Source organism: Bubalus bubalis, chromosome 11, assembly GCF_019923935.1.
Source record: "Bubalus bubalis isolate 160015118507 breed Murrah chromosome 11, NDDB_SH_1, whole genome shotgun sequence".
In the NCBI taxonomy this organism is placed as follows: domain Eukaryota; kingdom Metazoa; phylum Chordata; class Mammalia; order Artiodactyla; family Bovidae; genus Bubalus; species Bubalus bubalis.
Window position 1 is genome coordinate 55,347,566 of NC_059167.1, and position 72,089 is coordinate 55,419,654.

Sequence of the window (72,089 nt, forward strand, 5' to 3'; positions counted from 1 at the left end):
TTATAATTCCCACAAGCAGCCTCATTTCCATTAAACAATTTAGTTATCAGGTTAACTTTGACCCTGACACCTGCCAGGCCAAACCAATATGCAAGGATTTTAGAGAGCCCATGTTCTGAGGTTTTGTTACCCATGTTGTTTTTTGAAATTACATAATTTTAAACACTTGACTTTAGATATCATGAAAGCTTTTTGTCTGGAGGGATTTCTGCATCGTGCGTGTATGTGTGTGTTAGGTTTAAGGTAACTCCATAATTCTCACATTTAAACATGGTGAATTCAGAGTTTAAACTCCATCAGTTCAAGATTTCCCACCTTTCTCTACCTTTCATTCCTCCTTTCACCAGGGAGGTGTATGTACAGAGAACCGATGTCAGAGGTGCCTGGCTGTGCTGAGTGGTGGTTTCGTGGTGCTCAGCTGGTCTTCATTCCTTTGAACCGGTCACAGTATAGATGCTCACGCCTCATCATGGCCTCTGCTCACTGGGCCCACACACTCTACTTCTTGGTTCTGACACCAGGCCTTTCTGGGTGGACCAACTGGCTCTCAGTTACTGCTGAGCTCCTCTTGGGGTGCCCTGGGGAATTCTATATGCTTTCTGGGGCCTTATCACACCACGTGAGCTTACCCCAACTCCACAGGTTGGCATTACTCCCTCAGCCACTGCCATCCTCCCAGGAAGGCCCCACGACAAGGCATTCATCTAGTAGCATTTAAAAAGTGATGCCCAGGGCTTCCCTGCTGGCTCAGTGGTGGAGAGTCTGCCTGCCAATGCAGGAGACATGAGTTCAGTTCCTGGTCTGGGAGGATCCCACATGCGGAGGAGCAACTAAGCCCATGTATCACAACTATGGAGCCTGTGCTCTAGAGCCCGGGAGCCGCAGCTACTGAGCCCAAGTGCCACAACTCCTGAAGCCCGTGCTTCTGCAACAAGAGAAGGCACCGCAACAAGAAGCCTCCCTGCCAAAACTAGAGAATAGCCCTGCTTGCCGAAATGAGAGAAAAGCCTCTGCAGCAACGAAGACCCAGCACACCCAAAAATAAATAAATAAATAAAACTATAAAAGAATAAAGTGATGACCAATGTTGTCAGAGATCTAAAAAGAAAAAATATAAATACACACACACACACACACAAGACATAAACATGTCTTCTTGTTTTCCTAAACAGTTTACTGGAAATAATCTGACATGTATTTTTTTTAATTTTATTTTATTTTTTAAACTTTACATAATTGTATTAGTTTTGCCAAATATCAAAATGAATCTGCCACAGGTATACATGTGTTCCCCATCCTGAACCCTCCTCCCTCGTCCCTCCCCATTCCATCCCTCTGGGTCGTCCCAGTGCACCAGCCCCAAGCATCCAGTATCGTGCATTGAACCTGGACTGGCAACTCGTTTCATACATGATATTTTACATGTTTCAATGCCATTCTCCCAAATCTTCCCACCCTTTCCCTCTCTCACAGAGTCCATAAGACTGTTCTATACATCAGTGTCTCTTTTGCTGTCTTGTACACAGGGTTATTGTTACCATCTTTCTAAATTCCATATATATGCGTTAGTATACTGTATTGGTGTTTTTCTTTCTGGCTTACTTCACTCTGTATAATAGGCTCCAGTTTCATCCACCTCATTAGAACTGATTCAAATGTATTCTTTTTAATGGCTGAGTAATACTCCATTGTGTATATGTACCACAGCTTTCTTATCCATTCATCTGCTGATGGACATCTAGGTTGCTTCCATGTCCTGGCTATTATAAACAGTGCTGCGATGAACATTGGGGTACACGTGTCTCTTTCCCTTCTGGTTTCCTCAGCGTGTATGCCCAGCAGTGGGATTGCTGGATCATAAGGCAGTTCTATTTCCAGTTTTTTAAGGAATCTCCACACTGTTCTCCATAGTGGCTGTACTAGTTTGCATTCCCACCAACAGTGTAAGAGGGTTCCCTTTTCTCCACACCCTCTCCAGCATTTATTACTTGTAGACTTTTGGATAGCAGCCAACATGTATTTATCAGATAATATTGATAGAGTGCCTACTATGTGGCAAGTACTATTCTAGGTACTGGGGATACAGTATAATCAAGACAAGATGAAAATCCTGATCTCATGGAAGTTAGAGTCTAACGTGTCAAGGTAGACAATAAGCAGACTTCCCCTGTGGCGCTAGTGGTAAAGAACCTACCTGCCAATGCAGAAGACATAGAGATGAGGGTTCGATCCCTAGGTCGGGAGGATCCCCTGGCAGAGGGCATGGCAACCCACTCCAGGATTCTTGCCTGGGAAATCCCATGGACAGAGGAGCCTGGAGGACTATAGTCTAAAGGGTCGAAAAGAATGGGACACAACTGAAGCAACTTAGCAACCATGTATACACATTTCACTGTGAAAACAGCTTATTTTAATCCTTACCTCCAAACAACCCATGAAATAGTAAACTTTCCCTGAAACAGGACACACCTAAAAGCTTCTGAGCAATTCTCACGGTGTCAGAGTTATAGATTCCCAGGATTGTGCCTGCTGTGGATTATTTATCAAAGTATTAAAAGTACTGAAATGATCTCTTTTACAACAATATAAATATCCATTACCAAGTGCTTGTTATGTGCCAGGTCTTTGCATGTATTATCTCTAATTCTTTGTACAATCCGAAATTAGATGGATGTTGTTATTCTCAGTAATAAACTTGAGGCTGATACAAGTTTAGTAAATTACCTGAGGTCACTTAGGTATTAGGTGGCTGAGCCTTAATGGAACTCAAATGGTCTGACATCGCTCTGCCTCTGCACAAATAGTAGGGGGATGCATAGAAAGAAAAGCAAAATTCTAAGTAGGAATTCTTGGAGTGCTCCTTTAAACAAAACCATTTCTTCACATTTAAGAGTGTGCACATGTGAGCTGGAAGAGTTAGGGAGAAGTTTGGCTTGAAGAGGAGAGGATGAAACAGAACATTTGTTAAATCTGAAGTTTGTAGAAACTGACAATTGAGGACCAAACAGAAACAGTAAAACATCTTAGGAAGTATAATACAGGAAGGCGTAAAAATAGAATCCATTTTGCAAATGTTCAGGTCCCATATAAGCTTCTGGGAACAGAGCTTGAGGAGGTGGGAGAGGAGGTAAGGAAGCTGACCCAGGGCAATTGTTGTGTGGGCATGAGCTGCGCTGTGCTTAGTCGCTCAGTTGTGTCTGACTCACTGAAACTGAATGGACTGTAGCCCTCCAGATTCCTCTGTCTGTGAGAGTTCTCCAGGCAAGAATACTGGAATGAGTTGCCATGCCCTCCTCCAGGGGAGCTTCCCAACCCGGGGATTGAACCCAGGTCTCCCGCATTGCAGACGATTCTTTACCGACTGAGACACCAGGGAAGCCTGGTGTGTGTAGGCATAGTGTGTGGGCATAGATACTGCCATAGTCCTTACCCCCAACCCAAATCCTCATTGTGCCCTCCTTTGTTCCTCACACCCCAAAACTGAGCAAGCCCTCTCCAGCCCCAAGGAAGCCAGCCTTCCAACAAGATGGCTCCCTCTGTCCCTGCATCCTCTGTCTTGGCCCTGGACCCAGCCTCCCAGGCACAGGCAAGTTATCCCAGGCTGTTCCACCAGTCCATGCCTCCCCACGCTCTGGGTGAGGCTCCGTGAAAATCAAACTCTCCACCTGTGTCCCCCACTTCATGGTGCCTTCCAGTGTGTGCTAGGAAAGTACCCTGGGAACTGAGTTAATCTCCATCAGAATCAGTCCTGGGTGCTGTGTTCCCACTCAGGAAGCCACAAGGGAGAAAGCAGAAGTAAGAGCACAGATCAGCCCTGCCCGGGAGGGGGCCTTGTAGCTAATAAGCCCTTCAGCATCTCGGCTTCTGCCCCTATTGGACTCTTTCACTTTGTCTTGTCTTGTAGACATGCCTTCTCTTCCACAAGATTATAAGTTCCTTGAAGGCAGCCCAGAGGAAATGCTCCCTAAACCTTCTCTGAAATGAAGTGGAAAGTCGCTCAGTTGTGTCTGACTCTTTGTGACCCCATGGACTGTAGCCTACCAGGCTCCTCCGTCCATGGAATTCTCCAGGCAAGAATACCGGAGTGGGTTGCCATTCCCTTCTCCAGGGATCTTCCCGACCCAGGGCTCGAAGCTGGGTCTCCTGCATTGCAGGTTATCCTTTACCATCTGAGTTACCAGTGAAGCAAGCCCAAGCCTTCTCTAAGTTTCCATAATCACGCTCTCCTCTTTAGAAGAGGATGAACCAATGGGGACTCGTCAGTCCAGACTAACGCACTTTGGGGTGAGCTCAGGACGTCAGGAAATCTCTCTGCTCTCACCCTCTCCTCTTTTCCTCACCTGGTCCTTTCCCTTTCTGGATTTCTATTCCTGGGAACAAAAACAACATTGTAACCATGACCACATTACAGTGAATGGAAACACAAAGAACAGAACTGATTAAACTGTTTGGGGTTTCTTGTCACGTGATGTACCTGGAACCAAATCCACATCAAATGTTCTATTCACATCTCTTTAAGATTTTTAGCCTTTTCTGTGCATTAGTTCTTTTACTAATTATTTTTATTTGTCCCCTTTCAAAGAATGTATCTACTTTTTATTTTTTAAAGTGTCCTTAAGATATCCATTTTTAGAAAAACTTTCTGGAAGGTAAACATATGTTTGCTTTCCAGAATAGTTATAGCATTAATATCTCAGGGTAAAGTACATTAGGACATTCTTTCTAAGCCTTATTTCCACAGGATTTACTTTTTAAGGTTGTGTCTGTGCTTAGTCACTCAGTCATGTCTGACTCTCTGCAACACCATGGCCTGTAGCCACCAGGCTCCTCTGTCCATGGGATTTCCCAGACAAAAATACTGGAGTGGGTTGCCATTCCCTTCTCCAGGGATCTTTCCGACCCAGGGATCAAACCCAGGTCTTCTGTATTACAGGTAGATTCTTTACCATCTGAGCTACCAGTGAAGCCCAAGCCTTCTCTACAGTTCCATAATCATGCTCTCCTCTTTAGAAGAGGGCAAACCATTGTGGCCCATCGTCAAGGAAAACTCAGTCCAGACTAACGCACTTTGGAGTGAGCTCAGGGTATCAGGAAACCTCTCTGCTCTCATACTTTCCTCTTTTTCTCACCTGATCCTTTCCCTTTCAGGAATTCTGTTCCTGGGAACAAAAATGACATTGTAACCATGACCACATTACAGTGAATGGAAACACAAAGAACAGAACTGATTAACCAGTTTGGGGTTTAATTTGCCCAGGTCTCCTGGGATTAGCAGGTGGATTTTTTTTTTTACCACCAAGCCACCAGGGAAGCCCTTTTTAAGGTTAGTGCCTGTAAAAAGGTTGGGAGATGGATGAAGTTTGTTTTCAAATTCTCCCTGCTTTGCCAGCCCAATGTCTCCACGTGCAACAGGCTCCTTAGCCCACGTCTCTACTGCTGCTAAGTCACTTCAGTCGTGTCTGACTCTGTGTGACCCCAGAGACAGCAGCCCACCAGGCTCCCCCGTCCCTGGGATTCTCCAGGGAAGAACACTGGAGTGGGCTGCCATTTCCTTCTCCAAGGCATCAAAGTGAAAAGTGAAAGTGAAGTCGCTCAGTCGTGTCCAACCCTCAGCGACCTCATGGACTGCAGCCTTCCAGGCTCCTCCATCCATGGGATTTTCCAGGCAAGAGTACTGGAGTGGGGTGCCATTGCCTTCTCCGTAGCCCACATCTAGAGTCTTCCAAAGAGAGGAACTAGGGTTAAGAACTGGACCTCTCCTGCCAGCCTGCCTGGGTTCAAATCCAAGCTCTACCCGTTCCTAGTCGTGTGACCTTGGGCAAGATACTAGATTCCACTGTCGCTCATTCTGCTCGTTTGCAAAGTAGGAACAATAATGCCACGAGCAGTGGTCCCCAACCTTTTTGGCACAGGGACCAGTCTTATGGAAGACAGTTTTTCTCCATGGGCACTGGGGATGGGGGAAGAGGCAGTGGTTTGGGGATGATTCAAGAGCATTACATTTATTTTGCACTTTATTTCTATCATTGTTACATCAGCTCCACCTCAGATCATCAGGCATTAGATCCCAGAGGTTGGGGACCCCTGGCCTTGAGCATGAAATATCTGAATAAATTTCAAGCACTTAGAACAGTGCCTTGCACTCAGAATGAGATGGTAAATAATAATACTTTAAAAAATTGTGACCTTCTGCCCAAAAAAAACCTCCAAAAGAAGGATCAAGAATTGTCCCTCTCAATAGGGTCCTGATCACCCCACCCCATCACAGTTTCCTTTCCTTCCTGTTCTCACCCTTCCTCCAATCGCACATTGTTTGGCAGTTGCAGGAAGACACAGCTCCAGGACGGCTGTATCCTCCCATCAGTCCTCCCCTTATCACATCCCTGAGCGCTGGCAGCACCCACTCCCGTCCTAACACCCTTGTCTTCCTCGCTCCCTTGTCTTTCTTTGCCCCCAGGCAGCTCTGGGTAGGGGCTACATTCACCAACCACTGCTTGGCCTTCCTGCCAGGCTCACCAGTAAGCTAGCAGCCCCATCCCAAAAGGTACCCACCACAGAAGGCTTTCAGCCCCAAGCAGCTTGAAAAGATCTTGAAACAGGCTTCCTACTTAGAAGCCTGATCCTCTGTGACCAAGGTTGGTTCTTCTCTGGGAGTCAAGAGATTGCCCAGCACTGCCCTTCTCCTCCTACTCAAAACAACCTCACTTCCAGAGGCAAAAGCGTTGCCTTTTGCCATGTGGGACAGAGTCCAAGCCCTCCTTGCTGAGATTCTGGTGAGAGACCAGCTCATTTTCACGCACAAATCCCTCATTGTTGATTTTTTTTCCACTTTGCTTTGAGGAGGGGCCCAGCCCAGGACATCCAAAGAGGTAAATGTACTTTTTCATCACACCCCTCCATAGATGAACTTCTGCCCCACACCTAACTCAGGGGTTTTCTCCAGCAACAATGTCCCTTCTCCCAGCATTGCTTCCCAGCCCCACCCAGTCTCTGAGGTCCTGATGCAGACAGCGTGGGGAGCACACAAAGGTTCCCTTCTCACACTCCGTTCTCCCAAAGGTAGGCACACACACACACATGTGATCAACACCTATAGTCCCTGGTGATCACTCCAGAGCCAGGGACTTGGCAGGATATGCAGAATCAGCCTCGGCATCTCCACCGCAGGCTGGGAGTAGGCTGAGTGGGCCCAGAGGTACCAGAGACAGAGGATGGAGGGATACAGTGGGACGAGGCTGGGGGCTGAAACACAAGTCCACCCTGTGCAAAGTCAGCTGGGAGAGCTGAGCTTCTAGACTTCCAGCTAAGAAGGTGGACATGAGTTCCCTGGTGGTCCAGTGGCTAAGATTCCTCACTCCCAATGAAGGGGACCTGAGTTTGATCCATGGTCAGGGAACTAGATCCCACAGGCTGCAACGAAAAGTTCACATGCTGTGACTGAAAGATTCTGCAAGAGGCGACGAAGGCCGAAGCTCCTGTGTGCCATAACCAAGACCTGGTGCAGCCAAATACATAAACAAATAATTTTTTAAAGAAGGAGGTCCCACTGTGACTCTGCGTCTGCAAACATCCTTTCATTTCAGCCCTGGTCTAAAGGGAACAACCTGACAGGTGCCTGAAATAGGCTAGTAATTAACATATTTATTGATTTAATCCTCCCAAGAACTCTCCAGGGTGGGTGGTGGTACACCTTGATTTCACACTAAGGAAACACAGGGAAAAAAGTAAATCTCTGAAGGTCACATGGCTCATAAGTGGAAGAGAGATGGTTAAAATCCAAAATCTATGCTCTTAATCACTACCTTGTTTATCCTGGCTCAGAGGCCCCACTGCTCTGCAGTCACCGGGCTTGAAAATCTAGGCTTTTATTTCTGAGCCTTAGTTGTCTCTTCACACACATATTTCACAGTTTGTTGTGAGAATTAAATCTATGCATGTAGATCTATGCATGGTGCCTCACTAGTAAACACGAGCAATGTGAGTTATCAACAACATCGCCATCATGACTATTACTAAGGGCCAAATGCCCACAGATCCATGTTTCCAGGTTTGCCTGCCCCTCACACTCTCCCTCACCTGTTGCCCTGCGCTAAGGTAGGTCTCTGACACTCACAGTTACTCCCAGGCTGTCTCCACCTTAGTTTTCAGGCTACTATGTAGCTCAGTGGGCTTCCCTTGTGGCTCAGCTGGTAAAGAATCTGCCTGCAATGTGGGAGACCTGCGTTTGATCCCTGGGTTGGGAAGATCTCCTGGAGAAGGGAAAGGCTACCCACTCCAGTATTCTGGCCTGGAGAATTCCATGAACCGTATAGTCCATGGGGTCACAAAGAGTCAGACACGACTGAGCAACTTTCACTAACTCACTGACTCATGTAGCTCAGTTGGTAAAGAATCTGCCTGCAATGCAGGAGACCAGGGTTCAATTCCTGGGTCAGGAAGATCTCTTAGAGAAGGAAATGGCAGCCCACCCCAGTATTCTTGCCTGAAGAATCCCATGGACAGAGGAGCCTGCCTGGCTACAATCCATGGGGTCACATGGACTGACTTAGTGGCTAAACCATCACCATGAATGTACACAGAGCTGAGGCTTAGCAAGATTAAGCACTGCGCTCAAGGATCATTCTTTCAGGTTCTAAGACAGATCTCTGTAAAATCAAGTAGGGTGTTTTAATGGTTTTTTAAATTATAAACTCAGCTTTGAAAAAAAAGATTATGAATAAAGAAAAGCATGACCACAAACGCACACTCCTAATAGCAGTAATATTCATGATATGTATTACTTGCTGAGTTTTGTCTATCTCTGCAAAGACTGACTTTTCTCCCGATTTACTGCCTCTGTGGAGCAGTGGGGAGCGTTCCTCACTGCAGCATTGAGGGAGCCCAGAAATACTCACTGTGGGATTCTACAGTGACCATGGAATAAACCCAGAATGACTCCAATTTGACCCTGGGGGAAAAATAGCATAATCAAGCATGGATATAAAATTAAGTCAAGCAAGTGTCCCTTTAGAGACAAATCTGTCTCTTTCAGCCATTAGTTTTTAAAATATTTTAATTAATGCATTTTTGACAGTTAAAAACTGTATATATCTAAGGTGTTTAAGGTAATGTTTTGATACATGTATGCACTGTGCAGTGATTATCACAATCTAGTTAACACACCCATCATCTCCCACAGTTACTTTGTGTATATTTGTGTTGAAAAACTTGAGATCTACTCTCTTAGCAAAGTTCTAGTGTGTAATACATTACTATTAACTACAGTCACCATGCTGTACAGATGGTGTACAGGATTCCAGAATTTATTCACCTTATAACTGAAAGTTTCTATCCCATGACTAATATCTCTGAGCCATTATTTTATAGTCTAAACTACACTGTAGCCAAGCTTCTAGGTGAACTGCTTAAATTATGTAGGCATATAATCCAGTGATATTAATGTATTCTGTAAATCAAAACCAAAGTTAAAATAGGAACTTCTGTTTCTTTTTTCCTCTTTATCATTAACTAACCACATCAAGTCCAGGTTTTGGGGTGGGGGGCACAATTTTGATTTTTGTTTTTACTTTAATTTTTTTTAAGCTGAGATGATCAGAAACAAGGACCTCCTATAATAAATTTTACAGAGTTTTCAAAATTTGTGACTGACACCCAGAACATCCTAGAATATGGGTTGTGGAAGTGAGAGGAAGAATAGGGAAGGAAGGCTAGTGGTGATAAAACTCTGGTTTGGTCTGAGGGACCTCTCACAACTGCTCAACTGCCTGAAGCTCCAAGGGACATTTCTCTATCCTGTCCTTTTTTTATTTGGTCCCCAAATGCCCAGCACAGAACCATTTCATCTGCATTCATTGCAGGCTTACCTCATGGAATACAGCTGGGCTGGGATGGGCAGGGGAGGGGCAGTGGGCGGTGGGCATTGGCAGGGACATGTAAAGATGTGTGAGAAATGGACCTTGATTCAAAGAGCTGACAATTCCACTGGGACATGCTGATAATAATCAGAAGACCTGAGACTGATTCCTGGTTCCCTCACTTACTGGGCTTGCAGGAGTAATTTATTACAATTCTTAATCTGTAAAACAGGGCAACTGGCTATAACAGTAAAAGTATCTACATCTGACTTAAAGGGTTGCTTGTTTGGATCAAGAGCAATAAATTAAGTGAAAACATTTTACAGACTAGAAAGTGATAGGCAGGAAATTCTTGTTATTATTCATATAAAATGTTTTCACAACACAAACAGCACCTCTCAAATTTTTGTCCCTTTGCAAGCTTCAAATTTCCAAGATTATCTTTTCAGAGACCTGTTTCCTACAAGATGTGATGCATGCAATTCAGGCGAGCTGCTGCCAGGTACAGTCTTACCTGGAAAGTATTTGATATTTTGACACGGTCATCTTGACATGGGCATGTTTTGACCTGGCCCACAAACAAATTTTTAAACTTCTAGATGTTTTTTTTTTTTCTTTTTGAGTGACCAATCAACACATTAAATATACATACTTACCCCATTGTCGAGTCTTGCTCTATTCTTCACCTCACTCCATCACTGACTTCCTGAGTTAGAAATCAAGGATACAAGTAGGGTCCATAATGGGGAGGAGATGAGAAATAAGGTGAGCTAAAGTTCTGGCATATCCAGTCAAAATTCTTTTTTGATGTCGTGACAGAAAGTCCAATTCAAACCCAGTTTAACTGAAGAGAGATGAAGGGTAACCCAGCTACAGCCACAGCTAGATTCAGAAGGCAAGTGATGTCGCTGGGATGCTAACTTTCCACTTACCATTCTGCTCCCCTTCACGTTGTCTTTATCCTTGCATTCAATGCACCGGCAAGAAAGCAAGCAGGAGCTCCAGGCCTGCGTCTCGTCAGGTTCAAATTCAGTAGCAAATAATCTGTCTCTTGCTCAACACAAATAGTCTGTCTCTTTCTCTCTCTTTCCTCGAGAAGGGAAAGGCTACCAGCTCCAGTATTCTGGCCTGGAGAATTCCATGGACTATATAGTCCATGGGGTTGCAAAGAGTCAGACACAACTGAGTGACTTTCACTTCTCAACACAACTCCTGGGTTTGAATCTCACTGAACCAAACGTGAGCCTCACTGGATCACAGTTCCATCCTCAAACCAATCATTGAGGCCAAGAGTAAGAAATACTCTCATTGGCCAGGCCGGAGTCAGCCTACCCCTGAAATGATGCAGAATCACCTGAAACATATCAACTGAGAGACCTGGTAGAGAGATACCACTTAAGAAAATCAAGATACTGCTGCCACAAGGAGTAATTACTTATCAGTAAATACCCACTACTGATCCAAATTTTACAGGACAGAGTGCTCATTAGAAGAGAGTGGTCAGAAATCACTTGTCAGACAAGTTACAAGTATTGGGTTGGCCAAAAAGTTCGTTGTTTTTTTTTTTGATACAATGTTTAGAAAAATAGGAATGAACTTTTTGGCCAACCCACTACAAGGCCTCATATATTTACTATGCTTTGTTGTTGTTCAGTCACTCAGTTGTGTCCAACTCTTTGTGACCCCATGGACTTCAGCACAGCAGGCTTCCCTGTCCTTCACCATCTCCCAGAACTTACTCAAACTTATGTCCATTGAGTCAGTGATGCCATCCAACCATCTCATCCTCTGTCATCCCTTCTCCTCCTGCTTTCAGTCTTTCCCAGCATGAGGGTCTTTTCCAGTGAGTCAGCTCTTCACATCAGGTGGCCAAAGTGTTGAAGCTTCAGCTTCAGCATCAGTCCTTCCAATGAATATTCAGGATTGATTTCCTTTAGGATTGACTGGTTTGATCTCCTTGCAGTCCCAGGGATTCTCAAGAGTCTTCTCCAACACTGCAGCTCAAAAGCATCAATTCTTTGGTGCTCAGCCTTCTTTATGGTCCAACTCTCACATCCATACATGACTACTGGAAAAACCATAGTGTTGACTAGATGGACTTTTGTTGGCAAAATAATGTCTCTGCTTTTTAACACTCTGTTTAGATTTGTCAAAGCTTTTCTTCCAAGGAGCAGGTATCTTTTAATTTCGTGACTGCAGTCACCATCAGCGGTGATTTGGAGCCCAAAAAATGAAGTCTCTCACTGTTTCCATTGCTTCCCCATCTATTTGCCATGAAGTGATAGGACAAGATGCCATGATCTTCGTTTTCTGAATGTTGAGTTTTAAGCCAGTTTTTTCACTCTCCTCTTTCACTTTGATAAAGAGGCTCTTTAGTTTTTCTTTGCTTTCTGCCATAAACGTGGTGTCATCTGCATATCTGAGGTTATTGATATTTCTCCCAGCAATCTTGATTCCAGCTTGTGCTTCATCCAGCCCAGCATTTCTCATGATGTACTCTGCATATAAGTTAAATAAGCAAGATGACAATACAGAGCTTTGACTTACTCCTTTCCCAATTTGGAACCAGTCTGTTGCTCCATGTCTAGTTCTAACTATTGCTCCTTGACCTGCATACAGGTTTCACAGGAGGCAGGTAAGGTGGTCTGATATTCCCATCTCTTTAAGAATTTTCCACAGTTTGTTGTAATCCACACAGTCAAAGGCTTTAGTATAGTCAATGGAGCAAAAGTATATGTTTTCCTGGAATTCTCTTGCTTTTTTTCTATGATTCAATGAATGTTGGCAATTTACTAGCCTCAAAAAGGCTAACATTTACACTCTCTGCTCATTCTCTACGAATTCCTCTGTTTGTATTAGAATTCTTCGATTTCTCTGTTAAGGATCGAAGCAATTTCTTTCAGGGAATAAGTAGATTCATCTTCCTAATAAGTACTTGATCTCCTTGACAATTAAAAATCTAGAGGATTGGATTCTATGGATTCTATGCACCCTAGGGGAAAGATAATCCATTTCAGAGAAAAAGATATCAATATAGATATTTATGTTTTCATCTTAAAAGCAGGAGATCAAGTTTTACCAACAGAACTATCGGCACAGTCGCTGGTGGTGTCTGGACCGTCATTGGTCCAGACGTCAGAGGTTCTCAGGAAAGATCGGCGGTGAACTTCCCCGATGGTCCAGTGGTTAAGACTCAGACTTCCAACACAGGGGGTGAGGGTTCAATCCTTGGTTTGGGAACTATGATCCCACAGGCTGTGGGACGTGGCCAAACAAAAAAAAAAGTAGAGCAGGTGTTCTGTACACAGAGGGGTGAGTAGGGGCCTTCTTGCTTGCAGCATATTATGCCCTTACAATGGCTTTGAGGGGTAAAATGGCACATGTACACAACTTATTCTGAAATCTTTCAGGAAAAAAAAGACAGATGGGTACATAGAAGAGATTATAAATAAATAATGATAATGATAAAAATATGGAAAATGTTATCACTTGGAAAATTTGGGTAGGTGAAAGGTATATGGGAATCTTTAGTGCCATTTTTGCAACTGTTCTGTAAATCTGAAAGTATTTCAAAATAAAAATTAAAAGTTTGATGATGGTGAAGAGGCAATGCAGAGCAGCCTAAGCGGAGGAAAGAGGGTGGCTCCAGCCGCAGTGACCAGGAGGAGGAAGGGAGAAGGATCCTGAGCATTGTGAGGGCAGTTCTGACAAACGAGGCACTGTTGCCTGACAGACTGGAGAAGGCGATGGCACCCCACTCCAGCACTCTTGCCTGGAAAATCCCATGGACGGACGGAGGAGCCTGGTGGGCTGCCGTCCACGGGGTCGCGAAGAGTCGGACACTACTGAGTGACTTCACTTTCACTTTTCACTTTCATGCATTGGAGAAGGAAATGGCAACCCACTCCAGTGTTCTTGCCTGGAGAATCCCAGGGACGGCGGAGCCTGGTGGGCTGTCATCTATGAGGTCGCACAGAGTCGGACACGACTGAAGCGACTTAGCAGCAGCAGTAGCAGCCTGACAGGTGAAGACAGGAGATGCTGCTTCTTTTTTTAAAAGTGTTAGCAATCTGCAAAATAAATCCTATTCTTTTTACCAAGTAAAATAAAGTTTGGATTTTCTATATCAAGACAAACAGTGTCTGATCACCGGGGATATTTATCAAGCACTTGCTGTTCGCAAACGATGAAACCTCCTCGTGGTAATGGCTGGATTTTAGAAGCACACACCAGCGGAGCTGTTGTTCCTCTCTTGGGAACACGGCAGATGGAGTCTGAAGGGCACAACCAGTGGAATGGAAAGATGCAATTCTTTGTGTTTATGTCACTTAGTGCAGCCACCCAGACAGGTTCCCAGTAGCCTGCCCTTTGTACAGACTTAAGACTAGAACCACAGGTGAACATAAAACCATTCAGCAAAATGATACTCATCAGCAAGCGCTGACGAAGGGTGTTCACAATATATTCGAAAACAGAAGGGCCCCCTCCCTCTGTTAATGCAAAGCTTCCTGGGATGAAATGGAATTCTCTATTTTAACCCTGGCCACCTTCACACAGTAGATCCAGGGGACGAGGGTTCGATCCCTGGGTCAGGAAGATCCCCTGGAGGAGGAAATGGTAACCCACTCCAGTATTCTTGCCTGGAAAATGCCATGGACAGAGGAGCCTGGCAGGCTACAGTCCATGGGGTCGCAAAAGAGCTGGACACGACTGAGCAACTGAGCACACACACATGTCTTCACACTCAGTATTTTAGAAAAGACAAAAACCTCAATTCAAAGAAGTTAAACATTTGCCCCAAGATCAAACAATTAGTTGGCAGCAGAGCCAAGATTTGAAGCGAAGTCTTTTCAGCATCAGGCTTTCGGCTTATTTTAATACTCCACATCATTTCCCGTTTTATTTCCTAATAGGAAGAAGCATGGGCCTCAGTAGACACTGACCTCATACTCAGCGACGGATTCAATTTGTGCCAATAAAACACATGGAGAAGTCCGCTGGGGTTTTCCAGGGAAATTCATTCTTAGTCTTATGGAAATGTTTGTAGAAACAAGGCCTTCTCGCTAGCCTGGTCTCTGATGAGAAATCAGAGGGTAGTCCCGGCATCCTCGGACTACAAGTGTGAGCTGCCCCAGGATGGAATGATGCATGGATGGCAGAATGGAGCTGTGGAACAAGAGATGCACCAGGAATGTGTGTTCTTTACCCTGTTTCTACCCACTGGTGTTCTGGACCCTCTCTTGCTTTTATAACACTGTACTTCCATAATTATTGCCGGTTTTTTCTCTTCATTATCAATACCTCCCTCCATCCTGGGAATTCCAAACATGTGTTGGATTCTTTCAGATTAAAACAAAATGTGGGACTTCCCTAGTGGTCCAGTGGTTAAGACTTCATCTTCCAATGCAGGGGATGCAGGTTCAACTCCTGGTCAGGGAGCTAAGATCCCACATGCCTTCAGGCCAAAAAACCAAAACATATAAGACAGAAGCAATATTGTAACAAATTCAATAAAGACTTTAAAAATGGTCCACATGAAAAAAATCTTTTAAAAAGTTTTTTTAAGCAATGATTATCTTTGACTCTGTATTCTCTTCCTGCTACAGCTCTTTTTCTCTCCTTTCCTCGTCCAAAACTTTGTCTATGCACTCTCTCCTTCCACTCATGTTTTAATCCATTCTAGTTTGGTTCCAAATGTCACTATTCTACTAGACTTGCTCCTGTCAAGTTCGCCACTGACCTTCACCTTCCCAATGTCAATAGGCATTTCTCTGTTTTCATTTATCTAGACTTTCCAGCAGGATGTAAATGAGTTGAATACCCTCTTCTTATTGGAATACATTCCTATCTTGCCTTCCAGGACTCTGTGCTACCCTGGCCTATCCCCTACCTCATTGGCTGCTGCTTCTCTGTCCCCTACACTGACATTTCCTCCTCTACATTTCCAAATGTTGGACTGTCTCAGTACTTGGTCCTAGGTCCTCTCAGTTCAGTTCAGTTCAGTTGCTCAGTTGCGTCCGACTCTTTGCGACCCCATGAATCGCAGCACGCCAGGCCTCCCTGTCCATCACCAACTCCAGGAGTCCACACAAACCCATGTGCATTGAGTCAGTGATGCCATCCAGTCATCTCATCCTCTGTCGTCCCCTTCTCTTCCTGCCCCCAATCCCTCCCAGCATCAGAGTCTTTTCCAGTGAGTCACCTCTTCCCATGAGGTAGCCTAAGTATTGGAGTTTCAGCTTCAACATCAGTCCTTCCAGTGAACACCCAGGACTGATCTTTAGGATGGACTGGTTGGATCTCCTTGCAGTCCAAGGGACTCTCAAGAGTCTTCTCCAACACCACACTTCAAAAGCATCAATTCTTTGGTGCTCAGCTTTTTTCACTGTCCAACTCTCACATCCATACATGACTACTGGAAAAACCATAGCCTTGACTAGACGGACCTTTGTTGGCAAAGTAATGTCTCTGCTTTTAAATATGCTATCCAGGTTGGTCATAACTTTCCTTTCAAGGAGTAAGCACTCTCCTCTATTTATTCAATCTCTTCCTTGATTCATTCAACACTCAATCAATACTTGTTGAATATCTACTATATGTCAGACTCTTTTCTAGGCACTGGAAATAGAGTACTGAATAAATAAACAAATCTGTCATTATAAAGCATGCATTCTAGTTGAAAAGAAAATAAACAAAAATTAATAAGTCTATAATATAATGTAAGTAGTGCTAAGTGCTATGGAAAAGAATAAAGCAGTGCCAGCGACAATGATGCTTTTTAAAAATACAATGGCTGGTGGAGGATGCTGTAAGGAGGTGACATTTACATCTAAGAAAAGTGGAGGGTGTGTGAGAGAGCTGATTCCAGGTTTCTGGTCTGAGTGAAAGAAAGAAGGATCATACCATTTAGTAAAATAAGGAAAATCAGGGGAGGAAGAGATTTGGGAGGAGAAAATCGAGAATTCTGGTTTGGAGATATTGATGAGTCATATGTCCATATTAAGCCGTTATTTGGATAGGTCAGATTTCTCTTGTGGATGACTCCTTCCTCAGATCTTATGGAGACTTTTCTGACCACTCTGTCCCAGAGAACATCCCACTTGCCACCTCCCCAACCCACAGGATCTCTATCACCCTCCATAATTTATTGTCTTTATGATAGTCACCGCAAACTGTAATAACAAAATTTGGCTTTGGTTTGGTACCCTTACAAAAATTAACTCTTGGGGGAACAGGAACTTTATCTTGTTTATAGCTTTGTCCCCTGACCTTGGTACCATTCTTATTCAGATGTAGATTCTTATATCTAATTGTTGAAGGAAAAAACAAAGGGTAGGTCAGTCCTCTGCAGAAGTCAGGACATCTTGGCTCTTGTCTGAGCCCAGCTAGTCACTGGCTTTGGACCTGTCACTTCTGCGGTATATTATCAGTTTCAGAAGTCATTTGATTAGCTGATTTCTAAGGGCTAATTTGTCAACTTTGAAATTATGCTTAAAATGCAGGATTTTTATCTATTTATTCTAACCAAATTGGTACCTAGAACTTCATTTTGCTAATAATAATGTTGAAGTGCATTTTGATGAAGCATGAGTGCAAACTACTGTTTCTGGGGAAATTCACCACGGGGATGCTGAACAGTTCTATAACCCCACCTGGGCTGCCCTAAATCCTCAGTCTCAGGTGGCCATTCGTTCTGCTAGCTTCCACTCCAGGATGGAGGACAAACAATTAGAAAGAAAGGAGAATAAATGAAGGAGTTCATTTTATGGAACATCATTGAGCACCTGTTCACTAGTACAGTTCAAGTCTTTTCAGGGATGCTAGCATATTTCAGGTGTATTTAAGGGTTATTTGGATGTTAAGGCATATCGTCACAAAACCCGGTGAGGTAGGTTACTCCTCCTTTCACTGATTTCCAGGAGATGAACAGGTTTGTCATAGTACAGACAAGTGACAAGCACCAGATAAAAGACTGAAATCTACATCACTCTCTAACCTCCTCTTGCTCTCCATCACACCATAGATACCTATAGTCAAGGGCATACCTTCTTGGGTATAATCAGTTTCCAGTGGACTCAGGTCTATTTGTTGAATAAACAAATGAAAATAAATTGGATTAAGAAACCCTCTCTTAGAACCCTGTTTTCAAAAAACTAGCAGTTTACATTTCAACTCGTCTGGGAAATCCAATAGGATTAATTACTATGTACAGGGCTTTCCCAGTGGCTCAACAGTAAAGAATTTGTTTGCAAGAGACACTTGATCCCTGGGCTGGCAAGATCCCCTAGAGTAGGAAATGGCAACCCATTCCAATATTCTTTCCTGGAAAATTCTATGGACAGAGGAACCTGGTGGGCTACAGTCCATGGGGTCTCAAAGAGTCAGACAGGACTGAAATGACAGAGCACCTTACATATAGTTAGGCAGAAATAAAGCCACAAAGCAAAATATCACCTTGTTTACAGACAAGAATGAATTCCCTTCTGAAATAGCTTGTATTTCCCAGGGCTCCTTCTGGAGAAGGCAGAAGGGGAGGCCAGGAGTATCTACTGCCCACATACCATCCACTGGAAGTTCCTTTGCTTCCTCTCTTTTCTTTTTCCTCAGCCATTATTAAAGACTCCACTTTCAAAAAGATCCTGTTCTTTCTTCATGGGAAAGGAATTCTTTTCTCACCAAGGTATCCGTGTGACAGAAGGTTCCCACCCTGAGGTGTGTGCGCACGAATGAGAACATGAACCCGCACCACACCAAACATGGAAAGCTGTCTATGTCCATCCTGGCCTTGTGCATAATGCTGAAGGAATACCATTTTTTAAACAACCCGTAAGTCGTTTGGTACTGCTATATTAATAAATTAGGAATGACAAAACAACGCAGATGGAGTGTCGTTGTTTTTCCTTTCGTCCAGCCACAAGCCAATCTCTTATGTTTAAAAAAAAAAAAAAAGGCCTGGAAAAAAAGGATTGAGTGTTTTGAATAGAGGAGGGAGTCATAATTTTATCCTTCCCTACCAATAAACGATGGCAAATCCGGATATCTACGAATTAAAACGGCAACAAAGCAAGAACATGATTAGAAAAATAAATAAATAACATTTATTTTGTACAATATCAGTGGCTATCAGTATCCCAGAGGCCCCGCGGCAGAGCGCGCCCTCAGAGGAGCAGGAGCGGGCCCAGCAGCAGTTCGCCCTGGCCCAGCAGGCGGCCCCGCTCCAGCCCGCGGCCCCGGTTCTCGGCCTTGACGCGCACGGCCAGGCGGCGCACCTCGTCCTCCGAGAGCCCGTCCAAGCACAAGTCCTGCTCCAAGATGGCCCTGCGGCTCCGCCGGACCACGGCGCCCCGCGGCTTCAGGACGAAGCTGATCCGGCAGCCGACGGGGGCGCGGGGCTCAGCGGCCCCTCCGGCCGGGCCCTCAGCACGGAGCAGCCGGACACGGAGGCGCCCGCTGGCCCGATTGTATTCGGCGGCCAGACGCAGGGCGCCCCCGGCGCGGCCCAGAGTTACGGTGCCCTCGGCCTCCAGGCGCTCGGGACGCGGGTCGCGATGCGGCGAAAGGGATGTGACTGGGGCCTGCGTCGGGGACCCGGGGCTGGCGCGGCTTTCGTCCTCGTCATCATCTTCCCCGTCCCCGCTGGAGACGGAGCGGGCGCGGGCCAGGCCTCGGCTCCTCCCGGCCCGCAAAGCTCGGCGCAGCAGCCCTTCCGGGGCGCGTAGGAGGCGGCGGCAGCGGGGCGGCGGGGCGAGCGTGTCCAGGGACGGCCTGGGGCCACCGCGGGCTGCGGGGGTCGCAATGGGGGATTTCGCCCCTGGAGCGAGGGGGGCGTCTCCGCCGCCGCCTCCGTAGGTGTGGGCCCGCGGACGGGGCGCGGGAGGGAGCGCGGCGGAGCTCGGGCTCCCGAGGAAGAGTGACTCCTTGCGGCGGGTGTGAGGGCTCTCAAGCAGCGCGCAGAAGCCGTAGGCAGTGAGCGCCCGGGGCAGGTGCGGCAGCGAGAGTGCGGCCTGCGAGCGCGGGTCCCAGTCCGTACGCCCCGCGCCGTCGTCGGCTCCTCGAAGCCAAAGGTCTGGCTCAGCAGCGCACCTCCGGGGCAGCGCGGCGGCCGCGGGGGAGGACTCGGGGGCATAGGGGGTGGGCAGCCGCGGCGGGATGAAGAACTCGGGGATGCGGTTCGGGGTGAGCACATTGGAGAAGGCAGGCTCCAGAGGCGCGCTGCTCGCCGCCGAGGCGCGCAGTTTTCCGAGGAGCCGCATCTTCCGAGGCTGGGGCTGGGAGTGGCGGGAAGAAGCGCTCCTGCAGGAGGAGAGAAGCGAATGAGTTTGGGTTCCTGGGGCCTCTCGAGAGTGGCTGGACACCCATCCAGAGCCCTCGGGGTATCAACGCGCCAACGATCCCCTGCCAGTCCCGGCAAGCTCGCTCGCGCCCACAAAGCCACCCCCCTTCCATTCATTGGTACTAATTAAACAAAGAAGTAGAAATCAGACCTTTGCCTCTTTCTCAATCCCTCTGGTTCGTAAGTTTCAAGTTGCCTTCTAGTGCCTGCTGACGCTCCAGCTTCAGCACTGTAGCCGGGACAGGGGCGCTCCCCCTTATATTGCAGCCTGAGTCCCGCCCAGCTGGCCAGGAGTCCAACCCTTGGAGGCGCCGGCCGGCTCGCCCTTCCGGCGGCCCCTTCTCGCCAGAGCTGCTGGGGCTCGCGTGGGAGCGAAGCTGTGGCGAAGGCCAGCCCCCTTCTGCTCAGCCCTGGGGCCTGCATCCGCTCTGCATGCAGGGAACCGCTCACATGGGCCTGCGAAAGTTTGCCGGTAGAGGGAGAACGCTCGGGTCGGCCTGCCAGGAAGAATTGGCGGCTGAAAATGCTGGCGGCTTCTCGGAAAAGGTGAAGGATAAGGAAGCAAGAAGTTCTTTTTAGCTGGGAGCTAAATCCTGTCCCCCTCTCCTCACCCCCAACCCCACATGTGAACAACACATACTAGTAGCTTCTGTTTTACCGCCCCCATGAACCTGCAGTCTGTAGACCAGTATAGTTCCCATGGTACTCGTGTACTTATTTATGCGTCGGTCTCCCCCTGCTAAACCTTGGCCTTCTTAAAGCGTATCATTGACTGCCTCAGTCAATGCCATAAATGTTGGTGGAGTGGGTGAATTAAAGTATGCAAAAATCTCTGAATGACTATCGGCTCTGCCTATCAACTTGTTTGTCTTGGTTTCGGCATGTGGGATCTAGTTCCCTGATCAGGGTTGGAACCTTGGGTCGCAAGCTCTCGGAATGCAATCTTAGCCACTGGATCACTAGGGAAGTCCCTGCCTATCATCTTGATTGTCCCAAATGATGGGTTTTTGGCTCATGCCCTAAACATGACATGATAATTCAAAGCTGCCCTTTTCTCTCTGCTCCATCATGAAGGTATCCAGTTAGAAAGCACCTAACAAAAAAACCCCACGTTGCCTCTCGACCTCTACCTCCCTCCCAACCTTTATTTTCTAAGATGAGAAAACTCGAAGTCCAGTGGGACTTGATGAAATCCTGTAAAGGGTTCAACAGAACTAATTAATGGCAGAAGCTGGAACTAGCAATTTCCTGTCGGTTTGCCTTGGCACGTGACACTTCCTGTTATCTGAAATGCCCTTCTCTGCTTTTTTTTTTTTTTTTTTTTTCCCTCTATAAAGAACTCCTTTTGTTTTACTTCAGCCAGACATCCTCCTGTTCAGAACCCTTTACTGGACTCCCTCACTACAGTTCTCCATGTCTCCTTATTCCCTTCATGTGCATTCTATGTACTACCACTGCTGCATTCAGCAGCCTGCTGTGGAATTTTTGGTTGACAAGTTTGTCTTCCCTACTAAACTAGGAGTTTCTTGAGGGCAAGGACTGTGGTAAGATGACCAGAGAGGAATCTGCGGGACCTACTATCAGTATATGTAAAATAAAGAAAAGGGCTACTGTCTAGAACCTGGGTCAGCCTCCATCCCAAAGCAGACCTCTCTAAGGGACAAGCCTGGCTGTCTTATTCATCTCCTCCACTTTCAGTGCCTGGACATACAATGCTGGGCAAATAATAAGTGCTCAGTAAATATTTGATGAATTATATTGTGTTGTATTTAGCCTGATCCGGTCTTATGACTGTCATGTGCTTTTAACCACATCTCTCTCTGCTTTGTTCAATTTCTTTCTCACAACAAACCAATGCGGTGGACATTGCTTCTGTTTACCATATAAGAAACTGAGGCTCATCAGTCAAATTATGAATCACAGCCCAGGTATTGTAAATCCTAGCGTTTTGCTAATTTCTTCCTTCTCTTTCCTTTCTCCTTCCATTCATCCACTCAGTTCAGTTTCATTCACTGAGTTCACTATGTGTCAGAGATAGTGTGCATGTTTTGTATTGCACTTAACATCCAGAACGTTCATTCTTAAAGCAACTTGGTCTCCTAAGTATTTTCCATTATCTTTGCTTTGGATTAAGTACCATTATTTCCAAATTTTTAAAGGTAAGGAAAGTGAATGTTTTCCATAAGTGAATAGTTAATATTTTCTTTTAAAAGTGATCACTGTTGTTCTGTTTTTTGAGAGGGCAAGTGTGAATCAATATGCAGCCAGGGAGTAGTAACCATACCTGATGAAGTCAAACTTGCAAGCAGAAGAATTCCCAGAGGTCTCTGACTGGATCATTTCCTACTGATTCTTCAGGCCAGTCTGCAAGTTCTTGGGTGAATGGCCTTCTCTAAGCATAGCACACTCGCATGATATGCCCAGGAGCCAGCTCACTTCCAATGAGACCTCAGTGAAAATGGCTTTTCCTCTCCTGAAGGTCTTTGTGACATGAACACACAGAACTTCTGTCAGCGAGTAAATCCACTAAAAGCAGGACATGAGATTTGAGAAATTATGCTACCAGTACAGCCATGTTCATGGAAAAACATAAGCACACCTATAAACACAATCTCTATATAGAGGATTTTCTAAAACAACTAGTTTTCCATAGATTAATATTCTACAGAAGAGAACTAAGATACAGGACAATTAAATTACTTACACTGGGATGCACTTCAGTCATTCATTCATCTAAACCAATAGCTATAAGCTGAGTCCAGAGTTAGAGGCCTGGTATCCTTCCTGATTCTTAAATCACAATAGTAGAAAGTGAAAACCCCCTCCCCCAGCGGAAACTCTGATCACACCATTATTTCATTATCTTGTGTCTTATGGCAGAAAGCAAAGAGGAATTAAAGAGCTTCTTGATAAAGATGAAAGAGGAAAGTGAAAAGAGTGACTTAAAACTCAACATTCAGAATGCAAAGATCATGGCATCCGGTCCCATCGCTTCATGGCAAATAGATGGAGAAACAATGGAAACAGTGACAAACTTTATTTTCTTGGGCCCCAAAATCACTGCAGAAAACTAAAAGAAGCTTACTTCTTGGAAGAAAAACTATGACCAATCTAGACAGTATATTAAAAGAAGAAACATTGCTTTGCCTACAGAGGTTCGTATAGTCAAAGCTATCGTTTTTTCCAGTGGTCATGTATGGATGTGAGAGCTGGACCAAAAAAAAGACTGAGCACCAAAGAACCGATGCCTTCAAACTGTGGTGTTGGAGAAGGCTCTTGAAAGTCCCTGGGACTGCATGGAGATCTATCCAGTCAATCCTAAAGGAAATCAATCCTGAATATTCATTGGAAGGACTGATGCTGAAGCTGAAGCGCCAATACTTTGGCCACCTGATGCTGGAACGATTGAAGGCAGGAGGAGAAAGGGACGACAGAGGATGAGATGGTTGGATGGCATCACCACCTCAATGGACATGAATTTGAGCAAGCTCCAGGAAATGGTGAAGGACAGGGGAGCCTGGTGTGCTGCAGTCCTTGGGGTCACAAAAAGTTGGACACAACTGAGTGACGGAACAGCAACAACAAATAAATACAAAAGGTTCACCATCATCTTTTATTCAGGCTCTGAAATTGTTAAAGAAACTATACCATTAATGATATTAATGTTTACCGAACACTCACTACATACTGGGGTCTTATTTAATCCCTAAACAACCCTCTAAAGAAGGTAGGGATTTAGAAACTGCAGCTTGTAGAGAGTAAACAATTGTTCAGAATCTCCCATCCGGTAAAAGTGGCGCTGGGACTCAGATTCAGATCACTTCGGCTCATTCCCTGTGTGCTTTAACCGCTTCAGTATAGTGCCACCCTCAAAGCTGTGTTTCCTGAACCCATCTCCTCTCTAGGTAGTTAGACAAAAGGAAAAGAAAGCCTTATCCCAAGGCCTTGCATTGAAACTACACACCTTATTGATGATACCAGCACCTAAAAGATTAAAGCATGCAATTGTCCTAAGCAGGAAGTCACTAGTAATACCACTTGCAGACAGAATCCTTGTCTTCTTGGGAAGTGTACTGATTCTCTGTATTTATACCATACCTTGGTTCCAAAATAGGATTTGCGGTGATCCACATAATAAAGACCCAGAGAATTTATTGTCAGCTAATGCCTGACATGGTGAAAATGGAAAAGACATGCAATTAGCTAAGAACCCTGAGTGAAGTCACTAATTGACACTACCTATGACCCCAAAATGGGAAGAATAACGTATGAAAGCAGTTAAAGAAGCCCCCATGGGAAGGCTGGGGATAACTTTATTTTTTCTCAATTGAAGTATAGTTGTTTTATAATGTTGTGTTAGTTTCAGGTGTACGGAAAAGTAATCAGATAGATATATATATTCTTTTTCAATTATTTTGCATTAAAAGTTATTACAAGATATTGAATATAGTTTCCTGTGCTATACAATGGATCCTCATCATAATATTAACTTTTCATTTCCACTCTAAGTTAGTATATTCTTTCCTGGGGTAGTTGTGTGTTTTTTCCGGTGGTGCTTGTCTTAATTATTGCTTAATCCAAGTTATGTACAGTGTCATTAATGTTATTTCAATCAAATATGTAAGTCAAATAGTCTTTTAAAATTTTAACCATGTACGTACATTTACATTATGATAGTGATTATGATACCTTCATATTAAATCAAGTACTTGATATGACTTATTAAAATTGGTGAACACAGTAATTAATGCATAGCAGCTTATACTTCCTTATGGGCTGTCTAGAAAATAAACTCTTTAGTCTTGATCCCCAGTGAAACGCTTGATCCTAGGTAGTCAGTCACTGATTTATCTGTCTTTTCTCTGCAAATAGCAACCAAATTTTTAAGTATTCCATTCTCTTTCCTATCACTACTTTAATGCTGACCAGAAGTAACATTGCTGTTGAAGACTTATTTTTGTTCTTTGTCTGTGGTATCTAGATTCCATTCACATTTTCTTCAATTTTTCTTTTCTAGGTTTTAGAAAAAAAAATGCATTTCATGTATGTAAAGACCAAAGCATAATATAGTGAACACCTGTTTACCCACCAACCAGCTTAAAAAATATATATATTTTCAAAACTTCTTAACCACAGTCTTGTCTCTTCCCCAGATTTAAGTATTATCTTGAATTTGGGGCTATTGTTCTCTCATTTCTCTCCCTCTCTCTCCCCCACCCCTTTATTTTGTTTATTTGTTTATTTGGCTGTGCCAGGTGTTAGTTGCAGGTGTGCAGGAAGATCTTCAATCTGCATTGCAGCATGTGAGATCTAGTTCCCCGACCACGGATCAAACCTGGGCCCCCTGCATTGAGTGACACATCTTAGCCACTAGGCTGCCACAGAAGTCCCTCCCCTCCTCTTTAAATATTAGTTTTATTGCATATACACATGTAGGCTTCTCTGTTGGCTCAGTGGTAAAGAGTCTGCCTACCAATGCAGGAGACTTGAGTTCAGTCCCTGGGCTGGGAAGATACGCTCAAGAAGGAAATAGCAACCTGCTCTAGTATTCTTGCCTGGAGAATCCCATGGACAGAAGGGCCTGATGCACTACAGACCATGGGGTCGAAAAGAGTCAGAAGACTTAGAGACTAAATAACAACAACATATATACATCAGATCAGATCAGATCAGTCGCTCAGTTGTGTCCGACTCTTTGCGACCCCATGAATCGCAGCACGCCAGGCCTCCCTGTCCATCACCAACTCCCTGAGTTCACTCAGACTCACGTCCATCAAGTCAGTGATGCCATCCAGCCATCTCATCTTCTGGCATCCCCTTCTCCTGCCCCCAATCCCTCCCAGCATCAGAGTCTTTTCCAATGAGTCAACTCTTCGCATGAGGTGGCCAAAGTACTGGAGTTTCAGCTTTAGCATCATTCCTTCCAAAGAAATCCCAGGGCTGATCTCCTTCAGAATGGACTGGTTGGATCTCCTTGCAGTCCAAGGGACTCTCAAGAGTCTTCTCCAACACCACACTTCAAAACCATCAATTCTTCAGTGCTCAGCCTTCTTCACAGTCCAACTCTCACATCCATACATGACCACAGGAAAAACCATAGCCTTGACTAGACGAACCTTTGTTGGCAAAGTAATGTCTCTTTGAATATGCCATCTAGGTTGGTCATAACTTTCCTTCCAAGGAGTAAGTGTCTTTTAATTTCATGGCTGCAGTCACCATCTGCAGTGATTTTGGAGCCCAGAAAAATAAAGTCTGACACTGTTTTCACTGTTTCCCCATCTATTTCCCATGAAGTGGTGGGACCGGATGCCATGATCTTCGTTTTCTGAATGTTGAGCTTTAAGCCAACTTTTTCACTCTCCACTTTCACTTTCATCAAGAGGCTTTTTAGTTCCTCTTCACTTTCTGCCATAAGGGTGGTGTTATCTGCATATCTGAGGTTATTGATATTTCTCCCGGCAATCTTGATTCCAGTTTGTGTTTCTTCCAGTCCAGCGTTTCTCATGATGTACTTCTCCCTAAAATTATTTTTTCCATTGTTTATAAAAATAATTCTAAACATTCTTTCACAATTTGCTTTTTTTCCATTCTACATTGTAAGATTCATGTACGTGCACATGTAGAGCTCTAGTCCATTCATTCTTACTGATGTACAGCATTCCATTGCATAAGCATGCTTCATTCTCTTGCTGATGGATGCTCAGATTGTTTCCAGTTTTTCCACAGCTGGTATGAGCTCAGGTATATAGGTCTTCTCAGTCACCTGTGCAAAGATTTTCTAGAGTCCATCTCTAGTGTATTTGAACCTTCAGTTTTAATGTGAAATTACTTTCCTCACAGCAGTATATAAGATTTTCTATTGCTCCCATCTTCAACTACATGTAGTATGATCGGTTTTTTTTTAAATAATTTTATTTATTTTTGGCTGCACTGGGTCTTTGTTGCTGTGTGGGCTTTTCTCTGGTTGTGGTGAGCAGGGGCTACTGTCTAGCCATGCTGCACAGGCTTCTCGTTACAGTGGCTTGTTCTGAGGTGAATCACCAGCTCTGGGCACTCCCGCTTCAGCAGAAGTGGTGGTTTGCCGGGGTCCAGCCCCAGCTGATCCAGGGTATTCGAAGGAGAGACGGCATAGGCGAGGGTCAGGGAACAACTGTTTAATTAAATGTTAATTAAGGATATAAAGAGTAATAGAATGAGGATAGCTCAGTAGGAAAATTCAGTGGAGAAAAGAGGCTGAGTAGCTTGGTTTACGCGGGGGACCAATAAAACTTCAAGACAAGAAGCTTGCACCACTTACGTAGGCCGCAGGCGTCCTTCCGTTCTCCCGAAGGAGAGGAGACACTGAGGCCTCCCCGGTCGGATCTTAGAAGCCCAGGCATAATTAGTAAGCTTGGTGGGTTCCGCGCTCCAGATGGAGACTCAACCAGAGTGAGAGAGAGACATGGGGAGACCAGTCTTTCGAGGAACTGATCCCAATTCTTTATTTTCCATGGTCTACTTTTATACACTGAGATGTTATGCAAAAGTCACGCGGGGTCAGCAGTCCTGACTTTTATCAAAGTCAGGTGCTTCATACAAATGTATACAGAGGTCTTAGGGGTGTTACATCATCTTCTGGCCAGGGGGCCTGCTGACAATTTACGACCCTCTCCTTGTGACAGCGGTCAGTCAACCAGGACACTTATTTCTCCAGGGGTGATTATTCTTAAAACAGACGCCACCCAAATAAAGTTACATTCCTATAGGGTGAGGGTGTAGTGGGTTTTAGTTAAGGAAAGAGTTTACTTAGCCTAAGGTCTAACGTGATTTATATCAAAGGTTAATACTTATTTCTTTTATATATTCATTAATGTGTGTAAGGGCAGGGGATATGGAGACTTAGCAACAAACATTGGCTCAACAAATGAAAAAACCCTTCACCAATACAATTTCTAATCAGCCCATTATACTTATACTAATGGTTTTCTAACTTCTCTAAGGAACCTGTTTTTAGAAGGTTTAAAGCATCTCGTGCCTCTCACGGTTGGGAGGCTGTGAGCAATCACATGTGGCTGGACAAGCCTGTCAGGCAGGCTAGAGAACCTTCAGAGGAGTTTGTAGGTTAAAACACTCCTATCACGCCCAGGAATTATTATTAACTGGAGCTCTAAGTTCACTCCTTCTCCGAAAGAGGTGGTGGGGGACAGCCCCCCGTAAAGTCAGAGGTGTAGGTGAGAGCACAAAGTAGTAAAGTAGGCAGGCTCTGGTTATGGGGGTAGATGCTTGAGGATTTCCAGGGGGACTCCTGAGGCTCGATCCCGCCTTTGCGTATGTCAAGCCTCCTTCCTCATGACCTTTGCCATGGGCGGAGTGCCTCACGCCGGCCCCCAACAGTGGTTCCTAAGACCTAGAGCACAGGCTTGAGAGTTGTGGTGCAGGGGCTTGGTTGCTCCACGGCATATGCGATCCTCAATATATGGGATTGAACCCGCATCCCTCCACTGACAAGTGGGTTGTTTACCACTGAGCCACCAAGGACGCCCCAGATTTTAAAATATTGCTAATATGGTGAGTGTTGTGGGCTGAATTGTGCCCTCCCCAAATTCACAATGTGACATCCTAACCTGTAGTGGCTCAGAATGTGACTATATTTAGGGACAAGATCTTTTAAAGCTGTTGTTGTCGTTGTTCAGTGTCTCAGTCATGTCCAACTCTTTGCACACCCATAGACTGCAGCACACCAGGCTCCACTGTCCTCCACTATCTCCTGGAGTTCACTCAAATTCATGTCCATTGAGTTGGCGATGCTATCTAACCATCTCATCCTCTGCTGCCCTCTTCTCCTTTTGCCTTCAATCTTGCCCAGCATCAGGGTCTTTTCCAATGAGTTGGTTCAGGTGGCCAAAGGATTGCAGGTTCAGCTTCAGCAACAGTCCTTCCAATGAATATTCAGGGTTGATTTCCTTTAAGATTGATTGGTTTGATATCCTTGTTGTCCAAGGGACTCTCAAGAGTCTTCTCCTACACCACAATTTGAAAGCATCAGTTCTTTGGCACTTAGCCTTCTTTACCATCCAAGATTGCCGGTTTAAAGAGGTATTTAAGGTTAAATGAGGTCATTGCTGCTGCTAAGTCACTTCAGTCGTGTCCGACCCTGTGCGACCCCATAGACGGCAGCCCACCAGGCTCCCCCTTCCCTGGGATTCTCTAGGCAAGAATACTGGAGTGGGTTGCCATTTCCTTCTCCAAAATGAGGTCATTAGAGGGGGCCATAATCTGATGTGACTGGTATCCTTATAAAAAGAGATTAGAAAAAAAAAAAAAGAAGAGATTAGATTAGAACAGACACGCACAGAGGGAAGACAATATGAAGATGATGGTCACTCGCAAGCCAAGGGGAGAGTCCCTTAGAAATCAACACTGCCAACATCTGGATTTGGACTCCTAACTCCAGATCTGTGCAGAAATAAATTTCCATTATTTAATACCTGTGGTCTGTAGTTCCTTGTTATGACAGCCCTAGATACTAATACAGTGATTTTAAAATAGTAAATTATCATGTTAATTTGCATTCCTGTCATTGATAATTGAGGTGTAGCAATTTTGTATGTAATTAATCATGCAGCTTTCTTCTGTAAAATTCTTTTAAGTTTTTAAAAAATACATTATTGTGTCATTTCTTTCTCTTGTACATATATACACGCATTGAACACTACTTCTCGGTCACTTTTAAGTACTGTACCTATCTCCCCTGTGACTTGGTTTTCATGATGTCTTTTGAGAAATAGAAAACAGAAATTGTCTTCTGACTCTGGAGGCTAGAAGTCTAAAATGAAGATGTCAGCAGAGCTGTGCTTCCTCTGAAACCTGTAGGAAGTATCCTTCCTCGCCTCTTCCTGGCTTCTGGTTACTTGCTGGAAGCTCTGGGAGCTCCTTGGCTTACAGCTGCAACTTAGTCTCTGCCTTCCTCTATGCATGGCATCCTCCCTCCTGTGTCTGTGCCTCTGAGTTTCACCTCTTCTTAAAAAGACACATGTCTTATTGGATTAAGGGTCTACTCTACTCCCATAGGACTTCATCTTAACCAATTACATCTGTAAAGATGCTATTTTTCTAAACTTGGTCACAAGAACTCCAGTTCTGAGGTACTGGAGTTAGATCTTCCACAGATATTTTGGGGAGAAACAATTCAACCCACAACAATGACTGAATCATACCATGTCTGATCCATCTGTCATCAGTGACGTCTCGGGAATTTCTAAAAGGGGAAAAAATGTAGGAATCCCCATAAAAATTGAACCACCCCGTTATTCCCAGCACAGGAACCGGAGGCCACTTCCACACCTCTGCTTCTTGGGTAGAGATATTTATAATTGTTGCCTCTTCAGGGGAAATGTGAAAGTTAGCCAACTCACTTAAGGCTCGGCCACTTTCCTGAGGCTGCTTCCAGCTGGCTGACAACCAACTGTTGCTGTTTAAAGAATAAAGTCTGCTCATCATGAATAAGGAAGTGACTGAATAAAGCCTGGAATTTCTAGGAAGGAAATAGGTTGTAGAGCATTTTTCCTCCACGTGGGGAGCTGTGGAGCCACATGAGTACAGAGTAGAGCATGGAAGGGCCCAGGCCAGCACAGGGCAAGGGGTCCCTCAAGGGAGAAGACTGCTAAGGCCTGGGCAGGGGGTCCCCACCCCCCTGTCAACTTTTTGTCAGACCAGAGACCTGGGATCTTGGTACAGCCCAAATGGTAAGGAAAGAGCCATGCATGCATGCTAAGTAGCTTCAGTGGTGTCTGACTCATTGTGACCCCATGGACTGTAGCGGCCAGGCTCCTCTATTCATGAGATTCTCCAGGCAAGAATACTGGAATGGGCTACCATGCCCTCCTCCAGGGGATCTTCCCAACCCAGCGATTAAACCTAGGTCTCCCACATTGAAGGGTGGATTCTTTACTGTCTGAGCCACCAGGGAAGCCTGGAAAGAGCCATAGAGAAGGAGAGATACAGAACATTTTTAGTTGCCTTCTCAAGCAAGAAATCCAAGCCAGATCTCACTTAGAAGGGAAATGTGACATTTCTAGTAACACCTGAATTGTGCAGAAATCTGTAACTATTACAATTAGAATAGTTGAGTTGTTTCTATAAAATATACACATAAACTCGTTGTCAGATCAATAAAATTTTAAGTGTCTGTCACAGACTAGGTTCCCTGAGAAACAGTAAACTAAAGATGTGCACGTTAACTGCGTTATTGGAAGATGCTCTTGAGAGATACACCTGTGGGGGGTGAAGACAGCAGGATTGGGCCAAGGCATGAAAGTGGCGAGGCAGTCCCCACACAGGCCTCCGCAGATTCCACAAAGAGCTCTGGAACTAGGAGAGGCCTGAGGAGTTATCTCAGTGGGGGGTAAGGAGGCAGGCAATTATTATCCCTCTTGCCCTCATTGATCAATCATTGGCCAAGAGGTCTCCCAGGGAAGTGGGCATGACCTTGATCATGGTTGAGTCCCTCAACTAAGGCAATTCCTTCCTGGAGAAGAATTTACCTGTGTTTTGTTAGCAGCTAGGAGAAGGAGTGCCTAGAAGCTGAAGTGGGGGTGGTAGTCTGAGCAACACACCATAGCCTCATAAGTGACTATTCTCACTCTGGAGTGACTACCGGAGAGTTGACACATTCAAAACACACACACCATGGCCACTCTGCACATGCTGGCATCCTTCACTCCATTTGCAGAAATATCTAATCCTAAAGATTCCTCCACTTAACACAATTCACCCATCCCTCATTTAATCACAAATGCACTCATGTCCTTCCTGAGAGGTAAGACTACTTAAGGTATATCCAGATAATATTCATTTCTTGTCTAGACCAAGTTCTCATTTCTGATAACCTCTGGGCTGACTGGTTAAATAAACTGAGATATAACATCCATGGCTTCAGTAGTGAGGAATCTGCCTACCGAGAAAGAGAAACGGGATCGATCTCTGGGTTGAAAAGATTCCCTGAAGAAACAGCAACGCACTCCAGGATTCTTACCTGGGAAATCCCATGGACAGAGGAGCCCAGCGGTGGCTACTGTCCATAGGGTCACAAAAAAGTCAGACACAACTTAGCAACTAAACAACACAATAATATCCGCTATGTTAGAGATTACTTAAACTGAAGTTATAGATGACAATAATTATAACAATGTGCACCATATGATCTCATTTCTGGGTAAAGATATACATATGAAATATTTCAGAATGGCCACTAAAACAGGGTGGATAGTTATCTCTGGACAGCGGGATTATGGAGTATTCAAATTTTTCTCCTCTTGCTTAAATATATTTTCTGATCAACCCAATAAGCATGTTACTTCTGTAATAGGACAAAAAAACGTTTCTCCTCTGAAGAGTAGATACAGTGTGGGAAGAGCAGGCCTTATGACTATGTTAATCAAGTAGTGATTTGTTTAATCACCAGGGGCAGAAATTAGGAACAGGACTTTAAATGGAATTTGTATATTATACTGGCCACTTCAGATCCCAGGAAATTTAGGAAAGGAGAGGTCTGAGTAAGAGAAGAAGGTTTAGACCTGTGCTGTTCAAAACAGTGACCATCGGCCACATGTGACTTTTGGGCACTTGAAATGTGCCTGGTTCAAACTGGAATGTGCTTTAAATGTAAAGTACAAGATTTCAAAGATTTAGTATTAAAAATGTAAAATTTCCCATTAATAATTTTAATACATCTTGAGATAATATTTTGGATATATTGGGTTAAATAATATACAATATTAAAAATTTCTGTTTCTTTCTAGTTTAGAAATTCGTCAGGAAGCATGAGTTCTCTGAAATACTTCTCCAAAGCATAAACAATTTGAAAAAGTAATTGTCTCATGAGATACCCACTAACATTGCAGTTTTACTTGGGGCTTTCCTACGGCCACCACCAAAGAGTGGTGGTGGAAGCAGCGGCTCATTGGGCTGACAAAAGAGCACATCAAATGAGCTCTGTGTGCTGCAAGGCCATTCAACACAACACCTAACTGTGTGCATGTCAGTCTATGCCCCTGAAGTCTATCAGCTCAGAGAAAGTTAAGGAAACATGCCGTTACAGACAGACATTAACATCTTCCTGTGGGAAAAGCCCCCACGCCTGTCATGGGACGCTGCACAGGAACTGCCCATTGCACCTACATGCCAGGGGTTGACTTGAGTTGAACTGAGCATGTGATGGAAGGATTCTGACCTCTCCCCAAGGAAGAAGATCAGTACCTTGGGAAAAGTGCCTTTAAGGAAGAATGGTTTACTCTTAATGACAAGTGCAGTTTTGTCTTTGATTAATTTATTCTTGGTTTTGAATGCTGATCAGTGTCCAAAATTAAGATGCAATCAGTGGTTACTCCCAGCTATGTTTACATGGAACATATTTAGTTCAGAGAACACTAAATATATCTCAATTATCATTTCATCTTCTCAGCTATCTAGGAGGTATTTTTCTACCTCCAGTAAATAAAAGAGTGTAACGTGTAGCTTGAGCTTGGAACTAATTCCAAAGGCCCAGTCAGAAGAAATTTTTTTTTTTTCTTTTTGTGATGTGACATGCAGGGTCTTAGGTTGCCTGACAAGGGAACGAATCTGTGTCCCCTGCATTGGAAGCATGGAGTCTTAATCACTGAACCTCCAGGGAGGCCCCAACAAATTTTTGTTATAATAAGATACAACTAATAAGGTGATTGCTGCCTGAGTGGTGCTCCCCAAATCTCCCTTTATTCCAGGTTGCAGAAATTCCTCCTCACAGAGCACCATCTGATGCCTTACTAGGTAGGCACTCAGTGAGAGCTGTGGTCGGTTATTTTTTAGCACCATGCTTCTCAAACTATACTCCCTCTGGAGCTATGGAATTATGTACATTTTCTGTAACTTTTATGAGAAAACTTTTAACATGTTATGGAACACACAAAAAACAAGCATTTTGGAAAACCCAAAGAGGATCAATTTTGTATGGAGAAAACAGAAAATATTACAGTAAATAGTAGTATTTGACCTAAGACTTTAGAGAGTCATGATAATAGCCAGGTTCAGCCACACAGCAAACAAAAGTGGGACGTTATTCCTGTTGCTATTATTACTGTCAGCAGTATCCATTCTCATCAGTTGAGAAGATGGCACAGCTTCAGTGCTGGGACACAGACAGGCATCGTCACAGGAACCAGATCAATGGTGCACAGCGTAGCAAAGAGAGATCACCTCTACACTTCTGCTTTTCAACAAGACTATTCAAATCTGTTTCCCAAGGGAAACATGAAAATTTCTCAATTTGGCCAGGGTCTTGCCTCATCCATGAAGCTTTCCCAGATTTGCTAAAGAACAGTTGCTGCTTAAGGAAATTTAAAGGGCTGTAAAATACTTTTCATTCTCCATAATATAAAGGACAAAACTTGGTTCGACTTAAGAGCAATTTTTTCTCTTAAAATGCCAGACATTCTCTGCAATTAACATTTCTCTTAAATACATTTTATTCAAATACTGTTAGCATAATCTGCCATGTCCCTGTGCCTTCTTTTAAAGTTCTGTGTGCTGTGAAGGGGGTCTTTTTTAAGAGAGATGACTGGAGTGCCTTGTTAAAAATTAAAAGTCTCTCTATGCTTAAGTACAGTCTGACATTTGTCTTGAGTCATATTTTCTGGTTCACAGTTGGAATGATACTGTGTGCATGTTTCAAGCCAAGTGCAGATAAACCAGCTTGAATAACCCCTTTCGTCACCACTTTGTTTAACTAGATGACAGAGACCCAACAAGGCTCTGAGGATAAACTGCCCAACTTGAAGAAAATATGGATTCTGGATCCACTGAGGTAGCTGGGCTTTCCAGTTTGGATGGTAGCTAATATAATAATATTATCACTCTACTCACATTCAGCACCCCGAGACAGAGGCATCTTGGAAGGGAGAAAACATAATGGCCCCATGGGAAGCTGTACACCGTGGACATAGCTTTTGAGAGTAGCAGTGCTAAGTTCACTGCAGCCAGCCCAGCCCAGGGTCAGTGGAGTTCAGGCATCTTCAGAGTGAACCAATGACTAAAAAACAAAAGCTCCCCACATTCCCTTGAATATTTTCTCAGAGTTAAGACTTTGTGCCTTGGTATAGACTAAATAGTGAAGGGCCCTCCAATGGCTAATACATAACACTTATTGCTGCCCTTTGCAAGTGAGGGCTTCAAGTTGTATGACATTTTTGTATATAAGTAGTATGAAGAAATCCTTATCTAAAACATATATAGTACTACATATTACTTAATTTGTGTCATCTTTGAAAGATATTTCACACAAATGAACGCTTTGACAGATCACATGTCATCAAAAGACCACTTTATTACAATGCTCTAGTATCGCCTTGAAGTACATATGTTGTGAGATAGCACAAATGTCAAGAAGGTTTCAGTGAATCGTTTATATACCTTAGTGCCAGGCATTCTATGGCACCATTTGTTTCATGAGTGGAAATGCACAGTTTCAAAGAAACCTCACACAAAAGAACTCAAATATCCCACACTTAAAAGCACACTTGCCCTCTCACTCAGGAGACGGAGCAACACAGGGGGTCCCTGTTCTCAGTGTCTCTAGTCTCTGGTTGGTGTCCATTCACCTTGCACGTGAAAATCCTCCTGGAATGGGGCCTGTGGACAACAGCAGATTTGTTAATTTGTTAACAAGTTTGTTGATTTATTAATTAAATTAAAGCACAATTATATGAAAGATCATTAAAAAAATCAGTGTGGTAGACAGAATTGTACTAAATGATCCTGTTTCTGAAAGAAAAAATGTATATAGGGCAAACACTGTGGGAATATCCACTAAAATGTTGCCAGCAAGTTGACTCCGGATGGTTGCAGATAATTCCAATCTTAATGTCATTGCTTGCTGGTATTTTCTAGATTTACCAAAATGATAGTATTCCACAATAGAACACTTGTCCCTTAAGAAGTAGGTACTTCTCTAGGGAGGGGGACATGAAGCTACTTTAGACAATGAATGTGAGTAATAGTTGATGATATTAGGATGGAGTTTTAAATATAGTCAGTGTAACGGTTGCCACTGCAGAGCCCAGGAACTTGGGAAAGGACAGATCTGGGTAAAATAAAAAGGCTTTAGGCAGAGGGGAAAGTACATGAGTTCACTGAAAGCTCAAGAAAAAGTGAAAATGTTGTAGCTTGAAAATAATGTAGCTTTCCCTGATTCCCTTATAGGTCAAATGGTGGGCCCCTGCCAGGCAGAGAGAGACCCACACTACTTAACTGCTGTATATGTGAAGCCATACGACTAGGGGCTTGGTAATAGAGCAATGGACTTATGCTGAAAGGGGAAAACCAAGGACCATGAGCCTGTGGGAGAACTGAATCAGGCCTGGCCCAGGGCAGTGGATGGAAACTAGTCACAAGAGTCAATCAGTAGTGTAGATCTGTGTGGAACGCCCCATCAGTCAGGTGCATCCTGGCCCATTCCCTAGGAAGAAAACCAGTAACCCTGAGGATGTACATGGTATGAGGAGTGAATCAATGTAGTTTATAATGAATGCCATGTCATTTTGATTTGGGTTATTTTGTTTGTTGACCTTTGAAAGTAGTGTCATAATTGACATGCAGTTGATGGTTGGCCCAGAGAGGTTCTTTCAAAAACACACAAATTGGTTAAATTGATCCAAATGAAGCCAAATAAGGGAGAAAGTACTTTGACTACCTCCAAATTCCAATTCTATATTCAGGTAAGAAACGGGTGCAAGCTTTTCTAGTTCTTAGTTTCTTTAATTTCATTCTTATTGTCTCTCTCTTTCTCCCTTTCTAAAATATTCTGACCCTCCTCACTCATAAGGTTTTGAATTCTTGAACAGATATTAAGTCCAGACCGAAATGAAGATTAATAAAACATTGTTTTGTACTGCAAGTTAAAATTGAACACTGCTTAAAAACTACCATAAATCTTGTAGTTCACTTTATTTAGTGTTAATGGAACTTTTCAGTCTTTGTGACAACCTAGAGGACCTGGAGAAGATCAAATGGTAAAGGGAGGAAGCAGAGAAAGGAGAACATAATGCACTAGGGAAATAGCACAATATAGAGTTAAGAGCCAGATTCTGTTTCCACCTGTATAAGCATCTTAGCTAAGTAACTTAAACCTCCTCAGCAACTCTACAAGAAAGCTGTTATTAACATCATTATCATCCCCATTTTGTAGACAAGGAGACATTCTCAGAGGAAAAAACCCATAACACAATACCCGGAATACAATTACTGCTATGCAAGTGTCAGTTTTAAATGCACTTAAAGTGAGTATTTAACACCCAGCCAATCAAGACTATACCTGGTTTGTTTCCAAAGAAGCAAGTCTCAGCCAGTGCTGTTTCTAAACCTAGGATCCAGGTATTCCAATGTCTGAGAAATCAAGCATAGTTTCCATCAATTAATTTCCAGACTAACAACGAAACTTTATCAGTTGCTTCTTCATGCCACATATTTAATAATCACACTTAAAAAAGAATTCCCAGTTTAAGGATTAGGATTACAGATGAGGAGAAGCTGCCACTCTTGGCTTAATTTAATCTAGGCCATATACAATATGTGAAAATGTATTACTCCTTGAAAAGTATTCTGTAACAATATTCTAGAATAGGAGATTTGCAAAGGTTTTTTTTGGCAAAGGCCCAATAGATAATTTTGGTTTGGTGATCATATACCTTTTTGTTGCTACTAAAGTTGCTTCTTTTTACAACTATATATCCAATCATGTAATAATGTTAAAATTATTTTTAGTTCAGGTGGCCAGACTAAAATTTTAAAATATAAGCTAAGAATAGTTAAAAAAAACAAAAACAAAGAATAAGTGACAGACACTGTATGTGGCTTACAAAGCCTAAAATATTATCTGAAATATTAACTACAGAAAAAATTTGCTGATTGCTAGAGAATCATAAAATAAGGATATCACTATTAAAAAAGTAACCTTTTGCTCCTAAATTTTTCTAGTCAATAGAGCTAATTTATTTTTTCAAAATAACCACAACAACAATAATCATCTCAGAGGATGATAAGCCATTTGACAAAATCCAACATCCATTCTTAAAATTCTCAGATAATCAATAATGGAAGAGAACATCCTTAATCTTATAAAGGACATCTAAGAAAATCTATAGCTATCATCATAATTTTAATAAGACTATACTTGTAGGTATAAAATAGAATGCATTCCTAAGTTCAGGAAAAAGAAAAACATGTTCCCCCTCACCATTTCTATACAGCAGTGTACTGGAGTTTCTAACCAGTACAATAAGGCAAGAAAAAGGAAAGACATCCAGAATGGAAAAGAAATAAAGCTGCCTTTATTCACAGATAACAGGAAAATCTGATGAAGTCTTAAAAATAAAAAACCTAATAGAACTAGTAAGTTAGCCTAGTGAATTTGCAAGGTGTAAGATCAATATGCAAAAATCAATTATATTTGTCAAAATCAGCAACAAACAATTGAGAAAACAATACCATTTACAAAAGCATTGAAAAATATGAACTACTTAGGATAAATCTAACAAAAGATGTACAAGATCTATAATTGAAACTGTAAAACATTGTGGAAAGAAATTAAAGAAGATCTAACAAGTAAGTTTCCCCGGTGGCTCAAATGGTGAAGAATCTGCTTGAATTACAGGAGACCCATAGAGAGCTATTCCATAGCTCATAGTTCAGAAGACTCAGTCTAAGACAGAAATTCTCCTAAAATTGAGCTATAGATTCAAAGTAACCCTAATAAAAATTCCAGAAAGCATTTTTTGAGAAACTGATGATGAGCTCATTCTAAAACTTACATGGAAATGCAAAAGACCTAGGAGATTCAAAACAACTTTGAAGAAGTCAGGAGACTAATAATACCATCTGATTTTAAGACTTACTGTAAAGCTACTGTAGTAGTAATCAAAACAATATATTGGCACAAAGATGAACAAATCAATGAAATACAATAGAAAGTTCAGAAGCACACATATATTAACAAGTGATCTTTAACAAAGTTGCAAAGCAGTAGAGAGAGAAATGATCTTCTCAGTAAGTGGTGTTGAAACAACTGGATCCCCGTATGCCAATAAAAAGTGAACTTTGAGTTGTATTTTTGAAGGACTATATACAACGTTTTTTACCATACACAAAAATTAACTCAAAAAAAAAAAATAAAAAAAAATAAAAAATTAACTCAAAATGTAAAATCTAAAACTATAAAACTTCTAGATGAAAGCAAAATAAAACCTTTGTGACCTTTAGTTAGACTACAGTATTTTTTAGATACTACTCCTAAAATACAATGTGTATATATATATATATATATATATATATGTATATATATATATATAAAACAAACTGATAAACTAGACTTAATCAAAATTGTAAATTTCTGCTCTTTAGAAGACACTGCTAAATAAAAAGACAAGAAACATACTGAGAGAAAACATCAGACATATCTGTAAAAGGGCTTATATCTAGATTTTTAAAATTCTTGAAACTCAGTAATAAGTGGAGAGGAGGACAACCGATTTGAACAGACACTTCAAAGAAAATAGAAAGTGAAAGTCGTTCAGCCGTGTCTGACTCTTTGCAAGACCATGGACTATATATAATCCATGGAATTCTCCAGGCCGGAACACTGGGGTGGGTAGCCTTTCCCTTCTCCAGGGGATCTTCCCAACCCAGGGATCAAACGCAGGTCTCCCGTATTGCAGGCAGATTCTTTACCAGCTGAGCTATGAAGTATGTGTGTGAAGAGAAAACTAAGGCTCAGAAATAAAAGCCTAGCTTTTCAAGCTCGGTGATTGCAGAGCAGTGGGGCCTCTGAGGCAGGTTAAACAAGGTAGTGGTTAAGAGCATGGATTTTGGATGCTTTACCACCTGAGCCACAAGACAAGCCCTCAAAGAAAATGTGAATGGCAAATAAAACAATGAAAGATGTTCAGCATCACTAGTCATTAGAGAACTGAACATTTAAACCACAATGAGATATCTCAAAATCCATCCGAAGGACAAAATTAAAAGGATAATGTCAAGTGTTGGTGAGGATAGAATACTCACACGCTGTTAGTAGGAATGTAAAGTGGTACCATCAATTCAGAGAACAATTTGGTAATTTCTTTGGCTGCTAAATATACACGTACTACATGATGAGACAGTCATCCTACATGCACAAATAGCCTCAAGCCAGTTAAAGAAAAAAACAACCCACAAATACTGAACCCTATAGTGAATGCAAACTATAGACTTTGGTTAATAATCATATATTGATAAAGAAATTTAAGAATATTAAGGTTTTATGCTTAAAATTCCTCATGTGGGAGTGGGAATTCCAAGGCACCCTTAAAAACTACAGTCTTGGGGTTCTCTTCACCACTCCAAACAGCCTTGCCATTCCTTGACTTACTTGTAGCTTCATATGTCTGTAGAGCAGCATGTTCTGGAAGTAGGTAAACCTCCTGATGTGGAAAGTGGGAAGACTCCAGGCATTTGCTCCTGTGAGAACTGGAAGAAGTTTTGAAAGTTCTGGGAGATGATGTGTTCTCTTGTTGAGGAACAGCTTGTTCTGGCAAGTTAGTCCCATGGAGAAAGGTGAAGGCTAAGCCTCCGGTGCGTCAGAGTCTTTTATCTCAAGTAGACCCCAGCTCTTCTACTGCCCAGAGTACTCTGGCTCTTCACCTCAGCAGGCCCGCGTTTCCACTTTTTTGGAGGGTTGGCTTCCGGGATGCTCACTCGGACACTCCCTCTCTTTCCTCTTCCACAGAGCCTGTTTCATTTTGTCCTCAGTAGGGTTCCATCAAAGTCAAACTTTGGTCTCACTTTCCTAGAGAATTCAACCTAGAATTCAACCTTGAAAATCTTTAAGGTCGAATCTCTTACTTCACAAATAAGGGAACAGATTCTATGAGGTAAGGTGACTTTCATGGGGCTAAATAAGTTAATTTGTTTTACACGTACCCTCACACTGTAGGCAATTGGATAATCTAATTGCTACCATGACAATATACAATATGTCCAAGATTTTCAGCCCTGATTTCAAATATTCTGTATAGTCATCAGGCCACATTAAGAATTTGACTATCTAAAAAACGTTGCAACTACTGCAGATGTGTTAAAAGGGACCTTCTGGAAGCAATAAATTTCTGTTACTGAATCCAACTTTCCAATTCCGAAGTGCTGAATTTTAACATTTTTAGGGCAATGAATCCCTTCTTTAGGAAACATGAAAGCTATGAATCCTTTCCACCCAGAAATATCTACCTGAAAACATAAAATTTTGTTCCAAAGACAACTATACAATACATGACAGTGAAAATCCTTAATCTGATAGCAGAAATGTCAGCATATCTGCTATGTAGCAAGGGAATATTCTTAAAGCACTCATATCCTAACAAAAAGTTGCAAATATTTATATGGTATGACATATTATAGAGCACATTTAATCCTCACAACAACCCTGTGAGGTAGGTATAATATCCCAATTTTCCCCATGAGGAAACCAAAACCCAAAGCAATCTGAAGATGTGCCAAAATTCACACAGCTAATAAGTCTGCAGCCTGGACCAGAACATAGGCTTTTTGTTCCCTGTTCAAAACAGTTTCACATATAATATTTTCCATTTTGGAATGAGGGTTCTACCCAGGGAAAACTCATTGGCAACCCATTTCAACAAGCAGTTATTTTTAAGATTGAACAGCAGGTAGGAGAGGACTGTAAGACTGCAGACTGGCGCCCTATCATGCTGTTTATAGTGGCACTCTGTGTCATGGTCCAGGCACAGCTTGGAAAAGAGTTTCCAGACATGAGACAGAATGAGAGGGAAATAATTTATTAGAATGGGAGATGCTGTTAGAACAGCGGGCAGCTCAAGGGAGAACAGGCATTGAACAGGGATCCTTAGTCCACTTTTATACCCAGGGTACAAGGAGTGGGACAAGGGTCTTGTGGGTCATTTGCTGATTGGATGAGACACGTATATTGGGTGGGGGAAGAGTAAGGCAAATACCTTCTCCCTGTGGCGAGTAGGAGGGGAGAGAGGTTGTACTGCTCAGGAGGACCTGAAATCCATTAATAGTTACAATATGGGGGAGGGAAGGACAATAAGGGTCTGGTTTCTCCGTTACTACATTCCAAGACCCTCCTTGGTTTTATCTGCTCTTTAGTCCTTGGGTCACCATACTCTGCAAGCATTACTCCCAGGCTGGGTTACCAGAAAAATGTCATTAGAATTACAGGCTTTGGAGTCCAGACACTAAACACCATTTAAAGGAAAACAAAACCAGATGCCAGAAGTGGTGAGGTACACAGGTTTGTTTTTTGTTTTTTCCGTAGTTAGGAAATATCTGGCCTTTCCCAAATAACAGCTTAGTTGTGAGAACAGCCAATAACATCTTAGGAAAGGCATAATGTATACCAAAAGGGAGCTATGAGAGCTAGAAAAAGACTTGGAAGAGTCATAGGAAGACTAAGATGTCAGGAAACTTGCTAAACGGCCAGAGAGACACCTCCAGTAGGGCAAAGCAAGGTGAGAACCCCTAATCAATTCATAAGTCAGAGATTTCAGAATCTCTGTAAAGTCTCTGGTCACACTCCCAGAACTCTTCCTTTGGCTATCTGCTCAAAGAAATGAAGATGGGGAATCTCTTGTGACTTTATGCCATTGTTGCTGGCGTGGGTCCATGAAAACTAAATACTGTCCAAGGACTGTGGCAATTTTTTGAAAGTTTTCAAAGGCCCATGGTAATGGAGCAAATACGGTGGTGCTGCTCTTGTTGTAGTGAAGACATCTGCCCAACCTAACATGCTCTCCATCATTACAGGACTTTGGTACACAAAACACTCAAAATATTTGGTAAAATGACAGCAGTACAGCCAATGTCCTTCATCCGACTTTGTGTCTATAGGTTAGAGCGTCCATCCATTCAGTACATTAGTTCCAGGGTCTTTTGGGCTCTGGCCAGGGACCTTGAGGCCCTCTCTCAATTTGCTTCAACAGAAGGGAATACCTTCAAAACAGAGCATGTAGGAAAGAGTTCCCAGATCCACTCAAAACCCACCAACCCTGTTGCCCAAAACTCAGTTACTTTTCAATGTCTGCTTTATAAAACTAAAAACCTAGATGCATAGTAAACCTTTAGTCTCTCAGAAGGCTATTGTTCTGGAAACTCTGTATACTCTTCCACCTGCAAGGATATGGAAGATCTTAAATACCTTCATAAAAGTACCTCCCCGCGAAAGGCTCTCCCATCAAGGGGTGAAAACCTCGGCTCTTTCTGCTCTGTCCCACCGCCTCCCTCCTCAGTCTCAGCAAAGACTCTTAACAACCCTTAAATATTAGCGGTCTCTTCTACAAAAGTGTGGGGGTGGGGGGTGGGGGGCGGGGTATGTGTTCTCTGGTTTTGGGGCTTCCTGGACTTTAGGAACCCATAAATTGGATACCAAGTTGTTCGTCTTCAGATTATTATTATTTTGTTGTTGTTGTTGTTATTTGGGGATAAAGATGCTTCTTCATCCTTCTTTGTACTTCCCAATTTTCTCACAACTTCTTTTACTCTCTTTTGCACATAGCATGACAGCCAAGCAAGAGCCCAAGGTGCGTTGCTGCTGAATGACCTGCAACCTCACAGAAGTACTTCAGGGAAAGATGTGATCATTGACCCCTCTCGCGGTGCCTGGTGGGTGTGGCATCCAGACACAGGAAACATCCTATCCCTGACTCACTTCAGAACCCTGCCGGGTGCCTATAACATTTCCCCAAAATACAATGCAAAAAGAAGCAGTGAGGAGAGTCTGAATCCTTAGACCATACATATCAGCTGGTCTTCCACCCTCAGGCCAATAACAATTAAAAGAGAAAACTTCAGGATCCATTCCAGGGGCAGAAGTCTTCATTTTCTTAGTCCCCTCTTTACCTATACATGGAAAAGGGAGTTCCTGGAAACCCACTTTTCACTCCACAATCCTACAGACAGCCTAGACATTATCTCCCCACTACATATGAGCTTTTATGGAGCAGGGAAGGACTCTTGCTCATCTTTTATCCTCAGTGCCTGTACAGGACTCGGCATGTAGTCAACATTCACCGTAGGAAGGAAAGCAGGGAGGAAAGCAGCAAAGTAGAGACAGAGGGAAGGAGGTTTAGTTCTTCCTGTTTTGCGTGTGGGTTTCTTATGCTTCTGCCCTAGCAGCTTCGCTCTTCTTAGCGTTCGCCCTTTCCTCAATATTCCTCTATCTTTTCTTTCACATAATCTCTAACCTGAATCAATTTTTCCTCCTAATTCCCCTGCCCCCAAGTTTTTCTCCTCTCTCTGCTGTTGTAACCTAAACTCCCTAATGTTTTTATTCTCTACAATTTTCCTTGTTTCTCCTCTCCTTACTCTAGTTTTTTAATCATTCATGGCCTCATTTATTTTTCCTTTATGGTAAGGATTGACAGACCTAAAGCAAGTGAGAAGAAAATAAAATTCTAAAAAGAGGAATACCTCAAAATGATGAAAAATGAAGCAATAGCCAAAAAGAAGAGGCCCACAAAAGCAAGGCCCAAGGGTTCAGTAAATAGAAATCATTCTTTCCCCTGCCTTTTTCTTATCACAAAGAATAAGACATTTCCATTCAGGTATTTTCTAGCCTATCCTCTGGCTTCTTCAAAGTAACCCTAAAAACTCTTCTAGTTACCATCAACCTGGGAACTGATGCTTTCAGGGGTATGTCTCCTCATCCAACACAAGGATACCTGGTGCTTTTTCTGCACACTGCTCCAAAGAGGCAGCTCGAGGCCCTGTTCTGAGTGACAGCAAAGGCCCCAGCCAGCATCCTAACTTAGGCTGCAGCCAAGCCCTTGCTCAGCACCACTGCTACGCATCTCATGTCCCTCCCCATTTTCTGATCATAATGCAACCTCCTTCGGGGCTGCTGCCTCTGCAGACTTACTCTTCCCAGTTCTAATCTGGGTTCCAAAAGTGTCTGGCCTCATCAGATGATCTCACAACTGGAGGAAGGGACAAGACTTACAATCCTTACAAATTCAACCCTAGGTTCCCACTAGAATCCAACACTCTTTTCCACTTCATCTGGTTTAACAGCATAGAGGGCATGTTTTCAGTGGGGGGACAACAGCACAGGCTAACTTTAGGCACTTTGCTGGTACAAACACGGAGGGGAGAGCTAAAAGGCCAAAGCAGCAAATTACCAAGAAAGACTTCCCCAGTTTACAGCGTGGGTGCATAGCTGACATCATACATCCAGGCTCCTTCCTGTTAGGCAGAAGATGTAAGCAGACCACAGAGATGCCATTTATAGTGACAAACTGCCTAACGATGAATATCATATGTCCCCTTCTCCACCAGACTCCTGCTACTCTGACTCCCACTTCCCAGACCTTAAATGCTAAATGGCATTCAGTCTCAGGATTGGATCCCAAACTCTTAACAACCCTTAAAATTGCATTTGACTGCCATTTCATTCTGTCTGCAATATTGTTTCCATCTTCCAGGCCCAGTTACAGAGACAGGGTAATAATTCAGGAAGGAAGAATTGGTCTTCCTGTAAGCCCACATGTGTCTCTTAGGTCAGGGACAACTATCAGCAGTGATGTGCCATCCTCTTTTCCTTTGGGTCCCTGAAGACTGCAGTTAAGTCTTTTCTAATGACTATTACCATGGATGTGAACAGTTCCTATACCGGCTTAACCTATTTTAAAACAAGTTCTAAGAGCGGCCCCACCACAGAAACTTAAAGGCAGCCTTTCTCACTACCCCAGGTATGATCTATTTTATTTCCCCAGTTCTGGTTTCTGGGAAAAACACCCATCCCCAATCCCATAATGCCCAGCAACTCTTGGTAAACCTAGATCCAGATCCAGTCCAATATCATTTCAGGGCTCCAGTGCAGGACCACCACAAATTTTGCCTCATCAACAGACAAACTTCAGAGCCTTAATGCAGCTCACATACCCCACTTAACCTATAAGCCAGAATGTCTGCCTTACTTAAGACACCAGACTCTTCCTCCCACTAGGAAGGGAACCCACTGGAGGGCAATATTCTTTTGTCTCATCCCCTGAACCTTAACAGCATGCTTAACTGTTAACCCTAATTGTAACCCTAACCATAACCAAGTGACTTCTCCAATGACATCAAAGTGACTTATAAGTCATTTGGGGAATTCCTCATATCTAGTAAGAAGGGGAAGAGAGGTTAAACTATTGTATCCTAAGAGATGAAGAAGGAGAGGGCTTTGATAGGGAAAAGAAAGGAACGGAAGGAAACTAGAGATGGCCTGAATGACGACGGGAACCCCTAGGCTTGTCTCATGGGGACAGGAATCTGGGTGCAGAGGCCGAGTCCATGAAACCCTAACTATGTGGAGCTGTCACCAAACTGATGGCAATGATCCCATCAGTCACTCATAGCAGAAGGCATGTCTGCTCCCCTCTTGGAATCAGAAAACTTGGCTAAAAATCCTCAACCTTGAGCTAAAGAGAAGTCATCAGCTCAAACTCTGTATTTATGGGTGTAACTACAAATTTTACCCAATTTGACATCCACCATATAACCCCCTGCCCAGGATAAGGTTTGAAATGTTCCCGCGGTTCCTCCAAGGCCACCCCATAGGCCGGTTGCATTATATTAATAAAGCTTGCACAGCTCCAACCTAATCATCCTAGAGGAAGAATTCTTTTCCTAAGGCCACGGTCACCACAAGAATATATGGCTCTGCTACAGTTCAAGGCCTAGGCAACAGTTTAGTTTTTCGAGTCTCCAACCTCCACAGCCTCTCGACCGGCAAGCCTGCTGCAGCCTTGAGGGCGTGTGGCCAACCTTGACTCCAGCAGTGAACTTAACGGAAAGAAGGCTGCGGAGGGGCTCGCCAACGGCCAACGCCTTTCAACGACAGCCCGGCCCCTCGTGCCCTTCCCAGCCCTCTCCCCCGCCCCGCCCCGGAGTCTCCCGGGTGACTGGGCAGGGGCCAGGCTGGTGCGCAGGGTTCTCAGAGCTTCCCGGCCGGGATCTGACCAATGACCGGGCTGATGTCCAGGTGAGCCGTCGGTGGTCTCTCTCCTGGGCAGCCCCGCCTCCTTTCATTCCTGTGACCTTGGAGTTCTGTGCGTGAGCCCTACACCACGCGCTGAGACGTTGGGGGTGTTACATGGACGCTCTCGGCTGGTCGCAGGCTGGGGTTCTGTCCCGCTTGTGGTGGCTGTCTGCCCATCTCCCCCGACAGCAACGAGACCCCATGTGGGCCCTCTGGATGCCAGATTAGCAGCTCTACACTGCACCTGGGGAGGCAGACCTGTATGCCTTCTCCTTGCCCTCTTCAGCCCTTCTGGTCTCATTTTTTTAACCTGATGAGTTGAACAGTCTTTGACTATTCTGGATCATGGGGGCAGGGCAGGTGCCCCTTTCTCACCTCCTCATCCTCCCCAGAAATGAAGCCATTTCTCCTTTGTCCTGCTCCACTGGATTCTTAGGCAGGCATTTAAGCCTCATCCCTGACCCCTTTGCCCAACTGGCCCTCTGGCTCTCATCTGCAGGTAAGAGGGCTCTGGCTGAGCAAAGGTGGTCATACAATCCCTTGTTCTGAAGCATCTGAGGCATCTGTGCTCCTGTCACTCCCGTGTTCCTGGCCTCTCCTGGGTCTTTTTGGCATTTTCTATGTCCTTTCATCACCCTCTCCTGGGTCTCAGTTACATGTCCTTTACCTGGCTACCCTTCAGATCCAAAGGGCTTCTGCCCATGGCAAGCACTACCTGTATGTCTTGTGCTTGGCTTATTAAACTCAGGTATTTAATGAATACCATTTTGAAAAACATTTTTAATTGAGCATTACCTGTTGATAACAGGTTTAATAAACATCACCTATATTATCTAAATTACAAAGTTAGTATGGTGGAGTCTTTTGAACAATGGGTTAAACAGCCAACACAACTTCTTACAAGAACTATAGGCTTTATAACCTCTAACCTCCACAAAGGCAACAATTAAGCTTTGCTTCACAGACCTATTCTTTCCCAGGACAGATGGAGAGAGATTTGCTATAATGGGAACAGTGGTTATTTAGTAGTGATGAGATTAATGCTTTCCATTTTCCTTTTATCTGTGTTTTCTACAATGCAAGTATATTTTAAAAGGCTTTTTAAGAGATATGAAGAGACTGTGGGAACAGGGAACCAAGCCCTTTGACAACCTGATCAAGAGATACCTGTTTGCTCTTGTGGGGAACTTCCTCTAATACTCACAGGCCTTTCCCACACAGTATGGTTCTAACAGAAAGAGGAGGCAAGGGCAGCTTAGGGCAGGGGATGAGGAACTGGTATGGAAAGGGTTAGTGGGGATTCTGACCATGGTTTGGGACCGAGGGACCTGAGTAATTACACCTTTCCCTAAGAGAAGGACCAGAGGACAACCCACACTGCATACTTGTGAATTGGGAGCAGACTGCCCTGTCACCAAGGGATCTCCTGTATCTTATTTATTCAGTCCTTGGGTAGCTTCCCTATTCACTGGTAAGTGTAAGGCCATATCCCAAATTATGGCTACCAGAGTATTCAAAACAATTTGAGAGTGTCTAGAGGTTAGGACTTGGGCTTTGAAATTGGACAGGATCAGCTTTCATCTAAGCTTTCCACATGGATGAGGTGTGCTACCTTGGGCAGGCCATCCAATCAGAGACTCTGGTTTTTCATCTAAATGAGTGTCGACAATGCTTATTGTCAGGATTTTCATACTTCACAGTGCCTGTCAGGTAGTCCATGCTTAGATGAGAATTAGTAGCCTCTTTCCTGCTTCCCCACCACCAAAGGAGCCATAGCCTCCTTTAGTGTGCACCTTATTCTCGTCTGTATGCCCAACACTCTATGAGAACCCAGTATTAGATAGTGGAGCTGAGATGTGTTCCTTTTCACAGGACCCTTTGCAGACCCTGAGAAAAGGGTACCCCGACCCTCACTGTCCTTTAGGGTGTGCTGGGGTCTAGGATCCTGGGTCTTTGGAGTAATCTGACCAGAGCTGGAGAGTCCATCTTCCCCATGGGGAATGAAGAGTCTCACACAGGCTCTGAACCAACCTCTTAAATATGCAGTGCCCAGCCGAGGGCAAAGCATAGAGGGGCCTGCCCACTCCCAATCTGAGGCTGACTGACCACCCCAGAACTTCTATGTTCCCTGAAAAGAAACACTAGAGTCACAAGACCCAGGATACTGTCCTCTCCTCCCTGGTTAAAACTACATCCTCCATAGTAGGAAAGCCCCTGTCATAGAACTCAGTCTTCCTGCAGTCCTGCCTCCCCAGCAGGGCCTCTTTGTTTACCTTATATGCCCCTCCCCGAGCCGTGATCCTCAGGAGCACTCTTCCCCTTCACGCCTTACCCTCCTCCCTATGAGCACCGAAGCCCCCAGCACTCCGGCTGCCTTGAGGACAGGTGCATCAAGTCTTGAGAGAGGCATCTCCAGCTTTAAAAATAGGGCTTTTGGGCTGTTGGTAACTGGGAACTGTCAGATCTAGTCTGTCTAGAGACAGCGTTGGATGGGGGTTCCTGGAGTCCCATTCTCAGGTCTGAGCCCACTTTGCTTACCTGCCCTACCCCTCCTCAGCCAAATATGGCTGGGCAAAGTCCTCTCTCTGTGACAACATATATAGAATTTGTGGAGGGAGTGGAGGAAAATTTGTATCTTTTTATTTCCCAGAAAAGAAACATGCATTTGATCATGTGTGTCAGAAAGTGGGAGGAAATGACAAAATGGATAAACACAGTAGAGTTTCTAAATTAGCCAGGAGAAAGTGAAAACTAAGGAAAGCGAAAAAAAAAAGAGTGGAGAAGGGGATACCCTTGGTAAATGGTGAAAATAAAGTAGAATGAAAGGAATAAAAGGGAGATTAACAATATAGTTATTATGAAATGTAAATGGGCTGAATTTCCTATTAAAAGACAGTATGCAACTGAGTTAAAAAAAAAACAACAAAAACCCGTTATATGCTGTTGAACAAGAAACACACTTAAAATGCTTTCAAAAGGCCTGAAGAATTTAAAGAATGGTCAAATGAAAATATATAAACAAGAAAGCATAAATACTATCACTAAGAAGCTAGGTTGAATAAATTATGTCACAAACTTATTTACACCTAGGGATACAGCTACTAAGTGTATCAAGCAAAAACTGCTAGCCATGCAATGAGAACTTGATTTCTTTAAATATTTGTTATGATGGAAGATTTTTAAAATACCTCAAGAATTCTTTTGTTTATTGTTCCAAAATCAGATAAGATGATCTTAGAATTCACGTGGGAGAGTAAATGTCTAAAATAGCTAAGAAAATCACATAAAAGAAGACAACTGAGGAATATCACAAGATGTGGCATATTTTATGAGATGTGGCATAAGGGTCTCAAGAGAGCTCCTGAATGCCTGGGCTTGGGGCACAGAAAGGTCTGTGAAAGGACTCAGCCCAGGGCACTGCTGTGGAGAGGGTGACTCTGAGCAGATCAGCTGAGGAAGCTGCCACCACCAGGAGGGAGACCAAGGCAGAGCTCACCCTGCTGGGTGCCCTGATTGAGGGTGAAACCAGCAACAGGAAACTTAAAATCTGCCGTGGCTCAGATTTCCCTCTCTAGGATCGGGGAACATGCGGAGAAATGTGAATTGACTAACCAGTGTTTGAACATTCATTTAAGAAACAGACACTACAGGCAGAATGCTAGCAATGATGTAGTTTTCCTTTGGCTGCAGCTACTGGAGAAGACATTTTCCTTTAAGATAATACATAAATTTCACGGCTCAGATTTAAAGGTGTTGGAACTGACTGGGTCCTCTCAAAACCCAGTTTATGGCCCAAATTCATAATTTCTCAGTTATATATAGATATATACATATAAACATATATGTTATGAAAGAAACATCTATGTAGAAGATCTATATCTAGATAATGTGTACGTAGGTATATACACACATGCGCATACACATGTATATGTATATATGTCAATAAAACATTTCCACAAATGTTTTTTCAGGGCGTTGGGAGAAGAAGGAAAAAACTAAGATATGGTGCCTCCCTTAGAGAAAAGCACACTATTGTTACAGAGCAGTGGGGAAGGCTTACTGATATGTGATTGGTTTCACCTAAGTTTCCTACCTAGAAGTGCAGCCACCAACGTGGTTACCAGAAGGACTCCACAAAAACCTCCACCTAAACCTTTCTTCCATGATTAATTAAAAAAAAACAGATTGACTTGAGAAGCCAGAAGAAACACCCCCAAGGAACCAAAGCCTCTTAAGACTTGGAGGAGGACGCAGGTAGTATTTGGGCTTGTAGAATCCCCAGATCAGCAGAAATGAGCCACTGTTTCAGAGAATGATGTGGTAAGAGACTAGCTGGTAGGGAAGCATGCCAGAAGCAGCCTTTTTTCTGAAGTGAAGTAAAAGTCGCTCAGTCAGGTCCAACTCTTTGCAACCCCGTGGACTATACAATCCATGGAATTCTCCAAGCTGGAATACTGGGGTGGGTAGCTGTTCCCTTCTCCAGGGGATCTTCTCAACCCAGGGATCGAACCTAGGTCTCCCACATTGGAGGTGGATTCTTTACCAGCTAAGTCACTAGGGAGGCCCAAGAACTGGAGACCTTTTTTTATTCCGTTAAAAGGAAGTAAGTCTGGAAGTAAATCTTTGCCTCCAAGGAGCTAAGTCTAATGGGGAGACATATAAGATAAAAGGCAAATGCAGTACACATGACTGTTGCTTTAACAGCAGAAAGACAGGCTGGAAGCCCATCTTAGACACCTGGGTGGTCACTGATTGCCTCCTGGAGGAAGCAGTGTTTGAGCCTAGAAAAATGAGTGGGAGTTGGCTGAATAGTGGGTTCAGGGTGGCACATTCTTTCTAGCAAAGGGAATGGTACCTGCAAAGGGTAGAGCAAAGAGCCAAGGTGCTTATGGCTACACCATCACGTTGGAGGGCACAAGTGGCCAAGGCCTTTAAACCACGTTAAAAGAGAAGAGGAGTATCTTTTTTTTAAATATAAATAAACAAACCTTACTGAGCTCTTGCTCCCCTCTGGGCTCACTGGACCCCAAAAAAAAATCAGCATTAAAAAACAGACAGACACACAAACACATACACAAAACAGACACAGACATAACTTCAGTGAGATATATGCAGAAAAAGTAAGCTGAGGAAAAATATTCCAGAGATGAACATGTATCAGGAGAAGGGGAACATGCAGAGAAAAATAGATAAAGCAATGAAAAAATGAAAATGGGTATTGGGGGTGGGAGGAGCCACAGGCCAGGAGAGTAATGGCGGAGGAGACAGAGTGATCAAAAAGCAGGAGCGGGGAGGGTGGAAGAGAGCAGGTTCCCCCAAGAACATGGAGAAAATTTAGACACTGGAGCTCAGATCCTGCTGACCACACAGGATCTCTCTGACTTTGCAAGGAGTCTCTCTTGCCAAACCAGACCTCCTCTTCAGTTCTCTCAGCTCGAAGGGAAAAGGAGAAAGACGTTTGCAAGTCCTCGAGGTTGGGGAGCAGGTAGCAGGGCAAAGTCCAGGTTAGAAGGGGTTGACTGAATGGGAAAAGTCAGAGAAAATGTTGTCCCAGGAGGACTGCGGCGACCAAAAGTGGTGTTCTGCAGCTAAACGAATAAAATGGAAGGGAAAGTGAAAGGAAGAAAACATTGATGGAAAAGAAATCTTGCCAGAGAAATTCCCAGTCACCATGGAAAGATGCAGGCACTAGAGGTCAGAGGCTATAGCTAGACTGTCAGAGTTCAAGTCCTGCTATTATACCAACTGTGTGACATTGAGCCAGTTACTTGAAATCTCTGTGTTTCCTCAACTGTAAAGTAAGAATGAAATAATAATTAGTACCAACCTCAGCGTGATGTAGGGCAGGTAAAATGAGTTCAATACAAGCAGAATGCTCTGTGTCGTTAGATGTTGCCATCTATCAACGCTGGCTGCCGTTACTCCTCTACCCAGTGATAGTGCTGGCACCCTTAAAGTCCCATCCAGGCTCTTCTGGTCTATTGGAGGGATGCGGTGAGGAGATAAACAAGGAGCAGGAAGGGGTATCTTGGGTTTAGGAGGATATTTAGAACATAGAGATGACCCATCACTCCCCTGAAAGCCTGCCATGCCAGCTGGGCTCTGGTCTTGCCTCTCTTAGAGCGTGTCTGTTGTACACATCACTTCTAGTACTTATTTGGATCTTGTTTGGATCTTGTTTTCAGGGTTGGCCTGAGGGCCAGCTATTCAAAAGGGAAGTCTATTTGCAGTCTTTTCATACCCATCCAAGCCCCCTCTTCCTCTCAGTTGCCTAGTACCACCTGGTCCTCTCTCTACCTTTCAAATCTCAAAACCTGCTCTTGCTTATATCTCTTTTGAAGGGGATCTGATTGCTCAATGTAGGGTTGTAAAAATGTCTGATGGAAGCTGGACATCTAGGGATTTTATTGGGGGTCAGTTCTTTGAAGAGAGATGTGAAGCTGGCTGGAATCTCACTATTGTGGAAAGAAGGTTCTGACTGAGGAAGGCTCTTGAAGATGGGAGAGGCTTAATTCCATTCCTGGTGTATTTCATTAGAGACTGTATTCCTCTTTGGTTGTGGTTCATGGGATCTATTCCCTGTAACACATATGAAAATGTGGTGGAAAGTGTGGCTACAAGACCAACAAAGATTGGGGTAGGACTGAGCTGTGGGCTAATAGCCTTTACAGGTTTTTTCTCTTTGAAGAGCCTGACCATTGCCCCCAGTGCACAAAGTGCCAGAGAGGGTCTGAGAACTGTAGCTGGTGTGGTAATGATAGATTTATTCAGTCTCCTAGTGCCATTCCAAGGAGGTCTTTATAAACTTTTTGAAAGAACGTGGAACAGAACTGCTACCAGAGACTCTGTAAGAAGCTGGTCCCCAGCCTTGGAGCTAAAAGATTTTCCCTGAACTGTTGAGCTTGGAAGGGAACCAAGGCTATACAGACTTAGGGACCCCATGGGAGTTAAAGGCAGGAGGAGATGGTGGCAGCCCCCACCAGCAGGAAAGCCTAAGGAGCAGCTCTGCCTGTGAGCTCTTGGAGAGAGCTCAGTGATATCATACTCATATTCATAGAAGACTGAAATCTTTGCCTTAAAGATCAAGAACAAGATAAGGATGCTCACTTTTACCCCTGCTATTCAATATTGTACTGGAAGTCCTAGCCAGAGCAACCATGCAAGGAAAAAAAAAAAAGGCAACCAATTGAAAAATAAGTAAAACTCTCTCTATTCACAGATAACATAATCCTATATATAGAATAGTCTATAAAGAATCTATTAAAAAAATGTTAGAGCTAAAATTCATCTAAATTCATCAACTTTATACAAGATCAAATATCAGCTGTATTTCTATAAACTGGCAATAAACAGTCCAAACGGGAAATTAATTTTTAAAATTCTGTTTGCAGTAGTATGAGGAAGAATAGAATACTTAGGAGCAAATTTAACCAAGATGTGTATAATACAAGGAAAACTACAAAACATTCCTGAAAGAAATTAAAGAGGTTATCTAAAATGAAAAGACATCTCATTTTCATAAATTGAAAGACTTGAAACTGTTAAGATAGTGATAATACCAAAAGCAATCCACAGACTCCGTGCAATCATTATTTTTTAAAAAAACAAAACCAAAGATCTATTTGCAAAAATTGAAAAAAAATCATTCTAAAATTCATACAGAATGGAAAGGGGACCAAAAAACAAACAAAACAAAAAAAAGTCAGAGTTGGAGGACTCACATTTACTTCCTTGTTTCAAAATTTACTACAAAGCTATGATAATCAAGACAATGTGATACTAGAATAAGATTGATATATAGATCAATAAAATAGAATTAAGATTCTAGAAATATAAATTGAATGTTAATTGATTTTTGACAAGGATGCTAAGACTATTCAATGAAGAAAGAATAGTCCTGTCAACAAATGGTGTAGGAACAACTGGATAGCCATGTGCAAAAGAATGATGCTGGATCTTACCTCACACTTTATGCAAAAATTAATTCAAAATGAACTAAATATAAGAGCTAAAACCATAAAACTCGTAACAAAATATAGGGGTAAATCTTTGTGACATTAGATTTAGCCATGGTTTCTTAGATATAATATCAAAAGCACGAATAATTTTCAAAAAATAAATTGGATTTCATCAGAATTAAAACTTTTGTGAAGATCAATGAAACTAAAACTGGGTCTTTGAAAGGTAAGCAAAACTTATAAGCTTTTAGGCAGAATCACAGACTCATAAAGAAGCAAAGGGAAAGGGTCCAAATCAATAAAATCAGAAATGAAAAAGAAGTTGCAGCCAGCACCACAGAAATACAAAGGACCATAGGAGAGGACTTCCCTGGTGATCCAGTGGTTAAGACTCTGCATTGCCACTACAGGGGGTGTGGGTTTGATCCCTGATTGAAGAAGTTCTGCATGCTATGGGATGTGGGCCCAAAAAAAGGTATGATTCAAATTTAAAAAAAAACAGCAACTAAAAACAAAGGACCATAAGAATCTTTACAAGCAACTATATGCCAATGAAATGGACAACCTAGAAGAAATGTATAAATTTTTGGAAAGGTAAAATCTCCCAAGACTGAACTGGGAAAGAATGGCAAATATGATCAGGCCAATTATAAATACTGAAATTGAATCTGTGATTTAATAACTCCCAACAAACAAAAGTCTAGAACCAGATGGCTTTACAAGTGAATTTTACCAAACATTTAGAGAAGAGTTAATACCTATTCTTCTGAAACTACTCCAAAAAACTTGAGAATAAAGGACACACACCTCTGAATTCATTATATGAGGCCACCATCAGCCTGGTACCAAAACTAAAAGATTTGTTGTTTTTGCTGTTTAGTCACTAAGCTGTGTCTGACTCTTTGTGTCCCCATGGATTGAAACCTGCCAGGCTTCTCTGTCCATGGAATTTCCCCAGCAAGAATACAGAAGTGAGTTGTCATTTGCTTTTCCAGGGGTCTTCCAGACTCAGGGATCAAACAGAGTCTCCTATATTGGCAGGTGGATTCTTTACCACTGAACCACCAGGGAAGCCCCAAACCAAAGATATACGACACAGAAAGGAAAAGTACAAGCCAATATCGATGATGAACATAGCCACAAGCAAAAAAATACTTGCAGATCAAATCTAACAATGCATTAAAAGGGTCATACACCATGATCAAGTGGGATTTATTACAACAATGCAAGAATTTTTCATTATCTACAAAACAGTGTGATACACCTCATTAACAAACTGAAGATGAGAACGATAAGGTCCTACTGTGTATAGTACAATATCCTGTGACAAACTATAAAGAAAAAATACGTGAAAAAGAATATATATATGTGTATATATTACTGAGTCACTTTGATATACAACAGAAATTACCGCAACATTGGAAACCAGCTATACTTTGATAAAATTTAAAAATAAAATAAAAACATCAAATTGATGCTACAGCAAAGAGTTTGCATGTTACAACTAAGAGTTCACATGCTGCAATGAAGACTGAAGATTCCATGCGTAGCAACTAAGACCTGGAACAGCCAAATAAATATTTTTTAATAGCAAATTGAAAAATAAAACCCATATAATCATCTTCATAGATTCAGAAAAAGCTTTTAATAAAATTCAACATCCATTTATGATTTAAAAAAAAAAAACTCTCCAGAAAGTAGGTATATAAAAGCCATAAATGACAAAACCAGAGCTAACGTCATACTCAGTGGTGAAAGGATCCAGGAACAAGACAAGGATCCCCATGCTTGCTTGCCACTTTCATTCAACATAGTTTCGGAAACCCTAGTCACACCAATTAGAGAAGAAAAAGTGAGAGGAATCCAAATTGGAAAAGTAAAACTATCCCTATTTGCAGATGACAGATAATTGAACACTATATGTGTTGTTTAGTCACTAAGTCATGTTCCACTCTTTTGCAACCCCATAGACTGTAGCCTGCCATGCTGCTTTGTCCACAAAATTATCCAAGCAAGAATACTGGAGTGGGTTGCCATTTCCTTCTCCAGGGGATCTTCCCAACCCAGGAATCAAACCTTTGTCTCCTGTATTAGCAGGTGGATTCTTTACTGCTGAACCACTTGGGAAAGCTCAGAAAACTATACATAGAAAATACTAAAATCCTACTAGAGCTCACCAATGAATTTAATACAGTTGCAGGATACAAAATTAGTATGTAGAAATCTGCATTTATATATACTAACAACAAAGGATTAGAAAGAGATACTAAAGAAACAATCTTATTGACCACTGCATTAAAAAAAGAATAAAATACATAAGAATAAACCTACCTAAGGAGGCAAAAGACCTGTACTCAGAAAACTACAAGACCATGATAAAAGAAATTGAAGATGACACAAACAGAAAGATACACCATATTCTTAGACTGGAAGAATCAACATTGTAAAAATAACTATACTACCCAAGGTCATCTACAGATTCAGTGCAATCCATATCAAATTACCAGTGGCATTTTTCACAGAACTAAACAAAATTTTTTTAAATTTGTATGGAGGCACAGAAGACCCCAAAAAGCTAAAGCAATCTAGAGAAAGAAAAATGGAGCTGCAAGAATCAGGCTCCCCAACTTCAGATCATACAATAAAGCTACAGTGATCAAAACAGTATAATACTGGCACAGAAAAAAAAAATAGACCAATGGAACAGAATAGAAAGCTCAGAAATAAACTCATGCAACTATGGCCAATTAATCTATGACAAGGGAGGCAAGAATATACAATGGAGAAAAGACAGTCTCTTCAATAAGTGGCGCTGGGGGAATTCCCTGGTAGTCTAGTGGTTAGGACTGCATGCTTTCACTGCTGTGGGCCCAGATTCAATCCCTGATCCTACAAGCAGCGCCACACAGCCAAAAAACAAACAAGCAAAAAAGTAAGTGGTGCTGGGAAAACTGGACAGCTGCATGTAAAGGAGTGAAATGAGAAGTCTCTAACACCACACACACAAATAAACTCAGAGAGATTAAAACCCAAATGTGAGACCAGTTAATATAAAACTCCCAGAGGAAAACATGGGCAGAACACTCTTACATAAATCACAACAATATCGTTTTGGATCGGTCTCCTGCTGCTGCTGCTGCTGCTGCTGCTAAGTCACTTCAGTCGTGTCCGACTCTGTGCGACCCCATAGACGGCAGCCCACCAGGCTCCCCCGTCCCTGGGATTCTCCAGGCAAGAACACTGGAGTGGGTTGCCATTTCCTTCTCCAATGCATGAAAGTGAAAAGTGAAAGTGAAGTCGCTCAGTCATGTCCGACTCTAGCGACCCCATGGACTGCAGCCTACCAGGCTCCTCCGTCCATGGGATTTTCTAGGCAAAAGTACTGGAGTAGGGTGCCATTGCCTTCTCCGAGAGTAATGGAAATAAAAATGAAAATGGGAGCAAATTAAACTTAAAGTATTTTGCACAGCAGAGATTTCACCGGTAGTTCAGTGGCTAAATAAAGACTCCCAGCTGCCAATGCAGAGGACCCGGGTTCAATCCCTGGTCAGGGAACTAGAATCCCACATATGGCAACTAAGAGTTTGCATGCCTCAACTCAGAGTTCACATGCTGCAACTAAAAGATCCCACATACTTGGGACTACCCTGGGGGTCCAGGGGTTATGAATCTGCCTGCCAAATGCAGGGGACATTGATTTAATCCCTGGTCTGAAAACTAAGATCCCACATGCCACTGGGCAGATAAGCCCACACACCTGGACTATTGCACCCAAACACCACAACTACTGAAACCCATGTGCTCTGGAGCCCGTGCTCTGCAACAAGGGAAGCCACTACCATTAGAAGCCTTCACACTGCAACTAGAGAGTAGCCTTTGTTTGCTGCAACTAGAGAAAGTCTGTGTGCAACACCAAAGAGTCCATGCATTGTGATGGAGAAGACCCAGCACAGCCAAAAATAATAAATAAGATTCTGCATGCTGCAACTAAGATTCAGCATAGGCCAATTAAATATTTTTTTTAAAAAAAAAGAAAAAGCTTTTGCACAACAAAGGAAAATTATAAACAAAAGACAGCCTACAAACTGGAAGAAAATATTTGCAAGTGATGTGACTAAAAAGTGAGTAATTTACAAAATGTACAAACAGCTCATGTGGTTCAATATCAAAAAAGCAACCAAGTCAATCTTAGGTAGAAGATCTAAATAGATATTTCTCGGTCCTAGAGGAGTATTCCAAATGGGTCTCAGGGAGCGTAGGCGGTCTGGTCCACGTCCCGGGAAAGAGAACGCAGGCGCCAAGAAAGGTCCCAGTCCAAGGGAGAGAGATCGGAGAGGAAGCCACTCTCGCTCCCTGCACAGAAGGCGTTCCAGGTCCCCAAGACGACACAGATCCACATCTCCTTCCCTTTCTCGACTGAAAGAAAGAAGAGATGACTGAAAGAAAGAAGAGATGAGGAGGACAAAGAAAACAAAGAGCAAAGAACGTGAGATAACTGAGTAAGCAACAGAAGAGAGGAAGAACTAGAAATGATGAAGTTAATGGGATTTGCCTCCTTTGACTCCACAAAAGGGAAAAAGGTGGATGGCTCTGTAAATGCCTGTGCCATAAACGTGTCTCAGAAGAGAAAGTATAGGCAGCACATGAATGGAAAAAGGTGGATTCAACAGACCTTTGGATTTCATCGCGAGAACTGAAGTGCTGAAGAATGATGTTTCTTCTCTCATCTTGATCAGAACAGTGGATTTTTGTATTTAATATGCATCAAAAACAGGATCACAGTCCTTCCTCCTTGTAAAGTAAGAAAATTTTATTTATGATATGTGTAGTTCACTTACCCGCCTCAAAAAAAAAAGAAGTTAAATATTACACTTTTTTTCCTTTAGGAAATATCATTTGGGGCAGTCATCAACCCCATTTTTTTGTCCTTATTCCTATGGAAACTATATATGTTTTTTTTCTTGACTGCTCCTTATGACTTTTTAAAACACAAAAGTAATTTGGAAGTAAGTTTCTCAAATAAAGCAATAATTTCTAAAAACAAAAAAGCCAAACAAACAAAAAAGATATTTCTCTAAATAAGACATACAAATGGCCAAAAAATACATGAAAAAAAAAAACCTCAACATATCTAATTATTCAGTTCAGTTCAGTCACTCAGCCGTGTCAGACTCTTCGCAACCCCATGAACCACAGCACGCCAGGCCTCCCTGTCCATCACCAACGCCCAGAGTTCACTCAAACTCATGTCCATCGAGTCGGCGATGCCATCCAGCCATCTCATCCTCTGTCATCCCCTTCTCCTCCTGCCCCCAATCCCTCCCAGCATCAGGGTCTTTTCCAATGAGTCAACTGTTCGCATGAGGTGGCCAAAATACTGGAGTTTCAGCTTCAGCATCAGTCCCTCCAATGAACACCCAGGACTGATCTCCTTTAGGATGGACTGGTTGGATCTCCTTGCAGTCCAAGGGACTCTCAAGAGTCTTCTCCAACACCACAGTTCAAAAGCATCAATTCTTCGGTGCTCAGCTTTCTTCACAGTCCAACTTTCACATCCATACATGACCACTGGAAAAACCATAGCCTTGACTAGACGGACCTTTGTTGGCAAAGTAATATCTCTGCTTTTCAATATGCTGTCTAGGTTGGTCATAACTTTTCCTTCCAATAGACCAACACAAATAAAAACTATAGTGAGGTATTAACCTCATTCAGTCAAAATGGCCATCATCAAAAAGTTTACAAATAAAGGCTGGAATGTGGAGGGGATGCAGAGGGAAATATACTCTCCTCTACTGTTAGTGGGAATGTAAATTGGTGCAACCACTGTGGAAAACAGTAAGGAGCTTCCTTGGAGAACTAAAAACAGAACTACCATATGATCCAGCAATTCTACTCCTAGGTATATATCCAAAAAAGATGAAAACTCTAATTTGAAAAGATATATGTATTGCAATGTTCATAGCAGCACTATTCACAACAGTCAAGATATGGAAGCAACCTAAATGTCCATTGACAGACGAATGGATAAAGATGTGATTTATCTGTATATGCTGCTACTGCTGCTGCTAAGTTGCTTCATTTGTGTTTGACTCCGTGTGACCCCACAGACAGCAGCCCACCAGGCTCCCCCATCCCTGGGATTCTCTAGGCAAGAATACTGGAGTGGGTTGTCATTTCCTTCTCCAATGCATGAAAGTGAAAAGTCAAAGTGTAGTCGCTCAGTCGTGTCCGACTCCTAGCGACCCCATGAACTGCAGCCTACCAGGCTCCTCTGTCCACGGGGTTTTCCAGGCCTGAGTACTGGAGTGGGTTGCCACTGCCTTCTCCTTATCTGTATATAGTGGAATATTATTCAGCCATAAAAAAGAATGAAATAATGCCATGTGCAGCAACATGGATGGACCTAGAGATTATCATATTAAGTGAAGTAAGCCAGACAGATTGAAGGCAGGAGGAGAAGGGGAAGAAAGAAAACGAGATGGTTGGATGGCATCACCACCTCAATGGACATGAGTCTGAGCAAGCTCCAGGAGGTGGTGAAGGACAGGGAAGCCTGGTGTGCTGCAGTCCATGGGGTCACAAAGAGTCAGACACAACTGAGCGACTGAACAACAACAAAGTCAGAGAAGGACAAATATCACATGATTTTTGCTTATATGTGGAATATATTTTTTTTAAAGATACAAATGAACTTATTTACAAAACAGAGACTCACAGACATAGAAAACAAAATTATGTTTACCAAAGGGAAAAGGAGAGGAGGGATCAATTAGGAGGTTGGGACTAACATATAAATAAATACTACTACACTCAAAATAGATAATCAATAAATGCCTACTGTAGCACAAGAAACTATACTCAATGTTTTGTAATAATCCATAAAGGAAAAATGTGTGTGTGTAACTGAATCACTGTGCTGTACATCAAAACTAACACTGCATTGTAAATCAATTATACTTCAGTAAAAAAAAGAAATTAAAACATTTGTGCATCAAAGGACACCATCAAGAGAGTAAAAAGAACACCCTACAGAATAGGAGAAAATATTTTAAACTCATGCATCTGATAAGGGTCTATTATCCAAAATATATAAAGAACTCGTAACAACAAAAAGACAAAACACAGTTTAAAATGGGCAAAGGACTTGAATGGTCATTTCTACAAAGGAAATAAACAAATTGCCAAAAAGTACATGAGAAGATGCTCAACATAATTTGCCATTAGGGAAATGCAATAAAAACCACAAGAGGGTACCACTTCACATTCCCTTAGGATGGCTGTAATTAAAAACAGAAAACAAGTGTTGGTGAGGATGTGGAAAGGTTGGACCCTTCATATACTGTTTGTGGGACTGCAAGATGGCGCAACCACTATGGAAAACAGTTTGAAAATCTCTTAATAAATTAGAATTACCATATAATTCATCAATCTCACTGTAGGCTTACACCAGAAAAATTGAAAACAGGTGTCAAACAAAAACTTGCAGCACTACTTTTAATAGCCCCAAAGTAAAAACAACCCAAGACATGGAAGCAACCTAAGTGTCCACAGACGGAGGAATGGATAAAGAAGATGTGATTTATCTGTATCCTAGAATGTTACTCAGCCATAAAAAAGAATGAAATAATGCCATGTACAGCAACATGGATGAACAGCACTATTTATAATAGCCAAAAAGTAAAACCAACCCAAAGGTCCATCAACTGATGAACGGATAAAATGTGGTATATTCCATACCATAGAATACTATTCTGACATGAAAAGGAGTGAATCACTGACAAATGCTACAATATGGATGGACCTTGAAAGCTTTATACTGAATGAAAGGAGACAGACACATACATAGGTTATTGTGTTGCATGATTCAGTTTTTAAGAATATCTATATAAGCAAACCCATGGAGACAGAAAGCAGATTCATGGCTGCTGGGTGGTCGTGGGAGGGGAAGAAGCAGAGGATGGGGAGTAACTGTTTATAAAGAGAATAGAGTTTCTTTTTGGGGTAGTGAAAATTGTCCAGAACTAAATGGTGGTGATAGTTATGAATATACTAAATGTCGCTAACAGTAACTTTTATATTAAGTACATTTTACTGTTGTTGTTCAGTTGCCAAGTCATGTCTGACTCTTTGCAACCCCATGGACTGCAGCACACCAGGCCTCCCTGTCCCTCACCATCTCTCAGAGGTTGCCCAAGTTCATGTCCATTGAATCAGTGATGCCATCCAACCATCTTATCCTCTGTTTCCCTCTTCTCATTCTTCCTTCAATCTTTCCCAGCATCAGGATCTTTTCCAATAAGTCAGTTGGCCAAAGTTAAGGAGCTTCAGCTTCAGAATCAGTCCTTCCAATGAGTATTCAAGGTTGATTTCTTTTAGGACTGACTGGTTTGATCTCCTTGCTGTCCAAGGAACTCTCAAGAGTCTTCTCCAGAACCACAGTTTAAAAGCATTCTATGGTTCAACTCTCACATCCATCCATACCTGATTACCAGAAAGATAATAGCATTGACTATACGAACTTTTGTCAGCAGAGTAATGTCTTTGCTTTTTAATACACTGTCTAGGTTTGTTATAGCTTTACTTCAAGAAGCAATTGTCTTCTAATTTCATGGCTGCAGCCACCATCCATGGTGACTTTAGAGCCCCTGAAAGCAGAAATTTGTCACTGCTTCCACCTTTTCCCCTTCTATTTGCCATGAAGTTATGGAGGTGGATGCCATGATCTTAGGTTTTTTTTTTTTAATATTGAGTTTTAAGCTGGATTTTTCACTCTCCTCTTTCACCTCATCAAGAAGCTCTTAATTTCCTCTTCACCTTCTGCTGTTAGAGTGGTATCATCCACATATCTGAAATTGTTGATACTTCTCCCGGCAATCTTGATTCCAGCTTGTAACTCATGCAGCCCGGCATTTAGCAAGATGTGTTCAGCATAGAAGTTAAATAAACAGGGTGACAATGTACAGCCTTGTTGTCCTCCTTTCTCAATTTTGAACTAGTCTGTTGTTGCTTCTTGGCCTGCATACAGGTTTCTCAGAAGACAGGTAAGATGGTCTGGTATTCCCATCTCTTTAAAGAGTTTTCCACAGTTTGTTATGATTCACACAGTCTAAGGCTTTAGCACAGTCAATGAAACAGAAGTAGATGTTTTTCTGGAATTCCCTTGCTTTCTCTATGATCCAGCAAATGTTGGCAATTTGATCTCTGGTTCTTCTGCCTTTTCTAACCCCAGCTTGTAGATCTGGAAATTCTCAATTCAAGTACTGCTGAAGCCTAACTTGAAGGATTTTGAGCATAACTTTACTAGCATGGGAAATGAGTGCAATCGTCTGGTAGTTTGAACATTCTTTAGTACTGCCTTTCTTGGGAATTGGGATGAAGACTGCCCTTTTCCAGTCCTGTGGCCACTGCTGGGTTTTCCAAATTTGAAGACATACTGAGTGTAGCACATTTAAAAAAATACAGAAACACAGGGCAGGAAGCAGTCAGGCAAGATAGAAACTTGAAAAGTTTCTATAGAAACTGTAGACATTGTGAACTGAAGAGAAGAGCTTCTGGAAGCTGCCACAAGCAGAAGAGAGCCCTGGGGACATCTATCGGTGATGACCATTAGCTCCTACACTTTGTCCTCTTAAACACCCACTGCTAAGCTCAGTGAGAGAGAGGCATGTTGTGGGTGCTCCAATACATAGCTTTATGAATGAAGGAGTGAACTGTTAGAGGGGCTGAGCCTGTCCTTGCTGAATGAGCCAGCACTCCCAGAACTCCTGACAAGAAGCCCCCATATGCTAAATGGAAAACTTGACAATATCACTAGGATATTTGATGGCCCCTGCCAGGAAGCTTGTCAAGAAGCCAAGTAAACTCCAACCCCTGACCTTCCGTCAGACCTTAGGGAGTGTTACCACCTAGAAATGTCTGTTACTTTAGTTACATTTGGTCCAAAAGATGGTAAAGATAATTGACTTTGTAAAGAGCCGCTACTGTCGAGAGGATTCCCCCCTAGCAAATAGCAAACTGGAAAATTAAAAACCTCGGTAGCTGAGAACTTGAACTGTAGATGGGCCCACACTTCGCACATAAGCTGTGGCCTGAGACCTGACCTTAGAATGAGAGTGGGTTTGAGCTGCAGGAGTCTATAAAGCCTATTAATAGGACAAGCACATGGTGGCTGTAAATTAAACTCCAAACTCAAACTTTATTATGGGGAAAAAGAATGACATAAAGGGTATTCAATTTGGAGAAAATGTACAGTTGAATTTAATAGATGTTGAATATGAACCACAAGGAGAGCAGATGGTTTGTTTAACTCAATATTGAGACAATTTTTTCTCCCTAATAAGTAGCTTTCTTGATTACAATTGTTGAGGAAAACCTACTTCTTGTTCCTTTAGGGATCTGCAGGTCACAGATTTCTCCATTCCCGGATGCAATTGAGATCATCAAAAATGTGCATCTGTGCCCAGCTTACAGTCTATCACAACCTGGGGCATCTCCTGTCTTGAATTTTCCTGTTTTCCTTCTCTCCTCTCATGTTCCAATCAAATCCTACTCATTCTATACTTTGCGTCACACAGCACCACCACATGCTTTCCCTTCTATTTGTCACCAAATCTAGACGATACACTATAGAGAGTGAACCCTGATTTTTTCTGGTATATTTAGAGAAATCATTTTAGTCAATTATGGAGCATTTACCATGTGCTAGGCTCACTGGAGCATTATGAATGAAACAATGGATGAGTTTTGGTCTCAAAGGATTCCCTGTCCAGTGGAGCAACTAACTTTGCTTTTTAATGGGGTAAGGGATTTTGACATTTGGGTTCACCTGGTATGAGGCAGCATAAAACTTTGAGGTTGTCTATTTTTTAAAATAACTTAACAGTTTTTAAAAAATATTCTCTTTAATAAATTATAATAATAATATCTATATAAAACATCAGCCTTATGGCATACTTCTAAACTTTTCTCTAATTTAAATTTTATTTTTTATTGAAGGGTAGTTGACCTACAGCACTGTTAGTTCCAGGTGTACAACACTGTAATTTGTTATTTCTATACATGCAGTACAATGGCCATGAGGATTTTCCATTTTTAGGGCCAACATATGACATGGCCTTCAGAGTTGTCCTTGGAATGTTTCACATCACGTGATCGTTTGCCTTGGGGTTGGGTGGAGGAGCCGGCAGAAATTCTAGTCTGCTGAACTGGGTCTGGGGAGAGAGTCACTGGAACAAGAACTTGGGGAGATGCCATCAGTCTAAGAGGCAAGAAAAAGATGTGTATGAAGAAATCAGCCTTTAAATAACTAGTTCTTGTGGCGGCCTTCTACAATGAAACTGAACATTTTTCTTTGGAGTGGGGGAGACTAAGATTACACTTTCTGAAAACAGTAGAGCTTCCATGATGATGGAATTTGGAGGGTACTGGGTGTGAACTCTAAAGGAAACGAGGATGGGGCATCAACTAGAGCATCAGTTTGGCTCAAAGGGTCGGTCCATACATTAGAAAGAAATGATTTCCTTCCTCTTGCTGTCCTTTGTTCTTATAGGTGTGGGTCATGGCATGATTTGGGAGACCAAGGGAAAGACTGAGGATGAGCTAGGAAAACAGAATAGGGAGCAAATATAAGCAATGAAGAGAAGAGTATGAGAGGGCAAGGAACGGGACGACACCACAAAAAGCTGAGAGAGACGGATGAGGGGGAAAGGTATAGAGAGAATAAACACAGAAGGGCTGAACAAAGTCCAGACGTGGCTGAACAAAGTTCAGATGTAGCTGACCAGGCCCTCTGCCCTCAGTGGGTTGTTTGCAGGAAACAGCTCTTCACAGTAACAGCTTGAACAGAGAGGAGTGGAGCAGAGACAAGGACCACTCCTTGTCTGGAGTGGTCATCACTGAAAGGCCAGTGATGCTCTCACCCTTTTTGCATTCCTTCTTCGTATCCTGTTGTTCTTTAGTCCCTTCTTTCCATCTCCAGCCTCAGAACTTGCTCTCCTCTGCCTTTTGGACCCTTTTATTTGCTATGAGCTAACAGGCAATTGCTTAAACTTGGGAAATCAGAATAATGATGGAATTTCAGTTTCTCACTCATAGGCCTTTGAATTTAAGAGCCTTATTTTGGGGAAGGACAGAAATTTTGCTGTTGTCTCTAGTAGTCCACCATTAAGGCACATTCATACCCTGTTTAGAACCAGAACTGGACAGGCCCTGAATAAGTAGGATGTAAGAAAAGGTCAGGAAAAGTTTTAGACTAAGCTGACTCGAGAGGAACTACTGATTGGAAAACAATTCCAATGTGACTACACATACCATTTCCCCAATTTGGAGGTGCAGAGCCAAAGGGCAAGATGATTGAAGAACAAAGGTGTTTCTTCAAGACAGAAGCAAATACGAAGAGGACAGAAATGCAGATGCCACTGTAATTTTAAGAACAACTGCGAAAAACAATTTTAAGAACAAGAGCTAAATCACAAGGGTCAGAGAGTTGAAACGGATGAAACAGTTATGCAATTCCTACCCACGTCTACAGTGTACTGTGGGCCACACCAAATCCTAGGCCCTGCCGAAAGGGGAACAAAAATCTTGGACTTAATGTTCAACAATTTAAATAATAACAATGCAAGATTTAAACCCACAAGCATCATTTCAAGAAATATCCCTGGCATCAAAGCCATTCAAATTTCTTAGAGTTGAAAGAATTCGGACTGTATCAAAGACTACTAATTCTCATAAAGGGGCTGGTATCTGAACAGCAGGAGTCACTGGTTGAGGGCAATTTTATCAGACAGGTGGTGACCCTAGACAGTTTATTTTGTGTCTGCGTAATTAGATCCTCTTCCCAGGCACAGACGCGAGGATTCTGAAAAAGGGAAAGATGCCCTTGTGTGCTCCCCTCCACATCATTAGAAATCAGATGCACCAACTTTCACAGGTACTCACTGACTGTAATCTGAAAACTTGCCATCTGAGTCTCCACATATAGCCATGCTTTTTCCACCATGCAAGGTTAGTAGCCCCGATCTCTGCCTGCCCCTACCTCACTCTGTAAAGGAAGCAACTATTTTTTTCTTACATTTTTGTGTGTATTATAATGCTTTAAAAAAATGAACTTTCAATTGTAATGGCAGACTTCCCTGTTGGTCCGGTGGTTAAGAATCCACCTGCCAATGCAGGGGCTATGGGTTCGATTTCTGGTCCAGGAAGATGCCACCTACCACTGAGGGGCAACTAAGCCCATGTGCCACAACTGCTGAAACCCCTGCACCCCAGAGCCCATGCTCCACAGCAAGAGGAGCCCTCTCTTACCACAACTATACAAAGCCCACATGCAGCAATAAAGAGGCAGCACAGCCATAAATAAATTAATTTTTTTACATTGTAATGCCTTTAAGGAAATTATTTTATTCTTCAAATAGAGAGAACCTACTGTGGGGAGTCACTCCCTGGTAATGCTAAGATTCAAAGCCCCTACTCTGTGAAGGTTCTTTTCAATTAGTGGAGCTGATCTTAGGGTATTTGAAAGCTGAAGTTGGGATTCATCCCTTAATTAAGGGCTAATCAGTCTCTGTGCATATCTAACAAAGTTCCTAGAAACTTCAGTACCAAGGCTAGACAGGCATGTGGGGGTCTCAGATGTCAGCTTCCAGGAAAGCAGACTGTGGAGAAAACAAGGATTTCTTTTGGCTTTTGAAGAAATAGGTCTTCATTGTAGAATATAGGCTCAGAAATAGGACCTGGGGCTTGTTTCTTTGAGATAGTGCAGTAGAGGACAGAAAGCTAGGCAGTGCCTCAAAGGGTTAGTTCCCTTGTTGATGGTAACTGGTAGACCGGAAGGGCGACCAAATATAGAGCCCAGAGGGTGATGGGGGTGGGACAGCTTTGAATTGTCCTTTCTGATTCCTAGGTACAGGCTAGGGGAAGAAGGATGAATGGGTCCTACCCATATGGAAAATTCCCAGATGACACTTTTGCTTTATAACTACTCTTTCACCCCTTTACTCTCCTGAAGCTGCAACATTCCTATTTAATAAGATAAAATGTTATCAGATGATAGAATAAGAGATCAAACAGAAAAAAATAGGCAGATGAGATATGCAAAAACCTGAGTAAGGGAAAAGCAGAAATGGTGAGAAAGTAAATATGGGTAAAAACAAGGCAAAAACAGGAAGAGATTAGGTGACATTAAAAGTAAAGAAATAATTGGTCACTGGAAGAAGGATATAGGCAAGAAGAAGGAGAGAAAAAAGGCATGGGGTTAGAGTCTTTCAAGAGAGGACAGAAAGAGTACATAGTTGTATCCTTTCTCCCAGAAGCATGTTTTCTCTATCAGTCCTCGTCTCCCTTTTTCCCTTATTCCTTAATAAATACATATTGAGAGCTGACTATTCTGTGCACTAGGCTTAGAAACAAGGGGAAATCAGATGAGTGAGACCAGCTCCTTGCTCTTAAATTGCCTGCTGGTGAATTATGTGATACCCTGCCAAAGGCAGGAATAATGCCAATGTTCTTGCAGCTGGACTGTGGTTGAATGCAAGGCTTGGTGGGGTTAAGGCATTCTTCATGCATACTGGGCAGAAATTGATTTCAATGACCCTAAATTTGGGTCCACAGACTATACTGGGACGGGGAGCCAGTTATGTGACTAGTGGCTAAAGATTCAGACCTTTAAAGATTCTGGCACCACTGGAAGTGTTAATTGGGTACTTTAGGACTACTGGGCCCACGGCTGCCACATCCTCAGTTATATATATTGTGGGAGAAATTATGAGACTTCCTCTAGTTTCCCAGGTACTGATACTCTAGAATCAGTATCTACTAAGGGTGGGATTAAGCAACACATATAAGTACACACATGTCTACCATCACTGTAATTTGATGAAAGACATTTCAACACCAAACCATGGACCTGCATCCCCTGTCTTTTGGAACTCAGTTGACTGGTGGGTAGCACCTTAGGCCTACCTTTGGAGCTTTTTCTGAGATGTGCCCTGGTGTCTATGGAGCTTGGGTGCTATATTCCAGCTCCTCCTCTGCCCTTTCGATACTGTCAGTATTTTCCATGGCAGGCTCCTCTGCAGTACCCAGTTCCTTGATATCCTCCTGCCCACACAAGCTCACAGTCATCCTTGTGAGTCATCACAGGTCACATCACTCACCATAAGTGAAATCAAACCTTCCCCACTGCTTCCTCTCCAAGGTGCTGCAGGGAGGGGATGGGGACAAAGATGGAGGTCTCAGTCTGCAAAGATGTGCCTTCCCTGCCTTAGGACAGAGGTGGCTTACGTCACTCCTCAATCTCTGGCTTGTGGAAGAGTTGTCATTCTGTCTGGTTTCAGACACACCCCTCTCTCTTGCTGTTAGTATCTTTGGGCCATAAATAACAGAGGGGTCCTTTTCTTTTGAGCTTCTGTGAAGTGTGGTCCTTTCCGACTTCTCCCACGCCCCTTTTCAAAGTTGAAGTATTTGTCAAGGCTTCCTCTTAGTCAACAAACACCTTCGTGTTTTGTCTCCTCCTCCTTTAGCAAAACCAAAAATCATGTGTCCTTCAGCAAGGACCAGGTGTATCACACCAAGGGGAAAAGGACCCATAGTTCGTCTTGATAGTCAACCTACAGCCCAAGGGAGAGTGCAATAGTCAACACGAATGTTGTCTGGACTTCAGGGATCTACACATTTCCCCTCATCCAGGCAGACAGAGAAGAAACATATTTTTGAAACCTCTGAAATACAGATGGGCTGTGCATTCTCACCATGCCTGCTCTGGGATACATCATACTGTAGCCCTAGAGCATAGTTAGAATCTTTCACCAGGGCTTGCCCCAGATTTCTCTGAGAAAGAAAATAAGGTTGTTTTCTTGCTCTCCTTCACTCGTCCTCTCATCTCCCTCTTCCATCTTCTTGATAGCCTTCCTCCTCATGCCCAGTGTCTTGATGTCCTCAGCACCATCCTGTCAAAACCTCCTTTAAGCTCTTTGGATACGAAGGCAAATAATTAGCGATTAGCACTTGTGGTCAGAGACATCCATGGTCCTCCATTTTTGCTAGTAACATGTTTCCCAGGGGAGAATTCTCCAGGGATTAGGAATGTCGCCAGGATCTTCTGTAGACTTCAACGAGGTCGGGGTGTTTGTCTTCCAGCCTTGCCCCCTCCCTTGCAGTGAATCTGAGCCCTCCTCTTGGGTAACCAAAACCTTCATGTTCTGTCCTTTCCTCCTTTATTCAAACCAACCCTCAGTTGCCCTTTGGGAAGCAGTCACATAACCTTCACAATGGCTAAAAAATAACAGCTTTTTCTTCTATTCTTCTTTTTTTAAACCAAGATTATAGCTGGATTCCCTTCCCGTCTCTCTGTTGATAGATGACTTGGCCTAAAGTGAGAATAAGTATATGGTAGAGGGTGGAGGCTTTCCCACAATGGCCTTCTTTGCATGTGTGTCTCAGAGGCGGCAGAAGGACATCAGATGAGGCCCAAGTATATCTTTGAGGTAATATAAGTATTATATATTATAATACTTAGGATGTCAAGTGATGTAGGTGTTAGCTGCAAGGTCAAGTCTCTAAAGGTGCTGCCATATCCTTTAGAGGGATCAGGGTGACATTTAGGGCTGTTGAATAAAAACCTGGAGTAGGGGATGGTTGATGGATATCTCTTGCTTTCACTCCCTATTTACAAACAGACCAGAAGAGGGAACGATGCTACCTCCTTTCCCGTCCCTGTTTATGTCCTCTTCTGCTGGGTGGTCCACGAAACTCTGCCTCTCCTCTGGCCCCTTCTCTTTCTGGCCATCCTACTGTCTGGTCTTTCCTGAATGAGGAATAGGAAAGGAAATTTTTTAAACATCTGGTAAATGCAAAAAAAAAAAAAAAAATCAGTTTTCACCCGAAGTAATAGAAAGTACTCT

At 42.8% G+C, this 72,089-nt stretch overlaps 1 protein-coding gene and 2 long non-coding RNA genes across 5 annotated transcripts; all 3 read right to left on the reverse strand.

Annotated features, from left to right (window-relative positions):
- Window positions 1–7,318: 7,318 nt before the first annotated feature.
- LOC123328291 lies at window positions 7,319–11,132 on the reverse strand. Of its 3 annotated transcripts, none has more exons than XR_006543137.1 (4): window positions 10,787–11,132; window positions 10,511–10,560; window positions 8,895–8,947; window positions 7,319–7,495 (listed from the first exon to the last, which is right to left on the reverse strand). It is a non-coding gene; the product is annotated as an uncharacterized LOC123328291 (long non-coding RNA). The 3 variants fall into 3 exon arrangements; XR_006543136.1 differs by having other exon boundaries at window positions 10,511–10,698; XR_006543135.1 differs by lacking the exon at window positions 10,511–10,560.
- Window positions 11,133–18,929: 7,797 nt separating this feature from the next.
- On the reverse strand, window positions 18,930–20,605 carry C2CD4B (C2 calcium dependent domain containing 4B). The gene is made up of 2 exons (XM_006049176.3): window positions 20,339–20,605; window positions 18,930–20,147 (listed from the first exon to the last, which is right to left on the reverse strand). Exon 2 carries the CDS (start codon window positions 20,105–20,107, stop codon window positions 19,013–19,015), a length of 1,095 nt encoding a protein of 364 aa, XP_006049238.3. The 5' UTR covers window positions 20,108–20,147; window positions 20,339–20,605; the 3' UTR covers window positions 18,930–19,012.
- A 14,898-nt stretch (window positions 20,606–35,503) lies between these two features.
- On the reverse strand, window positions 35,504–47,128 carry LOC112587842. Its single transcript, XR_003112332.2, has 3 exons — window positions 40,601–47,128; window positions 37,511–37,581; window positions 35,504–35,829 (listed from the first exon to the last, which is right to left on the reverse strand). It is a non-coding gene; the product is annotated as an uncharacterized LOC112587842 (long non-coding RNA).
- Window positions 47,129–72,089: the final 24,961 nt, after the last annotated feature.

What these genes read in the sequence shown, in the direction of transcription:
- C2CD4B (XM_006049176.3), bottom strand. Translation starts at nt 20,107, where the DNA reads ATGCGGCTCCTCGGAAAACTGCGCGCCTCGGCGGCGAGCAGCGCGCCT.